Source organism: Medicago truncatula, chromosome 1 (assembly GCF_003473485.1).
Source record: "Medicago truncatula cultivar Jemalong A17 chromosome 1, MtrunA17r5.0-ANR, whole genome shotgun sequence".
NCBI classification, from domain to species: domain Eukaryota; kingdom Viridiplantae; phylum Streptophyta; class Magnoliopsida; order Fabales; family Fabaceae; genus Medicago; species Medicago truncatula.
This window is the reverse complement of record NC_053042.1, coordinates 21361983-21434071: the sequence shown is the minus strand read 5'-3', so window position 1 is coordinate 21434071 and position 72089 is coordinate 21361983. Positions and strand designations below refer to the sequence as shown.

The following is a 72089-nucleotide window of genomic DNA, read 5'->3' as shown; positions in this document are numbered from 1 at the left end:
ATGAGGCAGAGAAGGTGGTTAGAGCTGTTGAAAGATTAGGATTTTGGCTTGAATTACCATCCTGGTAAGGCCAATGTGGTTGCTGATGCGTTGAGCAGGAAAACTTTGCATATGTCTGCTTTGATGGTGAAGGAATTTGAATTGTTAGAACAGTTTAGAGACTTGAGTCTTGTCTGTGAATTGTCATCTCAGAGTATACAATTGGGAATGCTAAAGATTGATAGTAATTTCTTGAACAATATCCGAGAAGCTCAGAAAGCAGATGTGAAGTTGGTTGATTTGATGACAACTGGTAGTGACACCGAGGACCGTGATTTTAAAGTTGATGATCAGGGTGTATTGAGATTCAGAGGAAGAGTTTGTATTCCTGACAATGATGAGTTGAAGAAGTTGATTCTTGAATAGAGTCACAAGAGTAGGTTGAGTATTCACCCGGGGGCTACAAAGATGTACCATGATTTGAAGAAACTGTTTTGGTGGTCCAGTTTGAAAAGGGATGTTGCTCAATTTGTTTATGCTTGTTTAATTTGTCAGAAGTCCAAGGTTGAGCATCAGAAGCCTGCAGGGTTGTTGACACCGTTGGATGTACCGGAGTGGAAGTGGGATAGTATCTCTATGGATTTTGTGACGAGTTTACCGAACACTCCGAGAGGGCATGACGCTATTTGGGTTGTTGTCGACCGGTTGACGAAGTCGGCACACTTCATTCCTATTAATATCAGTTATCCGGTAGCATAGTTGGCAGAGATTTACATTCACAGTGTGGTGAAGCTTCATGGTGTTCCGTCGAGCATTGTGTCGGATAGGGATCCGATGTAACACCCCGTTTTCCCAATATACAAATTTCATAAACAATTATCAGAGTAAAAACCATAAACGGGATATCACATAGAAACGTAATCCAAAACAGTTAAATGATAATTTAACCTTCACAAATATCTTTACCATAGCAGCGGAAAATCATATTCATAATTCATAAAAGTTTTGGCACGCAGGCCCAACAAGTATCTCAAAAGAGTTTATCAAAGCATAAATTATCATGGCAGTTCACGTAAAAGAATGAAGCATGTTATAGCATATAACCCCATCCCGTTACGTATCAGAGCGACCTAGACGACACAGTGAAGGCAAGGCCACTCACGACGGCAACTGCACACTAAGCACGATCACCTGCAAGTTACCCATACGAAGGGCAACATTTTCAAGCAGAAGGGGTGAGATTTCATAATACAATAACATTAATCAATGTAATTGAGAATCATAAATTAACATCATATTCATTCCATTACTAACTTTGCATAATTGCTAAACAGTTATCACGTAATCATATATCCAATCATTAGGAATAACATATCATAATCAATAAACACATATCACGTAATCACATAACCAATCACCATCAACAAGGCATCTTAATCATGACAATGTGACAATGCTCTTAGACTCCTTATATGCATGTGGTACCAATCGTCATCATCAGAATTACAGAGGTTAATGCTACTGAGTTATTAGTCCCACCCTTACCTGGTTATGAAGAAAATCGCAGCCCTCTTGGTCTCTTGCTCCTCTCTAAGCTTTTTCTCCCTTTTCCAAAAGTTTTCACGTACAATCAGTTTTTCTAACAATTAGGTCTTCTCTATTTATATCTCTTTCTAATTACTTATCTTATCTCACTTTCTCCCCCCAAAACTATCTAAAATATCAAAACAGCCCTCAACTAAATATTTTATATTATTTTCAAATCTTTATTCTATTTAACAATAAAATAATTCCCATATCATAATCAAATCCTCCAAAACTCATAACTTAACACGTCATCGATCAAATCACCAAAACATACCAAAATCATACATATATTATAAAAATATAATATAATCACCTAAACTCGATTAAATAAACGATTAAACGAAAGTGGGCGTTACATCCGAGGTTCACTTCAAGGTTCTGGAAGAGTTTACAGGACGCCTTGGGTTCAAAGTTGAGGTTGAGTTCGGCTTATCATCCTCAGACGGATGGCCAGTCGGAGAGGACTATTCAATCATTGGAAGATTTGTTGAGGGTGTGTGTGCTTGAGCAAGGTGGAGCTTGGGATAGTCACTTACCTTTGATTGAGTTCACTTATAACAACAGCTATCACTCGAGTATTGGTATGGCACCATTCGAAGCCTTGTATGGTCGGAGGTGTAGGACTCCTCTATGTTGGTTTGAGTCAGGTGAGAGTGTTGTGTTGGGACCGGACTTGGTTCATGAGACTACTGAGAAAGTCAGGTTGATAAGGGAAAAGATGAAAGCTTCGCAAAGTCGATAGAAGAGTTACCATGACAAGCGGAGAAAGGCTCTTGAGTTTCAGGAGGGTGATCATGTTTTTCTAAGGGTCACTCCTTTGACGGGTGTTGGACGTGCTTTGAAGTCGAGAAAGTTGACTCCTAAGTTCATTGGTCCGTATCAGATTTCAGAGAGAGTGGGAACAGTGGCATATAAAGTTGGTTTGCCACCACATCTTTCGAACTTGCATGATGTGTTTCATGTTTCTCAGCTTCGGAAGTATGTAGCAGATCCTTCGCATGTGATTCCGAGGGATGACGATGTACAGGTTAGGGACAACCTGACAGTTGAGACTATGCCATTGAGGATTGATGATAGAAAGGTGAAGTCTTTGAGGGGTAAGGAGATACATCTTGTGAGAGTCGTTTGGAGTGGAGCGACTGGTGAAAGTTTGACTTGGGAGCTGGAGAGTAAGATGCGGGAGTCGTATCCGGAGTTGTTTGCTTGAGGTAAGATTTCGAGGACGAAATTCTGTAATTTAGGGAGAGTTGTAAGGCCCTAGTTGTTATATTTAATTATTTTGATTTATGTGGAGTATATATATATATATATATATATATATATATATGTGTGTGTGTGATTTTTGGTGATTTATGTGGTGTGTTATTTTATTATATGGTTATTTTAATAATAATTAGAATAAGTGTGAAATAATAATTATTTTGGAGTTTGGGGGGTTATTTAATATTTAATATAATTAAAGGGAGTTAAAATGATAATTAAAGGAAGTTAAGTAATGGGAAGTTAGGAAAAGAGAGTCAGAACTGTTTTACGTGAAACCAAGCCAAGGGAGAGGAAACCAGGAACAAGCGAGAAGAAGCAAGAGAATTCTTTTGCTGTGCATTTTTCATTTCTGAACTAAGGTAAGGGTGAGGTTTACTTCAGTAGTATAGATGTTGATTTCTGATTTTGAGTTTAACAGGTTTTGGTGAAAATTGGGGATTTTGGGTTTTATGATGGAATGATGAATTTGAAGTTGTAAGTGTGAATTTGATGTTAGAAATAGGTTCTAAGTACATACACGAAGTTAATTTATATCTGTAAACTGATTTGGGGAGTGATTGGAAGAAAAATGGGATTTTTGGGAAAAACCAGTTTTCTGCCCGTACAGAAGTTCATCGCTCACCTCGCGAGCATTCATGCTTCGCCTCGCGAGTGAGCAACTTCATCGTTCGCCTCGATCGCGAGCAGATCAACTCGCCACGGCGAGAAAGCCTGAACAAAACTTGATTTTTGAAATGTTGTTATAAGATGTTTTGGGGATGGTTTAAGGTACCTAAATGATTTTAATGATGACTAGAACAAGTTTTAGGTTAAAAAGATGAATAGGGAGCTTAGAATTGAGGTTTGAGTGAGAAAAATGTCATTTCTTCCGAGAGCACCTAATATTCACTCGCCTCGAGTTCGCCTTGAACTCGCCATGACGAGTAAGTAGTTTTGTGAACTCGCCATAGCGAGCAGATGTGCTCGCGAGGCGAGCTGCACAGTTCCTGAGTGTTGAATTCCGTGTATGGCTGGTTGTGCTTGGTGTGTTGTTTTTTAGCATAGTTATATTTAATTGTGCATTGTTCTGGATGATTGGATTGCTGCATTGATGAATGTTACTGATGGTTGGAAATGTATGCTTTATTTATTAACCATACATGTTATTTAAGTGGAGTCATATGGAGTATGTATGCATGGTCATGTTGTATGTAGATATACACAAGTAAGTCCATTGCATATGCATAAAACAGCAGAGAGGACTCATGTCCTGGAGCACTAGTTGCTCAACAGCGATGAGGGCTTCGGTCCTGATGAATGCTTTAACCATTCAAAAGCGGTGAGGGCTTCGGTCCTGTCTGGTACCACATGCATATTTGCATCTATTGAGGAGTCTAAGGTATTGTCTTAGCAGTGTTATCATGTCATTGCATGAGTCATAGTTGTTGATTGTGGTTGTCACATTGATGATGATGTTGTTGATGAATATATACACTATATATATATATATATATATATATATATTGTAATGAGTGGATTTTGATGGTGTTGTTGTTGCTTGTGAATTTATATACTTATATTTGCAAGATGATGTATTTGATGTTTAGGGTGTTAGATTCAATTGAAGATTTTAATATCTATATTTATTGTTGTGAATCTCACCCCTTCTGCTTGAAAATGTTGCCCTTCCTATGGGTAACTTGCAGGTGATCCTGAGTAGTAGGTGGTGGCTCAATTGTCTAGGGCTCTGATACGTACGGGATGGGAATTAGCTATATTTATTTTCATTCCTTATGTATCAATTTTGGAATTATGATGTGGAGCCTTTTATTGTCTTTTGAACAATGTTGTTGACTTATGCTGAGGCCTTTAGTGCCTTAAGCTGTTGTTGGATGTTCACGATGTTAATGAATTTGAAAACCATTATGCCGCTATGTTTTGATATTGTATCAAGTTGTTTTAATTAAATAGTTTTATTTTCTATTTAAGAAATTTTGAAATGAAAGTGTAGCATGCCCGTTGTGGAAATACTCTGATGAATATTTGTTATTTAAATGCTTTTGGGTAGCGGGGTGTTACAGAGTCCATGCATTAGCATACATTTATTGGGGCCTCATGCTTTGGAGCTTTGTACTCACCACGATGGAGCTTTAGCTCAAATTAACGATGGGGGCTCATGCCCTGGAAGTATATTAATACTCAAATAACGTTGGGGGCTCATGCCCTGAATAGGTACCACATGCATATAAGAGGTCTAAGTTGCATAGTCGCATAGTCGGATCAATGATGAAAGATGTTAAGATGCTATGAGACTTTTTATGCTTTAATGAAGTGATTACATGATATGTTATCATCTATGATGCTATGATGTTTAAGATGCTTATGCTGAATTTTATGTTGTTAATTATGATTATTGAATTATATTGATTAATATTATTGTTTTGTGAAATCTCACCCCTTCTGCTTGGAAATATTGCTCTTCGTATGAGTAACTTGCAGGTGATCGAGCTTAGAGTGCTGTGTTGTTGTCGAGAGTGACATATTCCTCACTGAGTCGATTGGGTCGCTCTGATACGTAACGGGATGGGGTTTATTGATTGCATGCTTCATTTCCTTTACGTATTTGACTATGATATTTATCATTTAAGTTGTTTAAACAGAATTATTTAAGATGTTATTGCAAACTTATTTATGATTGATGAAACAATTCCGCTGCGATGTTTGAAGTATTTTGTTGAAAGTTAAATTATTATTTAACCATTTATGATTATGTGAAATGTGATATCCCGTTTGTGATGTTTACTCTGATATTTGTTAAGAAATTTTTATGTTGGGAAAACGGGGTGTTACAATTGGTATCAGAGCAGGTCGGTCCATCCGGCCAATTAGAAGAGTCGTGTCGAGTCTTAGTAATATTTGTATTACTATCTTATGTTGTTGTTATCTGTTGTGTAGAATCTCAGAGATGGCCAGAAGAGATGACGCTGCGTTAGCTGCTGCACTACAAGCCATAGCTCAAGCTGTAGGACAACGGCCTAATGTGAATGCTGGTGCGAATGCTGAGTCGAGGATGCTTGAGACCTTCCTGAGGAATCATCCTCCTACTTTCAAGGGAAGATATGACCCCGATGGAGCCCAGACGTGGCTTAAAGAGATTGAGAGAGTTTTCCGTGTAATGTAGTGCACCGAAGTTCAGAAGGTGTGTAACACCCCGTTTTCCCAATGTAAAAATTTCTAAACATTTATCAGAGTAAAAACCATAAACTGGATATCACATAGAAACGTAATCCAAAATTAGTTAAATAATAATTTAACTTTCACATAATATCTTAACATAGCAGCGGAATATTAGTTCGGAAATCATAAATCATTTTTGGCACGTAGGCCCCAACAAAATGTTCCAACAATCATATTAATAACATAAATGTCACGTAAGGCAATGAAGCATGCATATAACCCCATCCCGTTACGTATCAGAGCGACCTAGACGACACAGTGAGGCAAGGCCACTCACGACGGCAAACTGCACACTAAACACGATCACCTGCAAGTTACCCATACAAAGGGCAACATTTTCAAGCAGAAGGGGTGAGATTTCATAACAAAATAACATTAATCAATGTAATTACGAATCATAAGTTAACATCATAATCATTTATTTAACAACTTTACATAATTGCTAAACAGTTCTCACGTAATCATATATTCAATTATCATGAACAACATAACATATTTGATAAACACTTATCACGTAATCACATATTCAATCATTATCAACAAGGCATCTTAATCATGACAATGCGACAATGCTCTTAGACTCCTTATATGCATGTGGTACCAATCGTCATCAGAAGTATAAATATACTTTAATCGTGCGGAGGACAAAGCTCCTAATAAACATGCGGAGGACAAAGCTCCTAATAAACGTTGTGAGGACTAAGCTCAATGATATGCTATGCATAGACTCTTAACAACAAAACACGTAATCATCGTAATCAACATGCATCCAATAATTTGGAGCTAAACGTCATCTTATTCATTACACATAATCATTATGCACTTAGTTAAATAATAGCAGCAGCATAATCAAGTCACATAATAGGATGATATCATTATATCAATAGCAAATCATTTGCATCATAATTAAACTTTCATATCTTACATAATTGTACAATACATTAATCATGCTCAATTAATGACAACATGTCTTAAAAGGCTTTACAGATTGCATTAAACGTCATCATTAGGTTTCGTTACCAATTAGGGGTTCACTCTTGATCAACACGTGCGACACAGATCGCACAAACACTCAAGCAACTACATTCGGGTTGTGCTCGCGAGGTAAGAGTTCTTACTCGCCATGGCGAGTACCACTAAACTCCCAAACAAGTGTTGTTCTGGGTTCAATCTAATCCTACATTCATTCCTAATCAATACTAGGTATGTTCAGGCACTCAAGGTCCAACTAAAAAGTCGAAAACACAAAATCTAACATGCTCTCTGCCTTAGCTCGCTATGGCGAGTAAGGTTGCTCGCAGTGGCGAGCTGCGTTACACAACTCGCGAGGCGAAGGGAGTTGCTCGCCGTGGCGAGCTGCACCAAACAACTCGCGAGGCGGGGCAATAGGGTTCGCGAGGCGAGCGATGAATGTTCATCACTCGCGAGGCGAGGTTCATAGCTCGCCGTGGCGAGCGATGAATGTCGCTACGGCCAGGCTTCCTATTTTCACAAAAATCCGACGATTCACATGGTTCTAAGCATAGGATTGATTCCATAATTCATCCTAAACATATTCTAAGGTTAAAGGACGGTTTCTACATCAATCTAATCAAGTTTTACCGTTTGATCATCAATTTTAGGGATTTGACCTAATTTTAAAACTTTTCTATATCAATCCTAACTTTGTCAATTAATCATCAGAATTATAATAACTAACATTACTGAGTTATTAGTCTCACCCTTACCTTGTTTTGCAGAAATCGCAGCCCTCTCTCTTGGTTTCTCTTCTCTTGGCTTTTTCTCCCTTTTTCTCCAAAAACGTACGTACAACAATGTTTTTCTAAAACTAGGTCTAACTCTTTTATACCTCCTCTTAGTTACTTATCTTATCTCACCTTCTCCCCCAAAACTGTCTAAAATATCAAAACAGCCCTCAACTAAATATTTTATATTATTTTCAAATCTTTATTTTATTTAACAATAAAATAAATCTCATATCCTTATCAAAGCCTTCAAAATTCATAACTTATCACGTCATCAATCAAATCACCAAAATCATCGTAAATCATCAAAACATATCAAAATCATGCATATATTATATAATTATAATATAATCGCCTAAACTCGATTAAATAAACGATTAAACGAAAGTGGGCGTTACAAGGTGCGTTTTGGTACACATCAGCTGGCTGAGGAAGCTGATGATTGGTGGATTAGTCTTCTACCTACTTTAGAGCAAGACGGTGTTGTGGTTACCTGAGTTGTGTTTAGGAGAGAGTTCCTGAGCAGATACTTTCCGGAAGATGTTCGCGGGAAGAAAGAGATTGAGTTCCTTGAGCTGAAGCAAGGAAACATGTCTGTGAATGAGTATGCTGCCAAGTTTGTGGAGTTGGCAAAGTTTTATCCGCACCACACCCCCGAGACTGCTGAGTTTTCAAAGTGTACAAGTGTGAGAACGGGTTACGTGCTGAGATCAAGAGGGCAATTGGTTACCAAAAAATCCGAGTTTTCTCCGAGTTGGTGAGCAGTTGCAGTATTTACGAGGAGGATACCAAGGCTCATTACAAGATCGTGAATGAGCGGAAGACTAACGGCCAGCAGAGTCGCCTTAAGCCTTATAGCGCCCCTGCTGATAAGGGCAAACAGAGAATGGTCGATGATAGGCGGCCTAAGAAGAAGGATGTTCTTGCTGAGATTGTCTGCTTTAATTGTGGTGAGAAAGGCCACAAGAGCAATGCTTGTCCGGGAGAGGTAAAGAGATGTTTTCGCTGTGGAAAGAAGGGTCATACACTATCTGAGTGTAAGCGTAATGACATTGTGTGCTTCAATTGCAATGAAGAAGGTCACATTGGTTCGCAGTGTACGCGGCCTAAGAAGGCGCCGACTACTGGTAGAGTTTTCGCGTTGACTAGTACTCAGACCGAGAATAAGGATCGCCTGATCAGAGGTACATGTTATATTGATAATACTCCTTTAGTTGCTATTATTGATACTGGTACTACGCATTGTTTTATTGCTTTCGATTGTGCTTCTACTTTGGGTCTTGTTATGTCTGATATGAATGGAGAGATGGTTGTCGAAACTCCAGCTAAGGGTTCGGTGATTACTTCTCTTGTATGTTTGAAATGTCCTTTGTCTATGTTTGGTCGTGATTTTGAGATGGATTTAGTTTGTCTACCTTTGAGCGGTATGGATGTGATTCTGGGTATGAACTGGTTGTTATACAACCATGTTCACATTAATTGTTTTAGCAAGTCAGTGTATTTCTCCTCAGTCGAAGAGGAAAGTGGTACAGAGTTCTTGTCTACCAAGCAGCTGAAGCAACTCGAACGCGATGGTATTTTGATGTTTTCCTTGATGGCTTCCTTATCTATTGAGAATCAAGCAGTGATTGATAAGCTAAAGGTGGTATGCGATTTTCCTGAAGTTTTTCCAGATGAAATTCCTGATGTGCCTCCAGAGAGAGAAGTTGAGTTTTCTATTGACCTTGTTCCTGGAACGAAGCCGGTGTCGATGGCACCTTAACGTATGTCAGCTTCCGAGTTAGCTGAGTTGAAGAAACAATTAGAAGATTTGCTTGAGAAGAAGTTTGTTAGACCAAGTGTATCACCTTGGGGAGCGCTGGTTTTGTTAGTGAAGAAGAAAGATGGTAAAGTGGTAGCTTATGCTTCAAGACAGTTAAGATGATTAAAGAGAAGATGAAAGCGTCGCAGAGTCGACAAAAGAGTTATCATGATAAGCGCAGGAAAGATCTTGAGTTTCAAGAAGGAGACCACGTGTTTTTGAGAGTCACTCATGTGACTGGTGTTGGACGTGCTTTGAAGTCAAAGAAGTTGACTCCGAGATTTATTGGTCCGTATCAGATATTGGAAAGAGTTGGAACGGTGGCGTATCGAGTGGGATTACCACCGCATCTTTCGAATTTGCATGATGTCTTTCATGTGTCGCAACTTCGGAAGTATGTTCCGGATCCATCTCATGTGATCCAGAGTGATGATGTGAAAGTTAGAGACAATCTTACGGTAGAGACTTTACCGGTGAGGATTGATGATCGAAAAGTGAAGACGTTGAGAGGCAAGGAGATACCTCTTGTAAGAGTCGTTTGGGACGGAGCGACTGGTGAAAGCTTAACGTGGGAGCTTGAGAGTAAGATGCTGGAGTCTTATCCAGAGTTGTTTGCACGAGGTAAATTTTCAAGGACGAAAATCTTATAAGTTGGAGAGAGTTGTAACGCCCACTTTTAATTAATTAATTATTTAATTGAGTCTAGACGAGTTATATTATATTTATATAATATATGTGTGATTTATGAAGATTTATGATGATTTAGATGATTTACGATGGTTTTAGATGATTTATGTGATGTGACGATTTTTATGAGGAGATGAGACTTATTTTGTTGTTTAATAAAATAAGATTTGAAAATAAAATAAAATATTGAGTTTAGGGGCTGTTTTGAGATTTTAGAGAGTTTTGGGGGAGAAAGAGAGATAAGATAAGATATTTGGGGGAGATATAAAAAGGAAAGACCTAGGTTTTAGAAAAACACTTTGTACGTACGATCAAAACTTTGGAAAAGGAGGAAAAAGCCAAGAGGAGGGAGAACCACAAGAGAGCTACGATTTTCATCAATTAAGGTAAGGGTGAGACTAACGATTCGGTTTTGTTAATCCATGTAATTCTGATAGTCTAATTAGCAAGTTGTAGGATTGGATTGGAGAAAGTGGAAACTAGGTCAAAACTATAGAAATTGATGATTAAACGGTGAGAACTTGTTAGATTGATGTAGGAATTGTTCCTAGACCTTAGATTATGTGTAGGATGAATTCTGGAATCGAGATTAGGCTTAAAACCATGAAAGTTGGAGATTTTAGGTAAAAACTGCATTATGCCCGTAGTGACATTCATCGCTCGCCTCCCGAGCCATGATCCTCGCCACGGCGAGTGATGAACTTCATCGCTCGCCTCGCGAGGGATGAACTTCATCGCTTGCCTCACGAGCAAACAATTACCGCCTCGCGAGTTTCACGTTGCAACTCGCCACCGCGAGCAGCCTAACTCGCCTAGCGAGCTTGACCAGAGAGCATGCAAGATTTCTTATTTTTGACTTTTGAGTTAAACCTTAGATGCCTTTGATTGCCTGAACATGTCTAATATTGATTAGGAGTGAATGTAAGATGAGATTGGACCTGAAAAGACTTAGAATGAAACAACTTGGGATTCTGACCTGAACTCGCCATGGCGAGCAGATGTTCTCACCTCGCGAGCACTTCCAGAACTGAGTGCAAATGAGGATATTGCGATCTGTGTCGCATAATTTGATTTGAGATGGACCCTTGGGTAGTAATGAGACCTATTTAAGAAGTTAACTGCAATCTGTGAAGCTGTTACGTGATGTTAATGTTGAATATGATGTGTTTAATGATTAAATTGCACGACTTGAATTATGAATGAATGATTGAGATGTTGTTGTTTATTTGATATTGTTATGTAATGTCAAACTGCTGTTGTAATCTGTCTATGCTGCTATTGTTATTTAACCTAGTTGCATGAGTCGATATAAGATGATCAAGATGATGTTGAACCTCCAAATTATTGGATAAATAAGAGATGATGTTTTTGATGTTTAAGAAGTCGAGTCCATGCATTAGCATACATTTGTTGGGGGCTCATGCCCTGGAGCTTTGTACTCACCACGATGGAGCTTTAGCTCAAATTACCGATGGGGGCTCATCCCCTGGAAGTATATTAATACTCAAATAACGTTGGGGGCTCATGCCCTGAATTGGTACCACATGCATATAAGAGGTCTAAGTTGCATAGTCGCATAGTCGAGTCAATGATGAAAGATGTTAAGATGCTATGAGATTTTTGATGCTTTAATGAAGTGATTACATGATATATTATCATCTATGATGCTATGATGTTTAAGATGCTTATGCTGAATTTTATGTTGTTAATTATGATTATTGAATTATATTGATTAATATTATTGTTTTGTGAAATCTCACCCCTTCTGCTTGGAAATGTTGCTCTTCGTATGAGTAACTTGCACGTGATCGAGCTTAGAGTGTTGTGTTGCTGTCGTGAATGACGTATTCCTCACTGAGTCGATTAGGTCGCTCTGATACGTAACGGGATGGGTGATGAGATAAAACCGCAAGTGCACGGTCTTACTGAAGTAGTATAAAAGAGTATCGTTCCGACAGGGAGTAGTTCAATTTAATTAACCTTTAGAGATGATTAGAAGAGAAGAGAATTGTAAGTTGGGGGTTTTCAAACGGTTGAAAGATAATAATAAAAAGAGCCCTGGGATCTTTGGTTTCCTCTAAATGACAAGTCCTTCTCAAACCAAAACTATAAGCTTATAATGTTATGTAAGACCTAATTTCTCAAGACAGTTTCTCTTATGTTCCTCTAGCAACCAAGCCTATTTCGCTGACTTGATTACTATTAGATTTTGATTCCTCTAACAACCAAGCCTATTTCGCTGACTTGATTGTTATTAGTTCCCTTGAAGATCGAAACTATATGTCTCAAAGATTGCAAAGCCTATTTCGCTGACTTTGCAATCCTTGTCTGAATTCACTTGTTCGAATATCAAAGCTCCACTTTCGTTTTATGAATTGATATTTGGAATAATGGATAAACAATTATCAAACCCTCCACTTTCGTTTCCACAGTTTGATAATGGTTGATCCATGTTAAAGCGGCGAATTCAGATAAGAAATTAGGGTTACATAAGATTAAGGCTTAGAGCTTGGTTTGATTAGGATTATGTCATTTAGACTTATCCAACAATCCCAAGACAAGGAGAAGTCTACTCACTCATGTTCATCGTAGACATGGGGGAGAAGAGAGAAAGCATGAAAGTAAATGACAAGAAAATAAAGGGAAAAGAAAAGAAATTTAATTAGAAAAGCAATTGTCAATTATTGTATTCCAAGTAAAGATGAATATTTGTGATGGATGGCTACTCTATTTATAGCATTCGATCGACTTAAAATCTAAGCTATTACATTTGGGCTAAAAATAGAGTAGCTTAAAATCTAAGCAAAAGCAGCAAAAGGCACTCTGGAGGGTGGCACGGCCGTGCCAAGGCTAGCACGGGCCGTGCCAAGCTTCTGACTTGTGGGAGACATATTTTTGTCTCTCAATCTTCATATTTTTGCATCCAATCGGCTCCAAGTCCCTTTCTTTTGCTCCAAGATTCAATCCATCCAATATTCTTTCCTGAAATATAATAAAATGCAGTTTAAAGTAAACTATCCTAAAAAGGAAATAATACTAATATAAAATCAAATAAAATCTAAATAAAACTAAACTAAAAAGCATATTAAAATAGTCAATAAATGACTCATCAATGGGGTTTATTGATTGCATGCTTCATTTCCTTTTCATATTTGACTATGATATTTATGATTTAAGTTGTTTAAACATAATTATTTAAGATGTTATGATGAGGCCTTCGTGCCAAACTTATTTATGATTGATGAAACAATTCCGCTGCGATGTTTGAAGTATTTTGTTGAAAGTTAAATTATTATTTAACCATTTATGATTATGTGAAATATGATATCCCGTTTGTGATGTTTACTCTGATATTTGTTAAGAAATTTTTATGTTGGGAAAACGGGGTGTTACAGCACCCTTTTTCTCGTTCGCCTCGTACTCGCCATAGCGAGTAACCCATTCCTTGAGTTCGCCATAGCGAGTAGATGTACTTGCGAGGCGAGTTGCCCAGTATCTGAGTTGTTTGTTCTATAATTACATAATGTTGAATGAACTTGATGTATGAGCATGATTAAGATCAATTGTGTATTTTTCTAGAATTGTTGCATTAATTATGATGATTTGTTGATGACAGTGATGTATGTTTATATCTAATTAAATCATACATGTTGTTAAATTAGTGGGATGTAAGTCATATTTTATATATGCAGTGTGGAGTTGTATGTAGATATACACAAGTGGAGTCCATTGCATAAACATAAAAGCGGGAGGGCTTATGCCCTGGAACGCCTTGTCGTTCAAAGCGGGAAGGCTCATGCCCTGGAACACCTTGTTGTTCAAATTGGTGAGGACTTATGTCCTGTGAATGCTTTAACCATTCAAAATTCGGTGAGGGCTTATGCCCTGTAAAATGGTACCACATGCATGTGCATAGTCGCATTGTTGAGGAGTCTTTAGCGGTGTTGTCTTGTAAGTTGCATGGGTCGTTGTTGTTGGTTGAAATTGCCACTTATTGTTGATGTTGTTAACTATGGAATATTATATGTATACTGAATAATTGTTGTTATTTTAGGGTGTTAGATTCAATTGATGAATTTTATATCTATTATTATTGTTGTGAATCTCACCCCTTCTGCTTGGAAATGTTGCCCTTCCTATGGATAACTTGCAGGTGATCCTAAGTAGTAGGTGGTGGCTCAAGTATCTAGGGCTCTGATACGTATGGGATGGGAATTTCGTGTTTTGTTTTCATTCCTTATGTATCATATTTTTGGAACATGCTGATGTATCCCTTTATTGGTTGTTGAATTATTTTGATGAGGCTTTTATGCCAGGATTATTTAGTGGAGAATTAAACATTGATGTTGTTGTTATTTAATGAAAAAATATTCCGCTGCAAGGTTTTGGTGAAAACAATAAAATTGATGTTTATTAAATAGTTTTATATTCTATTTAAGAAATTTTGAAAAGCAGTGTGACATGCCCGTTTTGGTGATAAACTCTGATTTATTATTATTTATTTAATTGTTTGGGATAACGGGGTGTTACATTTCACGCGTTACTTCACGTGCTGGGTTGAAGATGCTGATTTGTGATGACGAAGGACGTGTCTCCAACAAAACTAATAATGTTGTCTTCAAAGAAGTCTTTCAAAATTTAAAATAGGTAATTTACACATATACATATTCATATATATTTTCTATTTGTTTATTGTTGCGTGCATCTAGCTATGTTTTTCAAAGCACTTCTTTCAAACTATATATATCTTAATCTTAATCTTATCTTAATCTTAATCTTAATCTTAATCTTAATCTTAATCTTAATCTTAATAATATACAAATGTGAAGAAACAAATAGGAAAAAAATTTGCACCAATCCAATGTGTCACATCCTCAAGCCTCTTCATGTCAAATCATCATTAAAAAATAATTTTCATTTTGCCATTTTAAGCATTCACACAATACAAACTATAAAATATCATTATCACATATTTTCCCTCTTCAATTCAAAATTCAAACTTAAAATTTTTTCAAATCCTTCTTTCCCTCCTACTTTTCCTCACTATTAACATTTTATTTCTTCTCTCCCTCACTCCTTTTATTAATTTTCTCTCTTTCTTCCTCTCACCCTTTTTACGATCCATTTCTCTGAGAATCACTCATCCTCCATTCTTCTCTCTCTCCCTCGCTGAAATCTTCTTCTTCCTTCACAATTCATTTGTTCAATTCACTATCTCTTTCTTCTTCTCTTTCGCAACCTTCAATCTATCTCATCCTCATGAAAAAAATTGATTGTCTTCAGTTATTTCTTCAATGTTGTAACTTTTCTGAACCCTAATTTCAATTTTTTTCTCCTTTAGCTCTGTGATACATGATTTCGATTCGCCATGGTTCAATAACAATCCTCTCATGCGAAGGTAATTCATATGTTCTATGTTATTAACTTTTTAATTTTGTTTAGAAATTTTGATTAATGTTCACTGCTTCTGATCCTGTTGTTGGAATGTTTTTGTTTACAAATGAGAACTCTGTTTTGCACATGGGAGGAAGATGCGATTTCTGGCATTGATGATGGTGGTCATGCTTTAATGGTAAGATAATCCCAAATTATTTACTTCCTTTTGTGATATTCCTTTTATATGGAGATGCAGAAGCAAATTTTCACTTATGTTAAGATATTAATATTTAAAAAACATCACAGTTTGTTTTTATGAAGAAGACATCAGATTCTTTTGATAATTTATTTTCTGCAAATGTTAAAAAGTTTATCCAAACTGCCTCTTATTAATTTCTTTAGTACAAGATTGCATGCTTCTGGACATGTACAGTTATTATTTATTACAGTTAGAGTTTATTTGGTATGAGGGTAGATGGATATAGCAATTTTCTAACTTTTTACATTGGATTATTTTTGCAGACTGCTCATATTTGACAACATAGATAATGGAAGCTTAAAGGAGCATCTGAATGGTAAGTTTTGAAAGGAAAAAAAAGTTTAGAGGACCATGTTAATGAGTTTTGCAATATTTTGATTCTCTTTAAATGATTGGATGCTAACAGACCCCTTGAAGACTCCCTTAAATTGGAGGACGAGATTGCAGATAGCTAATGGTGTTGTGGCTGCACTGGTAAGCTCTTTAATTAAAGCATGTCCAGCTTGATAGTGCACTCTTATTTTAATTTATGTTACAATTAATTTGAAACCTTATATTTTAAGTCTCCTATACTTTGATTATGGATGTGGAAAAGTCCCTGCTAAATTGACAGGGTTCAGTCTTTACTCTGTGTTAGGCCCCTGTCTAAAGAAAATTGCTTGGTCAATTTTGCGAAATGAATGATGGAAATATACTAGGCTACTTGGTTTTCTTCGACGATTGTCTGAGTTATCTTATGTCTGTTCAATTTATGTTTAGTGTCATTTAGAAATTGATCTTAACCTACCAAAAATTTGACTTTAGGCAGGAAGGCTAACTACATGTTTGTTCAACTTATTAATCAATTGTTATCTAAAGTTGACTGTCATGACTAAAGTATATTATATCTATCGAAGTTTAAATCCTGTTGGTTTGTTTTGTTTTTCATAAAAAATAGGGTAATTAGTTTAGTTTAGGTTTCATAAAAAAATAGGAGATGATTTCCTTTTGATATGTTGTTTTTGATTTATTTTGATTAAATTAAATAGGGTTAATTAAACAGGGATAATACAGTAAAATTAATCATCAAAGTTAGATTAAGGCCCCGTTTGGATTGGCTTATTTTGAGCTTATGTGGGCTTATCTACTCCCATAAGCATTTTTAAAGGTGTTTAGGTAAATAAATAAAAATAGCTTATCATAGTTTCATAAGCTGCTTATGTCATATTTTAATAAGCCTAAATTTTCAGCTTACCCTCTGGCTTAACAAGGAGCTTATGAATTTATGTAACCTCCTTCGATTCTCTCTGGATCCACTTTTTCAAAACATATATTTTAATTATAATTTTTTTTTGAAGGAATATTTTAATTATAATGTTAGTTATCTTTGGCGGTGCATCAGTAACAAAATTGCTATATACTTATCTTACTAAAGTAACAAACGTAACTAAGATTTTTTTTTTAAGAAGATTTTTATTATTTTTTTTTGTTACGTAACAAAATGAAACTGAATAAAAAAACAAATTTAACTTGTCTTTTTTGGGTAACAAACTGCACACTAATATCAATATATTTGATATGTTTATTTACACCTCTAATGTTAATTTTGTCATATATGAATATTGATATTTTTTTAAGGACAAATTGATTATACTATATATATATATATATATATATATATATATATATATATATATATATATTTAATATGTTATAATATTGTTTTTTTACGCCTTGATTAATTTTATCAAAAAAAATCTTGATAATTGTGGTTCAATTCTTGGATTTTTTTGTTAAGTTAAAAATATTTAAAATTTCGATAATTGCTTATGTAATGTCACATCCAAACACTTCAATTTATGTAAGTACTTTTTAGTGTACATATCCAAACATAAATAACTTATTAAGTATAAGAGCTTATGATATAAGCTCTAATGTTATAAGCACTAATGTTATAAGCATCTATATAAGCTGTTTATCCAAACGGGGCCTAAATCTAGGGTAATCCATTCCATTGAAGAATCTTGTTCTTGTTTATTCGCATAACTCAAATAATTAACTATCAGGGACATTTAAGTATTTTACCCCTGTCTTTATAAAGTTATTTACGTCAAAAAAGGAATTTTGGTTGGGGTTATTGGGGTTTATGCATGCATGAATAGAGCCCATATATAAACCTAAATCGTGTCAGTGAATCAATCATCATCCCTTTTCTCTCTACTACTTACTACCACCATGGAGAAACGGTGCGAACCCGATACCTTCATCGATTCAATCAAAAGAAAAAGAAAAATACAGAAACAATGGGTTTACGAAGACGGCAAAATAGTTCACCGCAAAATCTCGTACGTCCCTGGTCTCTACAACATCTTCGACATAATCCTCGTTCACGCTGCTGATAAAAAACGGCGAGATCCAAGCATGAACCGGTTGAGAGTAAAAATTGATACTAAGATGAATGAGATTTCTGTTTACCACAACGGTGCTCCATTAATAGGCGATGAAACATTTGATGATGTAATAAACAATTTTGATCTCACGAATAGTTACTCGACTTGTTTTTGGGTTGAGCTTGCTGATGAATGTGGGATTTCGAGACAGGTAGTTATTCCTTTCTTCCTTTGAGATTCTTGATTTTGGTGCTTTAATTGTTTTGGTCTTTGATTTTCCATTTGTCTTGGTTGTATTTTTGTGTTATGAAGGAGTTCAGTAATAATATGGATGTTAAGTTTGAGCGAGTGGTATGCAAAGTTGATGACTACTCGACCATGGTGACCTTTAAGCCTGACTTAACCAAGTTTGAAATGACCTGTCTTGAAGAGGACGTTGTAGCTTTGATGAAAAAGCGTGTGCTGGACATGGCAGGGTGCCTTGGTGATACTGTTACGGTTGAACTAATCAGCGAAGTGATTCCATTCAACTCTTTCAAAGGTTATGCTGATTTCTTCTTGAATTGTGCTCAGGAGTCCACACCCTTTCCCCTGCCAAGGTTTGTTATTGCTAAACAGATATGTAGTTGAGAACTCAATCTGCGTGTGGGTTGGTGTATTTTCCTTTGTTTTTATCTAACATGATTTGGTTGCTTTTATTAGGACTCATGCCAAACTAAGTGATAGCTTGGAGATTTGCCTGAGTCTAAGTGACGGGAAGTTTCAACAGGTGACTAGTGAACGTCTATAGTATAGTGTAACTTGCAGGTTTATTGATGTTAATTTCTTTGTCTTACACAATTTATTTTTTATTTTTTTTTACCAGGTCAGCTTTGTTAACTCCATTGCTACAATTAAGGGTGGGACTCATGTTGATTACATCACCAAGCAAATTACTACCTATATAAAGAAGGAAGTATTGAAGATGAAGGAGCATGTCAATGTGAATGCTGACACTGTGAAGAATCGTTTGTGGGTTTTTGTCAATGCTCGGATTGACAACCCTACCTTTCATTCTCAAACCAAAGAGATGTTAACCACTAAACCAGCTAGATTGGGTTTGAATTCAAGGCTGACTCATGGTTAGTAATTCTTCATTTGTTGGTTGTTTTTGCAATGCTATCAAATTAACATGAAATGGTGTTTTACTCAAATATTTTATATTTTCGCAGGTCAAAAATCTGAAATTGCGAAAACCCTCCTACCACGGATACGGATATGTTTGAAACGAACACATGTGGAAACGCATGTGGAAGCCATGTTGGCTGGCGGATCCGAGCGTGGCAAATGTACCTTGATTTTGACACATGGAGAATTTGCCTTTGCTGTAAGTTGTTGTCTATTGATATACAAAAACTAATTTCAAAAAGTATATTTGAAATTTTGGTATGAATATTTTTCATTTAAGTACAAGCGCGGTTGAAGCTTATGGTCATTTATTTAAATTCAATTAAAAAATAAAAACCTTGAACTTAATGACTACTTTTTGATTTGAAGATGGCCGGGGTCTCTGCTTGGTTGGATCCAGACCTCTATGGTGTGTTTCCATTGAGCAGCAAATTGCTCAATGTGAGGGACAGTAGAAAGCTATTAAAAAAGAAAGAAATTCAGATTCTGATGACCATTCTTGGACTTGTGCGAAACAAGAAATACAGTGATGCAGAATCTTTGAGATATGGCCGGTTGATGATTATGGCCAATCAGGTGAGTAACTTAAAGATCATAGTTTATTAAATGCCTTGACTTTTATGTTCTATGTATGAGGCATGATTATGTTCTACGTTTGATTTTCTTATTCCCCGCGATTATAATAGTTCAAATTTATGTGTGATTTAGGATGAAGATGGCGCTTACTTAAAAGGACTATTGATAAACTTCATTTATTCATTCTGGCCATCACTACTTAAAGTTTCAAAATTCATGTCTGTGTTTACCATTCCTATTATAAAGGTAAGCATGTATTGTATAATTGATAATGAAAACAAACACTCTACACATTCTTGAGTAAATAATCTCTCTTTTTTTTTTTAACGAGATACGTTTATCTTTCTCTGCAGGCTTCTAATTCAAAGGAGGGGAAGGAGTTATCATTTGATTCTATGCAGCAATATGAAGACTGGGAAAAAGATTTGGGTAACACCTCAACTGATGATTGGGAGATAGAGTACTGTAAGGTTTGTTGTTGGAAAACCTCCATATATTTATATTTATGACTGTAAGTATAAACCACTATATACACGGGGCTGATTGGAAACTAGTTCTAGTCTTTTTTACTTGCATCTGTGGGCACATTTTAGTCTGTCAGTGTGTCTCGAAGAGGTTGGTATCATTTTGTGTTTAAGATCGATTCCAGCCTCTTTTAGAGCCCCATCTTCATCAGAAGGGATACTATCTCATTCCATTTCGGTGTGGCATTGGTGTATTTTTTCTGCATATCACTCATGGTCTGCTCAGCATCTCCCTTTTGCCTACACTATTATATTGGCTTGCTTGTTGGTATTTTAAAGTTGTGGCTATGCAGCATCATATAAAGTTGTGTAATAAACAAAGATGAACATGTTTGCACTTCATTGCCTATAGAAAAGGTTGAAGGGAAATGTCGGTTTTCATCCTTTTGGATTTGGCTTGGGTTGGGCCATGGCTGCACAACCTGCCCGCCCACCCATGAGCTGTAGGAAATAGGCGATTCCATCAATGTCAACACAATAAACGATTTTTGCGGTGAACTGAATCGTTCAAACCAAAATACTTTGTTTTCCCCTAAACCAAAATACTTTGTGCTCCTAATTCTTTCATTCGGTCTTTGCTTATTTCAAATTTTTGGTGTTTGTACAGGGCTTTACTGCTGCGCAGGAAGTGAAAGAGTACTTTCAAGATCTTGGTGAGCGCAGGGCATATTTTGTTTGGGATGATGATGATGAACAAGATGGAACTTCAACTTCAATTGAGCTGGCATTCAGTAAAAAAGCTGAGGAATGGAAAGCTTGGGTTTGTAACTCTCAGGTTTGATGTTTACCAATTCAGCAATTTTCTAACACAAGCTTACTCTTCTTCTAGGGGTACTTCAAAATAGCTACCGTATCGTATCCGATACGTCCCCGATACTCCATCGATACGTTTCGACGAAGTATCCGATTTATTTATTTATTTTAAAAAAAATAAAATAATTCCGATACTTCGTCGACACGCGGCGATACGCTGCCGATACGCCTCAGATGCCACGCCACTAATACATACAAGTAGTTCATTTAGTTTTCCAATAAAAAATTTCTCCTCCTTAATTACCCCTCAACTTTAATTACCTCTTCTCTTTCCTTTAATAGATAGTACATTTTTTCTATGATTCCATTCCTCATTGCAGATAAGTTTTTCTTTTCTTTAATTGATAGTTGATACATTTAACAAGATGTCCATTCAATTGTACATTAACCTACGATTGCAGGCAGATTCCATTTTTTTTTTTTAAGGATGCAGTTTTCATTTTATATTTACTATAAATGTTTGAGATACGTGTTATCTTTTCTTCTTGTAGATTTTACGGTATATATTTTTTCTATAAATGCACATTCAATTTCTGTAAAAAAAATGTTCAAAGTGGTCTTTTTATTTTAATTTTCTTATATTACATTACAATAATATATATATATATATATATATATATATATATATATATATATATTTTGTTATTTGCATATCTCAAACGTATCGTATCCTATGTTTTTCAGTGAATGTCGTATCGCCGTGTCGGATACGTGTGTATCCGATACTCGTATCATGTCCGTGCTTCATTGGTGTATAGTTAACATATAGTTTTCCATTATCAGATGATGCAGCCTGGCACTTGTAATTATGAAAGCAAAAGTATAAAGTACAGGGATTTTGTTAACAAAGAACTTCTGTTCTTCTCAATGAAAAATCTCCAAAGGTTCATTCCGTCTATGGTAGATGGCCTTACACTTGGTCAAAGGAAGACTCTTTTCTGCTCCTTTAAGATGAAATTGACCAAACCAACAGAAGTTTTCCGATTAACTACTTATGTGGCTCTACATTCTTTTTTTCACGATGATGAACAAAGTATTGCTAGCACAATTATTGGAATGGCACAGGATTTTGTGGGCAGCAACAACATCAATCTTCTCATACCTTATGGTCAATTTGGCACTCGTGAGCTGGTGAGATGAACCGGCATAGTTTTTTTTATTGCACTATTTCTCATTTTCTTTCTTGAATTTATTTATATTCAGTGGATAATTTGCTCGTTCCAGGGTGGTAAAGACCATGCAAGTTTCAGAAAGTTATGCATTAAGCTAAATTGCGTTACTCGTCTCCTCTTCCCTGTGGATGATGATAAGCTTCTTGAATACTTGAATGAGGATGGGAAGTCCGTTGAACCAAACTGGTATTTTGTTTCTCCTCTCTTTGTAATGCCTATTTTGGTTGTGATTATTAATAAGTAAACAACTAAGGAACCCCATCAAAGTTGAACTGATTCAAATTCAGCTTGTCACCACACAGGTACATACCAATTATTCCTCTCGTGCTTGTTAATGGTTGCCATGCCATGGGGACATGTTTTAGTTCTGATATTCCCAAATATCATCCATGTGAAATTATTGAGAATGTAAGACGTTTCTTGAATAAAGAGGTAATGGTGCCAATGAAACCATGGTACAGAGGGTTCAGAGGAACCATTAAGAAAAGTGCCAAGGGCTATACAGTCAATGGTTTAGTGGAGAGAATAAATGAACAAACTGTCAGAATCGAAGAGCTTCCTATTCGAATGTGGACTGAAGATTATAAGAAGTTCCTTGAAAAAAAAACTGCTCAGGCGCACATTGAGGTGACGTGACCTATACTTTTACTTACCATATACACCATAGGTAAATCTGTACCTTTTTCATATGTAAATTTTCTTTGTTGCAGAGTTTTAGGCAAATAGGGGTTTATGAAATGGTAGACTTTAAAGTCAAGATGAAGCCGGAAAAAATAGCTACAACAGAGGACGAAGATAAAGAAGAGTTACGCAGGAAGTTTAACCTGACGTGCACTATTAGCACAAGCAACATGTATCTTTTTGATGCAGAGGGAAAAATTATGAAATATAACTCCCCAGAACAAAGTATACACTTCTTTATGTATAATTACTTTGAATCGCATTATCATGTAATGTTTTTCATACTACTCACTTTTCTTTGTCATTTCTTATGCAGTTCTTGAAGAGTTCTGTAGACTTCGGCAGGAGTATTATGTGAAGAGAAAGGTGAATTATTGTTGCTAACAATTACATATATCTTTCTCTATATCATGTACCTATTTATTAATATATATAAACTGAAATGCAAGTTGTGCTTGCCCGCAGGAATATCTAGTGAAGAACTTTAAACAACTTTTGCGGAGTTTAAAAATGAAACAAACTTTTATAACCAATGTTGTTTATGCGTCATGCCGGATCTACCGAAGAGCTGAATTTTTGACTGAGATTCTGAAGAAAGTTAAATCTTCAGAACCACAAGTTGCAGGTGCAATTGATTACGGTTCAGAAGAGCAGAAAGCTGATGAGCAGGAAACTGTAGCGACATTGGGTGACTATAAGTATCTTTCATCCTTGCCTCTTGAAAGTTTCACCCGCGAAAGCCTTGTGAAGCTGGAAGCTGAACTTGGTGAAAAGAAAAAGGAGCTTAAGACTTTGAAGGATACCTCACCAGATTCAATGTGGTTAAACGATCTCATGTTGTTTGAAAAGGAATTTGATGTAAGAGACAATTACTTATTTTGCTTAGTTGTATTTAAAATAATAGTCTGTATTATTATTACTATTATTGTTGTTGTTGTTCTTATCCTTTTTACTTGCTTGTTTTTCACTTTCAGAAACTACAGAAAATTCAGACAGAAAAGGATCGAAACAGATCAAGCATGTTGAAGAAAAAGAATGATTTTGCAATTGATGCAAAAAAGCTGTCACAACCACGAAATAATCAGAAGGTATGTCAATTGCCAATTTCCTGTATTGCAATGTTTTCCTTCCAATCATGTTTAACGCTTACACTTTCATGTGCCCCTATATCATCATCAGGAAGCTGATGATGATATTCCATCTCTTGCATGTCACTTTGAATCATCATCTGGTGAAAAGATACGAGGTACTTTTTTTGGGGACTTAGTTCAAGAGAAGGCTACCCCAGCTAAGGAGGGGCCTACAAAGGCAGCTACCACTTCCAAAAGAAAAAATGTTCAGCCAGCTGAAAGTGCAGGTTTATCACCCAATAGGAAGAAAGTGAGAATGACGAGGGAGTCGCCAATTAACAAGAGAAGTGGTTCTATACTGGACAGGGCTGGTAACTTGGATTTAAGTTTAAATACAGATTTATTCGATGACTCTACTAATGATTCTTATATGAGCGACAATTCTGATGATGAGCAACGGTGGACGAGGGATATTAGCGACAGTGATTCTGATGGCCAATGATTCTGATGATGAGCATCTGAGTGGTTTTATGCATTAGCAAAAAGAGGCTGTGCTATTGTTATGTAAAAATTTGATCAGTGTCTTGCCGAGTTTCATTTTAACTTGATGACTGAATGAGTTTGCATGCATTCATGAAACGGATTTACGACTCCTAACCGTATTTTTTTCTATTCCTTGAATTGAATTGTTCACAATTTAGTTTTTGTATAAATTGAGGATTACTTATTTCTTATGATATTACATGGCACTAATTATGCATCATTTACAATTTTCTGAAATTATTTGCATGCATATCACGTGTCTGAAGTTTTCTATTTCTTTGTTGCTGCATAATTTCTGAAATTACTTGCATGTATATATCACAAACCGTGTCGGATTCGACGGTTATATTCATAATTCCTTTTAACAATGTCAAGAAGGAAAATAACAAACATAATAATATGTCCTAAGATTTACTGGTTTATGTTGCAAGTAACCATTTTGTTGTTTACTGAAAGTCAAGGTAAACACGTCTAGAAACACCTTATTTACGTCTATGTAAGTAAGTGTGCAGCCGCTTTGCGATGAGGTACTTTTTCATTAAAGCTGATGAGCAGGAAATTGTAGCGACATTGGGTGACTATAAGTATCTTTCATCCTTGCCTCTTGAAAGTTTCACCCGCGAAAGCCTTGTGAAGCTGGAAGCTGAACTTGGTGAAAAGAAAAAGGAGCTTAAGACTTTGAAGGATACCTCACCAGATTCAATGTGGTTAAACGATCTCATGTTGTTTGAAAAGGAATTTGATGTAAGAGACAATTACTTATTTTGCTTAGTTGTATTTAAAATAATGGTCTGTATTATTATTACTATTATTGTTGTTGTTGTTCTTATCCTTTTTACTTGCGTCTTTCACTTTCAGAAACTACAGAAAATTCAGACAGAAGAGGAACGAAACAGATCAATCATGTTGAAAAGAAAGAATGATTTTGCAATTGATGCAAAAAAGCTGTCACAACCACGAAAGAATAATCAGAAGGTATGTCAATTGCCAATTTCCTGTATTGCAATGTTTTCCTTCCAATCATGTTTAACACGCTTACACTTTCATGTGCCTATATCATCAGGAAGCTGATGACGATATTCCATCTCTTGCATGTCACGTTGAATTATCTGGTGAAAAGACACGAGGTAATTTTTTTTGGGATGTAGTGGTTAAATGTGTTTTCAGTCATCAGTTAATTTTCCACGCTTAGTGACATATGGTTACACCACCTAATATTGATGTTGGTGTTTTTTCCCCACAACCATGTTGAAATCAGATAGTGATAATGCTGTTGTTGATGCTGATGACTTAGTTCAAGAGAAGGCTTCCCCAGCAAAGAAGGGGCCTACAAAGGCAGCTACCACTTCCAAAAGAAAAAATGTTCAGCCAGCTGAAAGTGCAGGTAGGAAGAAAGTGAGAAAGACGAGGGAGTCGCCATTTAACGAGGTGGTTCGGAATTTGGAGTATATGAGCGACAGTGATCCTGATGGCGACAATGATTCTGATGATGAGCATCTGAGTGGTTTTATGCATTAGCAAAGGAGCTGTGCTATTATTATGTAAAAATTTGATCAGTGTCGTGCTAGAGTTTCCTTTTAACTTGATGACTGGATGAGTTTGCATGCATTAATGAATCGGATTTACGACTCTAACCGTATTTTTTTTTTCTATTCCTTGAATTGAATTGTTCACAAGTTAGTTTTTGTATAAATTGACGATTACTTATTTCTTATATGTAGCACTAATTATGCATCATTTACAATTTTCTGAAATTATTTGCATGTATATCACAAACCGTGTCGGATTCGACAGTTATATTCATAATTCCTTTTAACAATATCAAGAACAATAATCCTGGAAAATAACAAACATAATATGTCCTATGATTTACTGATTGATGTTGCAAGTAACCATTTTGTTGTTTACTGAAAATCAAGGTAAACACGTCTAGAAACACCTTATTTACGTCTATGCAAGTGCGCAGCCCCTTTGCGATGAGGTACTTTTTCATTGACTCATCGGCACCTTGAACTTGGAAAGAATATTCGTTTGATCAGTTGGTCCCATGTTGTGATAATTCCTTTAAGCAGTGCGTCTAGCTAGTCATTTGCCCTACCTAGGCAATGAAGACCAAGGTTCCCTTAGGTCTATCCATCTATGAATCTTAAGACACTCATAGCACATTCTCTCTAAGCTTACTTAGTAGTTCTACAAACGGTCAATCTTAATTTATGTCTACCTTACTAAGGGTTTCAAGAAAATGGTCTTATTAGGTTGTAGCTTTAAGTCGGATAGCTAGGTGCTTGTTTCCCTAATTACTAACCAGTTAATTCCTAGCTTCGCTAATGCACCACAACCCAATGGGTTCTAGCCACTGGGTACCTACATCTAGATTCAACAACTCTTATGGCATCTTTTGTTAGTTAATAATTACTTACTTCCAAGATAGATAATGATTAGTAAAAGGGTATAAATATCAAGATATATGCATCAAGTTAGGAATAGCAATGTTAGGTCCTGTCACAACCTATAGGTACCTAATCTAGGGTTGCCACTCTCACAAAAATAAATACTTCTTCCTAATAAAACTTTATAGTGTACAAAAGCATAAATAAATAAACGACAAATTAAATTAAATAATATTCAACAAAAATATACAGAGGTTCATCTTAGAACTCTAACCTAAAAAGGTTTAGTTACACATGGTAACTAAAAACAAATTACTACAGATAAAAACATACCCTAGAAAATCAAGGAGAAGATAGAAACTCTCCTGAAGCTCCAAAACCGTCTTCCTCTTGAGTTGTTATAGTTCTGAACGAGAAATTCTGAATGAGGAAGGCTGGTATTTATAGTGAGAGTTTCTACCAAGGTTTGGGCTAAAAGTGCGGGCTTTACCCAAAACGGAAGCAGGAAAAGACAGTTGCCCCTTATTTTTTTGCACACATGGGGCGCATAGTTACCACCCCAATGCATGCCCTAGGCGCATGGGAAATGCCCTAGGTGCATGAAATGTAATTTTCAAGCCCTAGGCCCATTTCAAATGCCCTAGGCGCATTCTGCCTTCCTTCCAGGCCTAGTCTCTGATTTTCCGTCCTTTTAAGGTGTGCGTCTTCAAATATAACTCTCCTCAGGGCTTTGGGAACAGAATTCCTCCCACTTGTAAGTCTTCTGTGGCCTCTTGGATCTTCATTCTTGTCTCTTGAATCTTCAGTTGTTCTTGATTTGCCGATTTGCATGATTTCTTCGTGATTTACTTCAAAAACCCCTAAAATTGCTATGTTTCGGGAAAACTATAATTACAAACTCAAATATAGAAAACATTACAAAAGTTCCAAAATCATAAGTAGTCGTTCTAATACTCCTCCTTTTTGCTGCTATTTCCTACTAAAATAAACAGAAAAACATGCTAAGAATGATGTAAGATGACTTGCCATCAGCAAGCTGCAGGGAGAAGAGAGAAAGAGTTCTCGACAACTCAATAGAATCTCTTTGGTGTAATTTTAGAACTGAGTAGAGTCCTATATTTATATAGAGATTTTTTAACTGTTTTAGCAAAAATTACAACAACAGTTACTTTAATGGATAAGATTAAAAAAGAACTTATCCATTAATTAGTTCAACAACACTTATGAATAAGATCAAAAAGAAACAAATCCCCAAAAGTGGAGGAAACAAACTCATTACAATTTGAATGGAGGAAAGATAAGAAATTCAATTGAATTCAATTTGAATGTGCTCGCGAGACGAGATTGCCCAGTACTGAAGCTGATTGTTATATAATTGAATAATAATGAATGAACTTTATGTATGAGCATGATTGTGATTAATTGTGTATTTTTCTGGAATTGTTGGATTAATTATGATGATGTGCTGATGACTGTGATATATGTTTATATCTAATTAAATCATACATGTTGTTGATTTGTGGGGTTGTAAGTCATATTATATATATATATATATATATATGTGTGTGTGCATTTGTTGAGTTGTATGTAGATATACACAAGTGGAGTCCATTGCATTAACATAAAGCGGTGAGGGCTCATGCCCTGGAACGCCTTGTCGTTCAAAGCGGGAGGGCTCATGCCCTGGAACACCTTGTTGTTCAAATTGGTGAGGGCTTATGCCTTGTGAATGCTTTAACCATTCAAAATTCGGTGAGGGCTTCTGCCCTGTAAATTGGTACCACATGCATGTGCATAGTCGCATTTTGAGGAGTCTTAGTGGTGTTGTCATGTAGTTGCATGAGTCGTTGTTGTTGGTTGAAATTGCCATATATTGATGATGCTGTTAATTGTGAAATATATATGTATATTGAATAATTATTGTTATTTTAGAGTGTTAGATTCAATTGATGAATTTTATATCTATTATTATTGTTGTGAATCTCACCCCTTCTGCTTGGAAATGTTGTCCTTCCTATGGGTAACTTGCAGGTGATCCTGAGTATTAGGTGGTGGCTCAAGTGTCTAGGGCTCTGATACGTGCTGATGTAGCCCTTTTATTGATTGTTGAATTATTTTGATGAGGCTTTTATGCTAGGATAAAATACGAATAAAAAATACTAAATAAAATACGAATAAAAAATATTAATTGAAATACGAATAAAAATACTAATTAAAATACGAATAACAAATACTAATTGATTAAAATATGAATAACAATATGAACTGATAAAAATGCGAATAAAAATATTAATTGGTCATATTTAGGGTATGAAAATATAATATTTATTTAGGCTCCGAGCCCCACTAATTTAATTCTAAATTAATTGAATTAGGAGAACCTCCTTCTCATCTCTTAGTCTTTTGATATCATGTGAGATTATTCTGAGTGTTACTATGTTTTTAAAATAAATTTAATTAACTTGAATAGAACTTAGGGGGAGCTTACAAATCTCACCTTAAAGATATTTTGGACTTAGGGGGAGCTTACAAACCTCAGACCCTAATAGTCAACTTGTTAATTAGGTTAACAACAATTGAACATTTTAATACAAGTGTATGTCATCATCAAAAATGGGGAGATTGTTGGAATATAATGTGTTTGACAATACCACTTTGAGTTTTGATGATAACAAGATATTAAAAATGTCTAGTGGATATGCTAATATTTGTTCAAATGTGCAGTACCATAAACAAAAAATTTAAGTATCTATAAATTAAGCATAGGTTCTGGAAGAACAAATGAGAACAATGGAATCTACAAAAAGGAAGCTTGTGTTGCAAGAAAGCATATGAAGAAAAGAGCGTCTGAAGAGAAGAGGTTCTGAAGATCATTAGAAGCAGTCTTATCAAAAGCTGTCTACCAGAAGTTGACGTCATCAGAAGCTGAAGACTGGAAGCTGAAGTTAGTTATATGTTGTCATTTTGACTGCAGAAAGGAATAGAAGCATGGAGCAACGACTATTTTAAAGGAATTAGAAGGCATTGGATACTCATCTATTGAAGAGTGCAAGAAAAGGACATAGTACAATTGTACAACCACCATCTCCACTATTATGTTATTTGTGTATGCAATAATAGTACAAGACAACATATGTGACTACGCTGGTAATTCTCTATACAAGGAATAGATTTGATATTATTCCCTCCTAGGGCAATAACCAAATCAAGCAACATATCGATGGTGATTATCAAGCTTCAACAACGACTCTTTTGACGTGTTGGCAATCAACAACGTCTCTTTCATAACTCTATATAAAGGAGTGAAGACTTTAAGATTTCCAAGAGACTCGCAACAATTTTACAAGAGCCAAACCTCTGCTAAAAATGTTTCACATCAAGTTCACTTAGGATTTCTTAACAAACTTTCATATCTTATAGATTCTAGAGTCTTAAGAGTCTTATCTGATTTGTATTTGTGAACACCACTAATTGTATATCAAGTGTTCAACCTCAAACATTTTCTTTGTAATTCTGTTTGAATAGAAGTCTCTTGCAGAGTTGCTTGAGCATAGGAAGTCTATTGCAGTTGTGCTTGAGCATAGGAAACCTCTTGCAGTAGTGCTTGAGTAGTTTGAAGTCTCTTGCTATTGTGCTTGATCAATTGTAATCAGATATTAATTTTAGTGAACTCTCCTTGAAAGTGCAAGGAAGAGTGGACTACTTCTGGATTATGGAAGGAACCACTATAATTGTTTTGTCTTTTTTCGTTCTCTCTCTCTCTTTACTTACCGCCGCAATTAGACTCTGAACATTGCATCAGAAACTGAACTCTATCAGCTTCTGATCAGTGAACTCAGTTTTAGGTGAAGAAAAAGAAAACACAATTCAACCCCCCCTTTCTTGTGTTTTTCTCACCTTCACACGCAACCAAAACTCACACTTCAATAACTTAGCAAACAACTTCTTCTCCTTCAAAGTGTGCAGCAAAACCCTCATATGCCCAACATGCTCCTTGTCTGACTTCGAATACACCAATACATCATCTATAAACACCTTATTTACATTTATGCAAGTGCGCAGACCCTTTGCGATGAAGTACTTTTTCGTTGACTCATCGGCACTTCGAACTTGCGCAGCTTCTTTGTTGAACCTCTCGATGTAGTCTCGGAGAGGCCCGCTCTTTCCTTGCACTATGGCATCGAGGGACGCCACAGTTTTGGTTTGGGTCCTCGAAGTAGTGATGTGAACGGTGAACTCATGGCACATATCGTTCCATGAGTCAATATAGTTCCAAATTTAAACAGTTTCCAAATTGACTTTCACTTAATTTGATACCCACTGGAATTTTGATAGAGTATCCTTTGTATTTTCACAATTTTTCAAGATATGAATCATGTATGTAAATTTATATTATCACCAAGAATCTCAAAGTGACATAACTAAATGTTTGTACAACTCAAAACAAAACAATTCTAGACTAGCAAGTCAATGAAATCGAGTATGATGAGAAGGAATTAAAATAATAAAATTCAAATAGAATATAAAAATCGGATGTAATGAAGAGGAATCAAAATAATCAACTTTAAATAGAACTTAAATTGTATTGAATTAAATGAAAAGTTGTTCACAATGATTATACATTGGCTTGTTACTCATTTTCTCGCTTTGACAGAGATATTCTGAGTGTTTAAGTTTAATATTGACTTGAGGGTTGGAGTGTCTGCAACCGAAGCAAACTGCACCGGTACGATCAGTTAGTTTGATATAAAGAGAATTAGGGGGTGTATTTGATTACGATTTTAAAAGACTATTTTAATAAAAAAAGTCTTTAAGATTTTAAAAGACTTTGTGAGATTGTACTGATTCTGTGAGATTTTAAAAGACTTTTTATATAAAAGAATTTATACACTCAAGATTTTAATAGATTTATCACATTGACTTTTAAGGATTTCAAAGGGTTTTATGGGATTTTAATATTTCAAAGGATTCTATGAATTTTAGAGGAAAAAGAACAAACTTACAAGCGTGAATGAATGATAAAAATAGTAAACAAATAAATTGTGTTTGAATAAAGAAAATTAAAACAATATAAAATTCTTTTACTAACAAAGTGATTAATGTTTTACTGTAAAAAAAAAAAAAAAAAAAACCAGAGAGATTGATTATTTTCTACATTGTAATATTATAACTTCATGTTCTCCTAAGTAGCATCTCTCCGCATATCTGAACCTATATTAGTCCTCCATAGATTAGCATCTTCTCGTTCTCGCTCTTGTGTTTGAACATTGAGTTCATAATTATTGTCTTCATGAATAGGTAACATTGAATATGAATATGAAGACTCGTTAGAAGGTTCAATTGGAAATTAATCGGAACGACATTCTTTGCGAAGAAAGTTATGAAGTGCTGCATCATGCCAACACAAGTTATGCTCGTGTCTTAAACAAAAATGGAGGTGCTGACTTAAAAATTATCAAACGCGATTTAAAAATACCAAATATTCTCTCAATCACAATCCTTAAAGACACATGCCGAAGATTGAATAACTCCTTTTCATTTTCAGGGTCATTACCGTGACCTGCAAAATATTGTAGATGATATCATCGCACACCTTGATATGAAGCTAAAAATTTGCGTCGATAAGAAAATCCGCAATCCACCAGAAAATATTTACCTAATTAAATTTACAATACATATAAAATAAAAATAAAAACATAATTATAATTTAAAAATTAATTACTTACCGTGGGGCACTTTTAGTCTATTCTTCCTTGTCAAAGCATCAGTTAGCAACTTGGAATCATGGGCTGAACCTTCCCACCTGCTAAGAATGTACATGAACTCCAAATCAAAATTACAAGCAGCTAATACATTTTGTGATATCCTTCCATGACGATCACGATAACTGCTTACATCTCGTCCTCTTACCGATGCAGGAATATGTGTACCATCAATAGCTCCAATGCAATCCTAAAAGTGTGTTTATATATAACCATAAAAAAATTTATTATAATAAAGACGATTATATTTACAATTATCTTATAATTAGATAATGATCACATACATTGAAGTAAGGATAAAATTACTTTCCCTTATTTTTGCAGGCACAATTGAGGTTGATTTAGCCATGTGCTATTGAGTTCAAAGCCTTCAAAATCTTGTGAAAATTTTCACTTGCAGCAAATTGTGATTGGCCAAATGTATTTCTAATTATACAATATCGAGCATTCTAACCGACAATCTGTAGGAACGACGCAAGCATTTCTTCAATTCAAATAAATCTTGTATCAACTAAAGGTGTTTTTTCTTTTATAATCATGCATAACTTTCGAAATACATCAGGATATATTCTATATACTCGTCGAAAGATTTCAACATCTCTATTTAATGATTTATGTATATAGTCATATCCCTTACTTGTAATTCGTCGTCGAGTTAATGGACGTTCAACATGTTCACCACACATATTCAAAAACTGATTTACCACGTGCATTAAAGCATTAATTGCCATCATAGACATGTATATGGCTTCATAAAATTCTTCATCTGTTTCTTCATCATATGTATCATGATCATGATCATGATCATCATCTATAGCTTCAATATCTATATCTTCACTCCCAAAAACCAACTTAAGTTAAAGAACTGATTCCCGATCTTGAATCAAAAATGATCGTCCCAGCAGACTATAATACCAAATTAGCAGGGCACCCCTCGCCCCCGGTACACCCGAGAAAAACCAAACCATATCTAACAAAGATTGCAGCTAGACCCCGACTCCCGATCTCGAAGCCAAATGAACCGGCCCACCGAAAACTAGCACACAATATGTAAGATGAAAGACATGGCATGCAAAGTTTAAACAACAAACAAATCAAAAGGAAAAGCCTCAATATAACGTGACACGCACCCTTCAAACTTCTTAAGCACCTAATCCACCCAAAAAGCACAAACAAGAGCTAGAGACGACGAACATGAACCCGTGTAACATAGGTTGCTTCTAAAGGAAATCACCCCAACAAGCACTCGCCTCCTCACTTAAAACACCAACCACCACCACACATCATCACCCCCAAGAGGGAAGAGGTTGTAATTAAGGCACCAACAACTAGCATAAGACCAAGCAAGAGACTAGAAGCCCTCACGTAGAAGGCTCTTTGGTTAGAAACCAGCCCAAACACCAAAACAAAAACAACTTAAAAGCAGCAATACGTCACCTAAATTGGAACAAAACAACAACATTGTGATTGAACCCATATAGAAATAACAAAGGCAACACCAATCTGAAGACAGGGTCAACAACAAACACAAACCCAACCACCTAAAAAACCTTCCAGATCTGAAGGAAAAAACAAAGCTGTGAAACTGAAAGAAACCAAATCATCGCGGTGCACCGGCGACTCAACAAGAGGGTGGTGTCACCTTGAAGGGAAGCGCACCACCACCACTGGATCTACATCTTGGCAGAAAGGTATTGGATTTGGAAGGGAGAAAGGTCTCTGTGGGTGTGAGCTTTTCTAGAGAGAAGGCAGAGCTTTTCCTAGGGTGGTAACCATTAACTACAATTGACTTGATTAAATTGAAAATTTTTATATATGAAGGTGGTTAAAGGAAAATCAGGGTCTCATTTGCACGGAGAATTGTTGTTCCCACATTACATAAGGCTGTGCCACACGAGTAAATGACGTTTTTGCCCCTGCGGTAGTTAACTACCGAAGTTGGGAACCGGCTGCAGTTAACTACCGAAGTTCCTTCGGCAGTTAATTGCCAACGGAAAAAGAAAAAGAAAAAAAAAAAAAACCTCGGCACCTTATGTAACAGTCCGATTTTTAGCTAGTTTTATTTTAATTACTTTTATTATGTGTTTGTGTGTGATTATTTGTGCTTGTGTGTATTTAATTGTCATCGGGTGCATTTACGTGGGTTTTCGTATTAGAAGGGTATTTTGGTAATTTTGTGAGGATGGGTAAAATTATAATTTTAGTGGGAATTGCTTTTAGTAATTAGTGAGAATGGCTATTTCATTAAGTTACTAGAGAGAATCGAGATTTTACCGTTAGTGACACTTTACCGTTATTAATTAAAATATCGTTTGAAGTGTAGTAATATTTTTGGTTTGAGTAGAAATGGGTTAAGCCCACTAGAAACTAAGTTAAGCCCATTAGTAGAAATAACACTAGGGTAGTGTTAGAAGAACCAAATCATTTTCATTTTACAAAATATTTCTAGAGAGAGGTAGAGAGAGAAAGAGGTAAAGAGAAGAGCAAAAGGGTTTTGGAGAGAGGAGCTTTAGGAATCAAGTGGGTGACCTAGGAGCTGAATTGAAGCTAGGATTAAGGATAATCAACTTCAAAGGTAAGGGGGTTAGTTATTATCACAATCATGTAATTTTTGCATTTACTCATGTTGTATGAAAATGGGTTGATGAACAATTCATGCTAAATTCGTGCTCTTACTGTGGTGTTATGTTTCTATGCATGAATTGATGTTAGTTGTATGATTGTTGGTGAAATTACATGTTCATATATGCAAAAATGATAAGTTATGAATATTGTGCTCAATTGGTGAATTTCTCCTAAGTTGTTGTTAAGTTGAGATGTGATGCTTGTTCAAATGATGTTATGAATGTTATTTGATAATATGATTAATGAATAATTGCTTGGGTTTGCATATTCATGGATTGATGATGAGAATTTGAGTTGTGTTGGTGTTTTGGTGAAAATGAAGAGTTAGCTCAAATGTCAAGTGTTTTCAAGTTTGATTGTGTCTTTTTAGTCATATTGACCTGTAAACATGTTCTGGAAACATATTTTGGGATTTGGGAATCAAATTGGGGGATTTTGAGTGAAAGGGGTTCCAAACCCGTAAAATTTCTGCAAACCTGTGAAGGTTCGCTTAGAGGTTCGCTTAAGCGACCTGGTAAGCGAACATTCATAGTATTTTTCTGGGTTTAGTTCGCTTCAGCGAACTGTGAGCGAACGAGTGAGCGAAGATTTCTGGTTGCTACTGGAACTCGTTCGCTTAAGCGAACATGTCGTCGCTTAAGCGAACTAGTGAGCGATCAGTCAGCGACCAGAAAGCGAACAAGACGAGTTGCTACTGTAACTTGTTCGCTTAAGCGAACCAGAGGGTCGCTTAAGCGAACAGCTTCAGTTTCAACCACCTTGATCTTTCGTTCCGGTCTTCGGGGACCAATCCGAGTTTTCTTAAATGATGTTTTAAACATGTTAAACCACTGTTAATTCCCCAAAGCCTGCTGGAACGATGAGTGTTCGCATATACTTGGGATTTTTGACATGAGTCTTAACCTGTGAGATTTTGAGAATTCTAAACCTTGTCAAAAAAATAAATTTTGTAATCCAATGAGGCTTGCAAGTGGACCTACAGCTCATATAGACTTAGGTGATGCTTGCAAGGGTGGTCAATACCATAATCAAAGTAAAATGATATTTTTGAGTGGGAAATGAAGGGTTGTGAAAATGAGATTCCTTTATGAACTTAAGTTGTGCTTGGTCTTGTATGATAGTCCGAAGACGACTTAACTTCATGTAAACATTATTAGATAAGATTGGTTAATAGTGTTCGACTTGTTCTAGTTGTTTCGTTCTGAGATAGTGTGGTGAAATATTCATAAGATAAGTGAATTGCGTAAAGATATTGTTGATTGTTGATAATCAAGTTGTTGGTGTGATGAGGAATACTATGATTTAACTGTGTGTGGGCATGTTTTCTTGGTAATGCAATGTTGTGGAGATAATCAATATAATTGGGTGTTGTCCTATATATTGAGTTGAGATTGTGAATTGTTGTCGCATTATCGAGTCCTTACACATGTCCATGCATCATAGTCGTTGTTGCTGTAAAAGGAATGACTCTTTTACTTCGAGATTATTGTAAGGCAGAGGTGAGCCTTACGTGCGATGTTGAGTTGTCCATCGGAGGTGACGACCTTGTTGAGATTTGGTACCACATGCATTTATGTGTCCATAAGTGCATATCATAGCATGAGTCCTATGTGAAATATGTGATTGGTGATGAAATGAGATGAATGAATGTCGATAATGATTGTTCAATGATTGGTGTTGTGAATGAATATTTATGATTGGGTAATTATTCATGTGATTGATGTATGTTGATATGAGATATCGAGTTGTGATGTAAGTATTTATGCATGACTAATATTATTCAAGTGCATGATATTATTTGATTTAATTATTATTTGGTTATGATAATGTAATGCTTACCCCCAGTGGTTTTAACTGCCTACTTGCCTGTATGGGTGAGTAGACGTTGTGCAGGAGTAGTCTCGGTGAGTCTTTGCTTGGGATATCGGGAGCTTCCTCCGATATCGGTGTCGTGTCGGCTCTGATCTAGGCTTGTCGTGTCGGTCTAGATTAGGTTGTTTATATTTTCCTTGGATTATTATTTTGTGTTGTTGTTGATGACTACCCGTATGTTTGGGTTTTGAGATTTATCTTTAAGACATGATTTATTTGCTCATGGCATGTATATATATTCGATCACTCTGATTTATATTCCGCTGTAACTGTTGAGATTTACATACATGTTTATCGGTTTTTGAATTTTGAATAAGACGTAATCTCTATTTCTTGAATAAATGTATTATTCGCATGTTTAATTGCTTTAATAGAAATAGGAGCGTTACACCTTACTGCCGAAGAACTCATTAATTTGTTTTGTTTTCTGGGTATAGGCTGGGTTGCACATATACATATATCAAACATATCACCTGAATCCATCCCATATCATATTTTTTAATTAGTGTGTTATGAATTATTTGACAATAATTTACAATAATTTTAGAGACGAGACAAAGTTTATTGTCAACTAATTTAAATCATTTTTTTTGCTAGTATTCAACTAATTTAATTTAAAAATCATATTTGTGAAATTAAGTTAACTTATGTGTCATGGTTTTTTTTTAATTTTTTTTAATAACATGGTCATTTGGCTCAAGTAGGATAATATCTATACAATTATATATTTTTATATAGATGAGTTGTACATCCGAGTCATCCGATTCAATTCGATTTAGTCATGCGGTTCAACCAATAACTCAATGGTTCGACCATTGACCCAATGACTCAGTATCCCTACCGAGTTGATGACCGAGCCAGTTTTTAAAACTATGAGCTACACTTTCCCTAAAAAAGAAAATGAGCTACACTTATAAATTCTTTTCCTTCCTATCTCGCCCACATGTTTTTTAAAATATTTAAAAAATGTGAAGATTAATATTCAAAAGTAATTTTTATCTACTCTATACTCTATATACACTGGACGAGAGAATAATAAGTTTAAAAATATTTTAATAGCTATTTTATTTTTAATTAAAGAATAATTCAATAGAGATCCACCAAATTTATTATTTTCAAAAACTTTAAAAACTAGAGTTTGGCAAAAGTGTCGACAGGTAAAAATTGGCAAAAGTGTCATGCAGAAGCTCATTTTACTTCTTACAAATTGAACCAACTCACATCTAACTCAAACAATCATAGCAATGTGAAAGAAATCAAACATCGCCATTCTAAATGAAAAATAAAACAAAATATACAAATTATAGTGCAGATTTTCTAAGCCTGAAAAAGAAGTAATGAAAACCTACATTACCTTGTGGTTATCAAAGTGAAGGATTTCTCCGACTCATACTCATACATCCTCCCACGTTTTTTTATGAATGATTCGCACTTTTGTGGTTCTGAATGGTTTGAAAAAAGAAAAATGGCATGTTATATCCAAAAATAAACATATATAGTAACACCGATTAATACGAAGAACTTTTTCAGAAAATGAACAAATCAATAAGTATACATACTATCTTATGCTTATAAAAAAAGTACTTATCATCCTCTTTAGGGCAATGGATTCTGTCGTACATTGTCAGCATCAATAGCAAAAAAAAAAAAAAACAATTTCATAATTAAAAGAAGTGTGACAATAATATCGGTGAATTCCTTGAATACGATGCCAAAAATAATTCCAATCATCTCTGTTCTTACATGAGAATTCGTGTGCTGCTTGATATTACGAAGCCATTGAAGCGCCAGAAGAAAATCAAGAAACAAGGAGGTGATTCAAGCTTCATCAAGTTCAAATACGAGCGTCTGGGCAACGAAAAAATGGTGGAGGCGGTGCACGTCGTCAAACAGAATCTGCGGGTGGAGCTTCATCACCGGCAGCTGTTACAGTTCCTAACAGTAACGGTCGAGCAGTAAATGTGCCAACCAAAACTGCCAACTCTGCAGCCCTAGCAAATTTATTGCGCAACCCTCACTTAATGCGCCCATCAAAGCTTAACAATGGGGAAAATGGTAACTCAATCAATGAGGAGCTGTTACAGGAAGACAATGAAGAGCAAATCATCAACAACAAGCCAAAACGGTCCAGAGGATTGAATGAGGTCAATCAGCAAATCATTACATTCAATCACAACTCAGTACCTGTAGTTAATGAGACAGAAATTGTGCCAACAGAAACCAATGCTCCAGCTAACCATAAATCATCTACCAACGATAACAATCATGTGCAACATGTCGGTACCACTGTCCCCATGGAAGTCTCGCACTCAACAATGCATTTTTTATCGGCAGAGCCTGGTTCCCAGGCCTGCCGGAAGAAATGAATATAATATCGTGGAACTGCCGAGGCCTGGGGAATGTTAAGGCAGTTCCTGAAATTAAAGACCTAGTCCGTGTCTATAAACCGGACATTGTAATCCTCATTGAAACATTGGTGAATGGTAATAAAATTTCAGATTTATGCTACTCTATTGGTTTTGATAATCATTTTTCAGTTGACCGTATTGGTAGAAGCGGTGGCCTCGCTGTCCTTTGGCGAAATTCTGTTGACTGTTCTCATAAATTTTTCACAAAATTTCATTAACCTGTTAATCAAAGATTCAGTTATTGGTACATGGCGCCTTACAGCTTTCTATGGTTACTCAGACTCGGGTCGTCGAAGAGAATCATGGGACTTACTCCGTTATCTAAGTAGCCACTCTAATGATCCGTGGTGTATTATCGGAGACTTCAACGACCAACTGTCATCCGAAGACAAAAGGGGTGGTCCAGACCGTCCTTCTTGGCTCATTAGAGGCTTCCAAGATGCTGTTAAAGACTGCAACTTATTTGATATGCCTCTCCACAGTTACCAATTCACATGGTTCAAGAGCATCGGCACACCCTCTTCCAAGGAAGCCCGTATTGATCGTGCTTTGGTCACATCTTCTTGGCAATCACTATACCCAAACGCTTCCCTCCAGACCTTGGTGGCCTCTATATCTGACCACACCCCTCTGCTTCTGCAGCTTGATCCTATACCTTGGAGACAACCTTACCGCAACTTTCGGTTTGACAATTCTTGGCTTTTAGAACCGGAACTCAATCAATTGGTGAAGAGCAACTGGGCCCATTACCCTCCATCTAATATTATCAACAAACTCAATCACTGTGTCGCAGATATTTCATCTTGGAGCAGAAATATTGCACCAAATTTCAGACAGCAGATTAATAAGCAGCGTTCGGAAATTGAAGCTTTTCGGAATTCTTTAGACGATGCAAGCGACCCACGGCTAACCACGATGCAGAATAATCTAGCTTCCTTATTACTACAGGAAGAGAGTTACTAGAAGCAGCGTTCGAAAATTTTTTGGCTCGCGAAAGGGGACACAAACAGCAGATTTTTTCATGCTTCAGCATCTGTCAGGAAAAATAAAAATACAATAAAGAAGCTACGTGACAGTTCAGTTAATTGGATTACGGCGCATGAAGACCTTTGTGCTCTTGTTCATAACTACTTCACCTCTATATTCCGAGCGCAGCAAGGTGACCTTCAACCTATTATTTCTTTTGTTCAGTCAAGGATATCCGACGAAGATAATTCCATTCTCACACAACCTTTCACTATTCATGAATTCAAGGAAGCCATTTTCAACATGCATCCGGATAAATCCCCGGGCCCAGACGGCCTTAACCCGGCTTTCTACCATAGGTTTTGGGAGGACATTGGGGACGAAATTTTCTCTTTTGCCTTGTCTTGGTTGGCTTCAACTTCTCTGCCCCCAGAATTAAATGTTACAAACATAGTTCTCGCTCCAAAGGGAGACAATCCGGAATCCATGCGAGACCTTCGGCCTATTTCTCTCTGTAATGTACTGTACAAGATTGTCTCTAAGGTCCTTGCCAATCGTCTCCATCCATTAATCAACAAATGGATTTCCCAAGAACAAGCAGCCTTTGTGATGAGATCATAAGCTCATTAAGCATGTGGAAGGAATTCTATAAAAAAAAAAATATAGCATTATGTGTTTGCACACTCCATGCATACTCTTTATGCATGAAAAAGACATGTCATCTTGCTTCAGATTGGATATATTTAATTATGTTCAATATTTCATCTTTGTTTGGAATAAGGTTGATATTTCAATAATAGGTCCATGCAACTTACGTTCCTTGATAGTTTTGGAGTGGGCTGAAGATTCATTAGCTCATCAAATCGAGATAAATTTGCATAGTTGCTGATTCAGACTCTTAGCACTCAAAGGCCAACGGTCAGATGTATCCAATGGGAAAGTAACGGTTTTAGAATTGAAAGGAGGCAGCTTGATAGTAATTACATTTAAAGGAGGCAGCTTGCAGCAGTTACAGAAGTTGTTTGGGCCAGCTTTTATCAATTGGAAATGAAGATAACAAGCTAGTCACGTTAAATCTCAAAGAACAATTTTATTGCTTTATTTTAATTAATAATTGTAAGGCTGATTGTCTTATATGAAACTAGGAAATGGCTGGTTTAATTAGGATTTTATTTTCAGGTTTGATTTAATATTTTATTATTTCAAACCCAAAAATAAAACTAGTTACTATTTTAATTTATTAGGGTCCATTGAGATACTTGCAACAAGTGCTCTATAAATTGTAAGTTTCTCTATGAAATGAAAAAAAGTTGAATATTATAGAATTTTACACATATGTGTATTGAGAGCTTTGTCTCTTGTGGTTCTGGATTGAACCATCCTTGATCTTATCAAGAAATCATATTTCTTGTGGCGATCCTCGCATCCATAGACTTATCGCTTTCTTGGATTAGAAAGTGTGGCGTCCCTGTCTATCCATTCCATTTCTTCAGTTTTAGTCTTTTCACCATTTTCACCAACAATATTCATAATTTGCTTCCGACGGCTCCGTGGCACTCATCACTTTGTGCATTCTCGCTCAATCATGGATAATGCGCTAACCGCTTTTGAAGTCCTCCATCATATGCGCTGCAAAACAAAAGGGAAAATAGGCGAGGTGGCACTAAAACTTGATATATCCAAGGCATTTGATAGTGTAAGTTGGCCTTACCTCAAATCCATTCTCCTTAAAATGGGTTTCAGTTCACAATGGACCTCCTGGATGATGATGTGCATCACCTCCGTTGAATACCACGTCATTTTTAATGGTGACCGCATTGGCCCTATCACTCCCGAACGAGGTCTTCACCAAGGCTGCCCCCTCTCACCTTACCTATACATCCTTTGCGCAGAAGGATTATCTGCAGCTATAAAAAACTATGAATTAAGAGGAAAGGTTCATGGAACTCGTATTTGTCGCACAGCCCCACCTATCAGTCACCTATTATTTGCAGATGACAGTTTTTTATTCTGCAAAGCAACAATGGCTGAAACGCAACATCTCAAGGAAATTCTCTCGCACTATGAGCATGCATCCGGCCAAGCAATAAACTATGGTAAATCGGCTATAGCTTTCAGCTCTAATACCCATCATGATACTGTGGCTGCCATCACAACCTTCCTCGGTGTATTTGCGGATATTGGAAGTGGTAAATACCTTGGCCTCCCATCAATGATAGGTCGAAGTAAAAAGGCAGTATTCTCTTACCTAAAGGATCAAATTTGGAAAAAATGTCAATCTTGGAGTGCTCGATCTCTATCCCGTGCAGGAAAAGAAGTCTTGATCAAATCCGTGGCACAAGCTATACCCTCTTACTGTATGGGTGCTTTCCTCTTTCCTGCTTCATTATGTGAGGAAATGGAAAGAAGGATGAACTCTTTTTACTGGGGTTCTAAGAAAAATGGCAGGCGTGGTATTAACTGGATGCGATGGGAAAAACTCACTCTACATAAAAGTCTTGGTGGCCTTGGCTTTCGCAACATGGAAGCATTCAATCTTTCAATGCTTGGTAAGCAAGGTTGGAAACTCATGACCGACTCAAACTCCTTACTCACTCGTACTCTCAAAGCCAAATACTTTCCCATACGGGATTTCTTGGAAGCACCTCTTGGTCATAATCCAAGCTACACTTGGAGGAGTCTATGGAGTACCCAATCTCTTCTTACCTTGGGACATAGATGGAAGATTGGTGATGGCACAAAAATTAATATGTGGAGTATGCCTTGGATTCGTAGCCTCCCCTCTTGCAAGCCGTTAGCACCTCCTCCTCCTCACCATGGGGATGTTACGGTAAATTCACTTATGAATCCTGATCTGAATTCTTGGAACAGTACGGTTCTGCACTCTCTACTACCTCCTGCTGATGTCGCAAGTGTTCTCTCAATCCCCTTATATCCCCGCACGCGTGAGGATATTAGAATTTGGAAAGCTACTACTGATGGGAATTATTCCGTTAAATCAGCATACCGTATTTGCATTGACCTCTTCCACTCACAAACAACTCGTAGTGATAACAATTCTTGGATGACTCTATGGAACTTGCATGTCCCTCACCGTGTCTGATCTTTCCTTTGGCGCTTAGCTCACCAAAGTCTTCCAACTCGTACAAATCTAGTCACCCGTGTTATTCATTGCGATGATTCATGTGTGACTTGCGAAGCTTTAGCGGAAACTCATATGCATACATTTTTTGTATGCTCTAAGGCTGCATCGTGCTGGAATCTTGTCGGACTCAACAATCTGATCCGCGAGCTATTAGGAATGGTAAACAATTTCAATGTCATGTTGTTTGAATTCTTCCGCAGGTTATCATCCACACAACAAAAATCAGCAGCTATGCTCCTTTGGAGCCTTTGGAAGAGTCGTAACTCTAAACTTTGGGATGCCTTGGACACATCGTCAGCCTTCACAGTTTGTCGCGCTAAAGATACCCTTCAAGAGTGGAGTTGCATGCAGAGAGCGAAAAAACAAGTGCAGAATCTGCCATGTCTATCTTCCTGGACTAAGCCACCGGTAGGAATGACAAAATGCAATGTTGATGCTCCAACTTGTCATAATAACTCCATCACTGACTATGGTATATGCTTTCGTAACCATTTGGGGGAGCTGCTGATCGGTAAATCAGATTTTTTACTTTCCTCCGCCACCATTTTAGAAGCAGAGACCATTGCATTGGTAGAATCTCTAAAAATGGCTACAACAAATGGAATGCATGAGGTTCTGTTTGAAACAGATAGCAGGACTCTGGTAGATGTCATCAAATCAAATGCAACACCTCAAAACGAGTTTGGTGATCTTATTATCCAATGCAGAAGTTTCTTGAATAGTAATCCCGACTTTGTAGTGTCGTATATTCGGAGGCAAGCTAATAAGGTTGCTCATAACATTGCAATAGCATCCTTATCACACCCTAGCCCCCATGTTTTCTACCATGTAACAACTACTTTGTACTCTACGATTTTGGATGAAATTAATTAATCTTACTTTTGCGCAAAAAAAAAAAAAAGAAGTGTGACAATAAAAAGATACAATTAGAAAGTGTAAATAATTAAATACAGCAGAAGATGAAAATGAAGAAGGGAAAAAAAAACAAAAAAAAAAGAGCGTTACAGCATCGTTATGTTACATCAGCGGTGGTGGTTTTAATCGACTATACCAAACTAAAAGTCTAATACTAACAATTACTTTCATATAATGTAATTTAACAATGAAGTGAGGGTGAAAAAAAAAAGACAAAACCAAAATAAGCATATAGATAAATAATAACCATCAGACACACATATTTTGTAAAAGACAATATAGGATATGTGTGAATCGTGATGCAATCTGAACTTGTAACTCTTCATAATTACACAATGAAGCATCTCCAAGTAAGAGAGAATAAGGGAATAAGGGAGCCTATTGAAATAAAAGAGTTCTAATGGTTTAAAAATAATTGTATTTAAACGCATCACAAGGAAACGCATCATAAAAATAGGAAAGTACAGTTTTGATAAGCATTAGTGATTACTTTTAAGAGTAAGAGAAAGGAAATGATGGAAACGATTTTGTTTTGTTTTCTAAAAATAGGATAATTATTTTGGAAACGATTTTGTTTTGTTTTTCATAAAAATAAGATAATTATTTTAGGTAGGAGGGAGATTATGCTATAGAATTATTAGGTTAAGAATTAGGTTAAAAATTGCGACATGGGTTAATATTTAAGAGTAAGAGATTCTTGATATTTAGTTTGAAAATGATTTTGTTTTTTTTTTTAATAAAAGGAAATAATAGGAGTGATCTGCTATTTTTTTGTTATGAATAAAAATAGGAGGATTTGTTTATTTGTTTAGTAAAACTAAGGAGAAAAATTAGGAGAGTTTTGTTTATTTTGATTTCCATACAATTAACATTTTGATTAAATTAAATAGGATTAATATAGTAAAATTAAGCAAAGAAGTTAGGTTAAATCCAACGCAAAATTTTGCGTTTGGGTTAACTTTAAGGCATAAGAGATATGGTTGGAAAGGATTTTATTTTGTTTTTAATTAAAAAATAGGTTTGTTTTGTTTTTCATAAAAAATAGGGTAATTAGTTTAGTTTAGGTTAAAAATAGGGGTCGATTTTCTTTTGTTTTTGACTAGCGGAAAGACGGGCACGCTCTTTCTACTGCGCTAACGCATGTGATTATTTTATTATGTTTGTTTGTATAATTTAAAATAAAATTTTTAAATATTATGGAAATTATTGATATATTGATTTGTAAACAAAATACTGTCAAGGCATATAACAAAATTATTTTTGAACTCAACATATTTTAGTTTTCCTGCATATAAAATTAAGGTAAAATAATTATCATTTATTGTTTATTCTAATAGTAATTAGTAACACCATAACATAAATGCGTGTGTTTTGTAAAAGAAAACATCATAAATAAATGTATAAATGACATGTTTTGTAAAAGAAACATTGCTATGATTGCGATAAAAGAATATCATTAAACACTACATTTTCGTAAAGTCTCCATCTTCTCCTTCTATTTTCCCTTCTTTAATGAGAACTTTTGCTGAATTTTTAGAAATTCCTCTTCATAAAGTTACATATAATTGATCGTGGCTCAAAGCATGTTGTGGAAGATAGAATCCGACATTGAGAATGGTCTGCCCTTGTGACTTATTTATGGTAATTGAAAAACTTAGTCTAATGGGAAACTGTTTTCTACTAAGCACAAAGGGAAGTCATGAACTCACATTTGTTTTTAATTTAATTATGGGCAAGAATGCTCTTTTTCCAGCATTGCTTCGTGTTAGGATTTCCACATCCAACATTTACTTAAATAAACAACGACATAACAATCGTGTTCCATCACACAGGTCATATCTAGGGTCTATGTTTCGCAACAACATCAAAGGTGCACTTTTTTGTACCTTTAAAATATGTGGTGGGATACTTCCATGAGCAGTTGAGTTTAGGAATTCCTGTTGATATAAGTTATGAGTATCCCCTTCAACCTCGTTAAATGACAACAAATTATGTTATTCTCCTGAAAACTAATTGATAATTATGTCATTTAATTTTTGAACATCCACATTTGTAGGTGTAATTATGGCTCTTTCGACCATATGTGAATTATGATATTACTCCTCGCCTATGAATCACATACACTCCTCGTATTAGATGTGTCTGAACATGTGTTGCATCCGCATCCATAAATATAATTACCCTAAATTATGTGATTTTCTCAAATTATCCTCTCTTTTTATGGCCTCTCAGATGGTGGTTTGAATGTAACAAAAAACAAAAGAAGGTGGTTTGAAGCTTTCTAGTGTTTCTATTTTTAGTTGGTTGTAACATTAGTGTGATTATCGTTTAACAATTTTGAATTGTTCAAATGGTTTTAACACTTTGATTTCACTATATGTTAAAGTCCAATCTTTAACAATATTTTTTGCTCACGTTTGTCAATAATCTTTTTTTTAGAGGATTTTAAGTTCAGTCTTTAACATTATTTTTTGCTCACGTTTGTTACTAATCTTTTTTCTAGAGGATTTAAAAGTCGAATCTTTAACATTATTTTTTGCTCACGTTTGTTACTAATATTTTTTTGGGTTAATAGGCCTTTACCCCCCTGTAATATAGGTCACTTTTGGTTTTGGCCCTTGTAAAAAAAAAAAAAAGGATTTGGTCCTTGTAAAATTTGTTTGTTTTGGAAAACCCCCTAGGCCAGCTGGCAATGCATTTTTGCTGATGTGGCATGCTGCGTCACCTTAAAAAACGAAAAAAATATTATAAAAAAATGAAATTAATTCTGGAAAAATAAAAATATTAACAAAAATGATTAAAAAAACGAAAATAATTATGGAAAAATTAATAAAAATGAAAAAAAAATCTGGTAAGGAAGAGTAACTTCTATTAATAAATCAATGGTTTTCAATTAATAAAAATGAAAAAAAAATCTATTAAACCTATTTTTTTTAGAGGATTTAAAGTTCAATCTTTACAATTATTTTTTGCTCACGTTTGTTACTATTGATAAAGGTTAAGGAAGAGTAACTTATATTAATAAAATAATAAAATAGTATGGAAATACTGTTTTTTGTGGAAGTAATAAAATAATATGGAAATATTATTTTTTGTAGAAGGGATATGAAAATACTTGGCAATCTTTGTCGGTTGTTGTATTGTGGGGAACAACACACATGTACAACATAAAATCGGCTGATAAAAAAGTAACATGAGTTTTTTGTGAGTCTGATATGTGGTTAACGGAGGTAAAAGAGGGTTAACGAGGACGATTGGTGACATGGATTAGTAATCTACGTGTTATTAAATAAAAACAATCTTATTTATTCTTTTAACATTTAAAAATCATCTCATGATTCCTTGGGCCTTAAGTAACAGATGGCTGAATTGTATTGAGATTACTAAGGGAATGAACTTCATTGTGTCACATATCTATAGATAGGGAAACAACTGTGCTGATAGTCTAGCCAACTTAGGTTTGGGGTCAGATGGCTTTTTGTGGTGGCAAGAGGCACCAAACATTGTTAGGCAGGAAATAGTTAAGAATATGTTGGGAATGTCCAACTATAAGTTCACAACCTTTTGAAAAGGTTTGGGTTATATCCCACTTTTCTTCTTTGTATGCTTTCTTTTGTTTAAATGAATTTGGGCAGCCTTTGTGCTACTTTTTTCCTTAAAAAAAAAAAAAAAATCTTATTTATAAAAGGTCTTAACTTGTCTTAAACAGCCAAAATTTGAGGTTAACTTTGTTATTTTAATATTGACATCTCATTATTATTAATATTGAATATATATTTAAGCAATTGAACAAACTTTTGCAAAATTTAATATTAACATCTCATTATTATTATTATTTAACATATATTTAAGCAATTGAACAAACTTTTGCTAAATTTGTGCCATAAACTACCAAATACGTTTTTTTTTTTCTTCCATAATCTTAGTTTGTTTTTTTTTCTTTCATAATCTTATTTTGTTTTTTATTTTTGGTAGTGCTATTTTCTCTATTTATTTGGAAATATAATCACCGATCCCCATATGTTTTTTTGTTTTTGTTAACTATGTTTTTCTAAACAAACTTTTGCTAAAAAAATTTCTCATTAAATTTGTGCCACCAAAGAAAAAAAAAACCTCATCTAACGTTTGTCTTTGGTAACTAACTCTGTCTACATCTGTGCCACTTTATGCCAAACTAATCATTTCTCAACTCTCTATATAAGTAACATCAAATAGTATTTATGTAACGCCCTCTTTGATTATTTAATTATTTTGTTGAGTTTAGAGTCTATTAAGATGATTTATATGATTTAAATGATTATGTGATGCGTGGTATATTATTAGAGAAGTCTTATTTTTATTATTTAATAGAATATTATTTGAAAATAAAATAAATATTGAGATGAGGGGTTGTTTTGAGAATTTAGAGAGTTTTGTGGGAAAAAGAGGAAATAAGATAAAATAGATGGGAAGAGATAAATAGGAGAAAACCTAAGTCAGAATAGTTTTCACGTACAACCAGTTTTGGAGAAAAAGGGAGAACAAGAGGAGAGAAGACTAAGAGAGGCTGCTCGTAACACCCCGTTTTCCCAACTTAAAAATTTCAAACAATAATCAGAGCAACATCACATAAACGGGATATCACACTTCTTAAAAATTTTAAATAGATAAATAATAATTTATCCTTCAACATAATCTTCAACGTATTAGCAGCGGAATTAAATTCAACATCATAAAAAGTCTTGGCACGCAGGCCTCATAAAAACATCTCATAAGTTCAGATAAGCAACATAATCATAAATCAAATACGTAAGGAAAGAGAAATAGCCACTAAAGATCCCCTCCCGTTACATATCAGAGCAACCTAAGACTCAGTGAGTAATGAATCACTCACGACAGCAACACCAGCAACCTACTCTTGATTACCTGCAAGTTACTCATACGAAGAGCAACATTTCCAAGCAAAATGGGTGAGATTTCACAAAACAATAATATTAAGCATATAATTCAACAATTATATTTAACAACGTATAAACATCTTATTATTCATCATAGATAATAATATATCACCAATCACTTTGTTAACAATTCATGTAAATAATCACAACTTCACAACTCATCATGTTCGACTCAACAAATGCAACTATGCAACTTAGACCTCTTATATGCATGTGGTACCAATACAGGGCATCAAGTCCCCATCGCTATTTGAGTATTAATATACTTACAGGGCATCAAGCCCCCATCGCTAAATGATCTAAAGCTCCAACGTGTTGAGTATAAAGCTCCAGGGCATCAAGCCCCCAACTATGAAATGCTGATGCATGGACTCGACCTCTTAAACATCTTAATTCGACAACCTCTTATATAGTCCAATAATTTGGAACATCATCATCAACATCTTAATCAACTTAGACTGACTCATGCAACTTAGTTAAACAACAATAGCAGCATAGGCAGATTACAACAACATCATGACATAATAATATCATGTGCAATTCAACAACATCTTAAGTATTCAATAAAACTTCAAGTAATGCATACAACATTATATCATATCATAATGAACATCAACACATCTTAAACAGCTTCACAGATTATAATTAACAACATCATTAGGTCTTACTACTACCCTAAGGTTCAACTCTCAACAACTCGTACAACAAAGGTCGCATAAACCTAACAAGTCACTCTGTTTCTGGGTTACTCGCGAGGTGAGAGCTTCTGCTCGCCATGGCGAGTTCGGTCAGAATTCCAAAATGTTTCATTCTAAGTCTTTCCAGGTCCAATCTCATCCTACATTCTTTCCTAATCATTATTAGACATGTTCAAGCACTCAAAAGCATCTAAGGATAAACTCAAAAGTCAAAATTACAAAATATTGCATGCTCTCTGGTCAAGCTCGCTATGGCGAGTTCATCTGCTCGCTATGGCAAGTCGCAACGTACAACTCGCGAGGCGGGGAAAGGTTGGTCGCGAGGCGAGCGATGAACTTCATCACTCGCCGTGGCAAGGATCATTGCTCAGGAGGCGGGCGATGAATGTCGCTATGGGCAGAAGTGCAGTTTTTCATAAAATCCACTAACTCTCATGGTTTTAAGCCTAATCTTGATTCCAGAATTCCTCATAATCATTATCTAAGGTCCAGGGACAATCTCTACATCAATCTAACAATTTTACACCGTTTAATCATAAATTCTACCATTTTGACCTAGTTTCCGATTCATGTTAAACTCATCCTAATTCGCGTTAAACCTAACCATTGAATCATAAACTTAATAAAATTACAGAGTTAGTCTCATCCTTACCTTAAATGAAGAAATCGCAGCCCTCTCTTGGTCTTCTCCCTTCTATGGTTTTTTCTCCCTTTTCTCCAAAATTGATCGTACGTTATGTTTTTCTCTAAACTAGGTTTCCCTATTTATAACTCCTCCATCTATCTTATCTTATTTCTCTTACTCCCACAAAACTCTCTAAAATCTCAAAACAACCCCTAAACTCAATATTTATTTTATTTTCAAATCTTATTTTATTAAACAATAAAATAAGCTACAACTCCTCATAAAATCACATAAAATCACCTCCATCATATAAATCATATAATTCACACATATATTATATAAATATAATATAAACTCATCTTAATAACTTCTAAACTCAATTAAATAATTAAATAATTAAATAATTCGAAACGGGCGTTACAACTCTCCCCAACTTATAAGATTTTCGTCCTCGAAAATTTACCTCAAGCAAACAACTCTGGATAAGACTCCAGCATCTTACTCTCTAACTCCCACGTTAAGCTTTCACCAGTCGCTCCTTCCCAAACGACTCTCACAAGAGGTATCTCTTTGCCTCTCAACATCTTCACTTTACGATCATCAATCCTTACCGGTAAAGTCTCAACCTTAAGGTTATCTCTAACTTGCACATCATCACTTTGGATCACATGAGATGGATCCGGTACATACTTCCGAAGTTGCGACACATGAAACACATCGTGCAAATTCGAAAGATGCCGTGGTAAACCAACACGATACGCCACTGTCCCAACTCTTTCCGATATCTGATACAGACCAATAAATCTCGGAGTCAACTTCTTTGACTTCAAGGCACGTCCAACACCAGTCACAGGAGTGACTCTCAAAAACACGCGGTCTCCTTCTTGAAACTCAAGATCTTTCCTACGCTTATCATGGTAACTCTTTTGTCGACTCTGCGACGCTTTCATCTTCTCTTGAATCATCTTAACCTTCTCAGTAGTTTGCTGAACAATCTCTGGTCCTAAGACCACTCTTTCACCTAACTCAAACCAACACAACGAAGTTCTGCATCTCCGACCATACAAAGCTTCATAAGGCGCCATTCCTATACTAGAATGATAACTATTATTGTACGTGAACTCTATCAATGGAAGGTGACTATCCCAAGTCCCTCCTTGCTCAAGTACACAAACTCTCAACAAATCCTCTAGCGACTGAATCGTTCTTTCCGACTGACCATCTGTCTACGGATGATATGTAACACCCCGTTTTCCCAATATAAAAATTTCTAAACATTTATCAGAGTAAACAGCATAAACGGAATATCACATACAAACTTACTCCAAAATCAATCAAATAACAATTTAACTTTCAACGAATTACTTAAACAATGCAGCGGAAATTATTCATAATCCATAAATCATTTTGGCACGTAGGCCCCATCAAATTATTTCAATAGTTAATCAACATTATAAAAATAACATAAATGTCCACGTAAGAGAATGAAGCATGCATAACAAACACCCCATCCCGTTACGTATCAGAGCGACCTAGACGACTCAGTGAGGAAGGGCCACTCACGACAGCAACTGCAAACTTAAGCACGATCACCTGCAAGTTACTCATACGAAGAGCAACATTTTCAAGCAGAAGGGGTGAGATTTTATAACACAATAACATTAATCAATGTAATTCGAAATCATAATTAACATCATAATCAATCTCAAACAACATACCATCTTTGATAACAATTATCAAGTAATCACAACTTCAATCATAATCGATAACATATACATCTTTAAACTCGACAAATGCGACAATGCAACTTAGACACTTATATGCATGTGGTACCAATCGTCATCATAAGTATTAATATACTTTCATCGTGCGGAGGACGAAGCTCCTAAACGTGTGGAGGACAAAGCTCCTATCATGGTGAGGCAAAGCTCAATGAATGCTAATGCATGGACTCTAACAACAAAACATCTTAATCAACTTATCACTTATACATCCAATAATTTGGAGTTCATCATCAGCTTATTCATACACATGCAACTTAGTTAAATAACAATTGCAGCATAATCAAATCACATCAGGTTTAATAACAAATCATTCTCAACAATTTCTTGAACATTCAACAATAATTCAAGCAAAGGCAACCAATCCATATTTCATTTCAAAATCTCTTAACAGTTCATAAAAACTTCACAGTTCACAGTTATTATCTTTAATAGGTCTCATTAGTACCTAAAGTTCCTTCCCTAACCAATCCAAACCACTCAGGTCTCACAATCCTCTAAAACTCTCAATTCTGGAAGTGCTCGCGAGGCGAGAGCATCTGCTCGCCATGACGAGTACAAGTCAGATTCCCAACTAAGGTTGTTCTGGGTTCAATCTCATTCTAAATCATCCTCTAATCAATAGTAGACACCTAAAGGTACTCAAAGGCATCTAAGGTTCAACTCAAAAGTCAAAAACCCAGAAGATGACATGCTCTCTGGTCAAGCTCGCTATGGCGAGTAGGGTTGTTCGTCGTGGCGAGCTACACCAAGTAACTCGCGAGGTGAAGGGATGTGGCTCGCGTGGCGAGCGATGACCATCATCACTCGCGAGGCGAGGATCATGGCTCACTATGACGAGCGATGAATTTTGGCTCGGGCAGAATGCAGTTTCTACACAAATTCCTCAACTAACATGGTTCTAAGCTTCAATTTCACATCCAGAATTCATCCTAAACATATTCTAAGGTTATAGGACGATTTCTACATCAATCTAACTCAGTTTTACGGTTTGATCATCAATTTTAGGGATTTGACCTAATTTCAAAACTTTTCTAAATCAATCCTAACTTTGTCAATTAATCATTAGAAATTACAACAATCAATATTACTGAATTATTAGTCTCACCCTTACCTTGTATTGAAGAAATCGCAGCCTTCCTAGTGATTCTCTCTTCTCTTGGCTTTTTCCTCCTTTTTCCAAAGTTTGATCGTACGTGCAAATGTTTTCTAAAAACTAGGTCTATCTCTTATATACTTCTTCCTAATATCTTATCTTATCTCACTTTCTCCCCCAAAACTCTCTAAAATCTCAAAACAGCCCTCAACTAAATATTTTTATTTTCTTTTCAAATCTTATTTTATTTAACAATAAAATAAGTCTCATAATCTTATAAAATCATCAAAACACATCTTATCAACCAAGTCATCTAAAATCAACAAAACTCACACATATATTATATAAATATAATATAATTGCCTAAACTCGATTAAATAAATAATTAAACGGAAGTGGGCGTTACATGATACGCCAAACTCAACCTCAACTCAGAACCTAAAGCTTCTTGTAAACTTTTCCAAAATCTAGAAGTAAATCTTGGATCCCTATCTGATACAATGCTCGAAGGAACACCATGCAACTTCACAATATCCCAAATGTAAATTTCTGCCAACCGAGAAACAGGGAAACTAATATTAATCGGAAGAAAATGAGCTGACTTCGTCAATCTATCAACAATCACCCAAATTGTGTCATTCCCTCTAGGAGTATTTGGCAAACTCGTCACAAAATCCATGGATATACTATCCCATTTCCACTCTAGCACATCTAATGATACCATCATACCAGCAGGTTTCTAATGCTCAACTTTCGACTTTTGACAAATCAAACAAGAATAGACAAACTGTGCAACATCACGTTTCAATCCAGACCACCAAAACAACTTCTTCAAATCATGATACATCTTCGTAGCTCCCGGATGGATACTCAAGCTACTTCTATGACTCTCTTCAAGAATCATCTTCTTCATTTCTTCATAGTCTGGAATACAAATCCTACCTTGAAACCTCAACACACCTTGGTCATCGATCTTAAAATCACTGTCTTCAGTCTGATTACTAGCAACCAACAAGTCTACAAACTTGACATCAACTTTAGACGGATCTACTGCAATACCACTACGAGAAATAACATGGCCAAGAAAGCTCACTTTTTTCAACCAGAATTCACACTTAGACAATTTAGCATAGAGCTTCTTTTCTTTCAACACTTGCAAAACAATCTTCAAGTGATCAGCATGTTCTTCTTCAGTCTTGGAGTAAATCAAAATATCATCAATGAAAACAACCAGGAACCGATCCAAAAATGCATGAAAGATGCGATTCATGTACTCCATAAATACTCCAGGTGCATTTGTGACACCGAACGACATTACCTTGTACTCATAATGTCCATAACGCGTTCTGAAAGCTGTCTTCTGCATATCTTCATCTTTTACTTTAATCTGGTGATAACCTGATCTCAAATCTATCTTGCTGAAAACACGTGCACCCACTAACTGATCCATCAAATCATCGATTCTCGGAAGTGGATACCTATTCTTTATTGTCACTTTGTTCAACTGACGATAAGCAATGCATAACTTCATACTACCGTCTTTCTTCTTTACCAACAAAACGGGCGCTCCCCAAGGCGAGACACTTGGTCTAACAAACTTTTTCTCAAGCAAATCCTCTAATTGTTTCTTCAACTCGGCCAACTCAGAAGCTGACATACGATAAGGTGTCATGGACATAGGCTTCGTTCCAGGAACAAGATCGATCGAAAATTCAACTTCTCTCTCTGGAGGCACATCAGGAATTTCATCTGGAAAAACTTCTGGAAAATCGCATACCGCTTGTAGTTTATCAATTACTGCTTGATTCTCAATAGATAAGGAAGCCATCAAAGAAAACATCAAAATACCATCACGTTCTAACTGCTTCAGCTGCTTAGTAGACATGAATTATGCGCCACTTTCCTCTTCAGCATAAGAGAAATACACCGACTTACTAAAGCAATTAATGTGAATTTGCAACAGATGAGAATTTGCAAAAGCTGCACGTTGGTTTCTGTTTGTGTGCTTTGTACAATCAGGCCGAGAGTTCATTTCATTTATTTCTTTCACGCAAATTTGTGATGGCCCTTTGGAGGTGGTTGGGGGCACAGCTCAACTGTCATTTCTCTCTGACATCTCTGGTAGCGTTACTTGATTCTATTATGCGCCATTGCAGCTCCCAGATTAAGGATGTTTTCGTGGCAGCTATTGTTCATACTGTCCATGCGATTTGGCTGGCCAGAAATTTAATACGCTTCAGCTCGGCTAAGGTATCCATCCATTACTATGATAAAAATCTCCTCTTTGATTGCTTTGTCCGGAACCAATTCAAATGGGAATTGTTTGGCATCTGATTTAAATGTTTTGAAGAACTTCACGATTGCTCCTTTGCATAGGCGTGTAAAGGATATTATTACTGTTATTTGGAAGCCGCCCACCATCTCTTGGGTCAAGGTGAATACTGACGGCTCGGTAATCAATTCCATTTCATCTTGTGGTGGAATATTTCGTGACTTTATAGGGGCTTTTCTAGGAGCCTTTTTTAGTAACATCGGAGAGATATCAGTTTATGAAGAGGAAATTACGGGACTTATTATGGCTATGGAATTTGCTGCACGCAACAATTGGACTAGGCTGTGGCTTGAGGGTGACTCCTCTAGCGCGGTGAATGCATTCAAAAATCGTTCTCTTATTCCTATTCGGCTTCAGAATCGTTGGCATAATTGTATGCAGTTAGGGTTATTTGTAATTTGCTCTCACATTTACAGAGAGGGGAATTGTTGTGCAGACACTATGGCAGAGTTGGGTCACGGCCTGCATGTGACATCTTGGTATCATAATATGCCTGCTTCATTGACGGTTGATTTTGCTAGAGACAGACATGGATTGCCTTATTTTAGTTTCCCTTAACATGTTTCTGTCGTTTTATTTTGTTTCCCGAGAGTTTTGGCCTAGTCCCCCCTGTTTGTACATATTGTTTCCATTTCTTAATAATATGTATACGATGGCAGTAGAGGACGGGGGTCTTTGTTAGGTACCAACCTAGTTGGGATGCTTAAGATTCTCCTTGATGCCTAACTATCCCGCTGGCCTTTATCCAAAAATTTAAGCAATTGAACAAACTTTTGCTAAATTTGTGCCATAAACTACTAAATATGTTTTTTTTTTCTTTCATAATCTTATTTTGTTTTTTGTTTGATGGACATCATAGTTTGTTTTCTATTTTTTTGGTAGTGCTATTTTTCTATTTATTTGGCAATATAAACACGGATCCCTCCCATATGTTTTTTTTTTGTTTTTGTTTGGTAGTGCTATTTCTCTACTATTGTGATGAACTAGTCTGAGTGACTCAGATTTTAATGGGGTAAGTTACACAGAGATCACGATAAAAATTGAACCATAAAAGAGAAATGACTTAGATTGGTGTCTAGATGCTTTTGTATTTTGTGTCATCGGGGGTTCTCTCGTACCCATCCTCCCTTGTCTCTATAGTTAAGGATAATCCTAAGGATCTTTGTGAAGTCATCACTTCTTCATTTATTTTAGGTATATGTTTACTTTTAAGAGAAGTTGTGTTATCTTGAAATGCTTTCCTGTGTTTGCATTAAACTAAGTAATTGATGGTTGTAATGTGCTTTGAAGTCGTGCCTTTCCAAAAATTGTATCAATTTATCTTCATTTTAAAAGAGGAGTTGAAACAAAAATTACCCTAACATTATGAAAGGATGATCATGACTAAAGTTTTAAATTGTTTTCAGATGAGGATTAAAAAAATACACTCCCGTTGTTAAAAATCAGGGTGTAACATAAATAGAATTACTAAATTAAGATGACACATGAAAATTAACAATTAATTGTATAGTCGTTTTATTTATCATATATTTGAAAGGGATAAAACCATATCTTGATTTTATTAAATTTAAATGTAAGAAAAATATAAAGATAAGTGTGAGAAAAATTATAAAAATAGGAAAATTATGATGTAATGTATAGAATAAAAGGATTAGAATATTTATTAAAAATCTAATTTTCAATTTAATTATTAAAGATAATTTGAGAGGAAATATTATAATATTATTATGTAAATATATAATATTTCAATATAAAAATTAGATGCCTAAATTGAATGTCTTGGAAAAATTTTAAAAGATAAGAGAGAAAATAATAATCAAATATTATTATTTTTTGCATTATTCTTTTTACCATCATCTTAGAGTACAAAGTCATACCTAAAAAGTTTTCAAATTATAAAAAAACAAAAAATTAAAACTACTAGGGTGCTAACCTGATACCAAAGTACAAAGTCATACCTAAAAATTCTTCAAATTAGAAAAAAAAAAAAAAAAACAAAAAATTAAAACTACTAGGGGTGCTAACCCAATAACAAAATCACAACTTATGGAATATTGTAGATGTTTGTGTACTCTTTTAGGTATGGTTATAATACATAATCATGTAAGCACATAAACATTCGAGGTGAACACTACTTTGCATTTACAAAAGGTTCTGTACATACACTTTGGTTTCAAAGGAGTTCGACAGTATAGTAAATTTAAACACTCTGAATCTTTAAAGCATCTATGAAACTTTCCTGTAATGAATAAAGATATTTAGATAATGTAACCAAAATACAATAAAATATAGTGTACGAAGTAAAAAAGGAAATTTAAAAACGATAAAATGGCTTACCTTCAATATTCATTGCAACAAGAAATAGAGAAAGAAATATAATAATAACATAAACATACTTGACAATTTCAGCCATACTCACCCCCTTTTCATATAAGAAATAGTTTTATCACTAAATAATTTATATAACGGATGCTCTTCATACATCAATTAAGTATATATTAGCCTTTGTGGAGATTTAAAAGCCATTCTAATATTATAATATTTATTAAAGAGAAATGCTACTAACAAACGCCCTGTCAATCGCTTGTTAACACACGCTTTATGAATGGTGCCACGTTGCCAATTTTCTTAACCTATAACTTGTTCACCGGCTTAACTGGTTTGTGTATTCTATTTTATTTTTTATTGTTTTGTTTCCCTTCACACAAGTTCATAGAATGTTCTAAAACACCACCACCTTTCACCGCAAGTCTAAGATCCATTCTAAATAATTATACTCCGTTTCTATACTATCATCACCACCACCTCCACCACCATTGACGGTGTCTTTGCCTTGTGCTATCACCACCACCACCAACAACAATGGTAATCTTTTGCAAAAGGGGAAATTGTGATAATCGATCGCCAGATGTGGTGGTCGGAGATAAATACAGAGGTTGGTTGAACCGTTGTTTGGGGTTGGAATGCAGGACAAACAAAATTGAAAAATTGAGCCGACAATTGAAATTGAAATTTGGGTGAAAAATTGGAAATAACATCTGAAGGAAGATGTATCTGGGCTAGAGATGTTGATAGGAATGGCTTTTGGAAGAATAGTGGAAGTTGGTGATGTTGGTTGGGTCATGGGTGCTGGTTTCTCATGGCGGTGCTTCCTGAAATAGACAGTGTATGATTAAAAGAGTGCCGCTGCAGGGAAGCCTCCTTGTTGCTTTCGTGAAACTTGACGCTACCGCCAACAACTCCGTCATCGAGTAGTCGATTGAATGTTATCCACAGTTTAAATTTCTAATTATTTGTAAGTGTAAAGGGTTTAATAATAAGTAAAAAAATTAGTTGCAAGATATTGGTAGACAAAAAAGCATGGATGTTTGTTACTGTAGATTTTGATTGTTTGTTGTTTGAAAGAGCGAGATTGAAGAACAGGTGAAGCCGGTTGCAAGTTTAATGATTAACAAGAAGGGGTGATGTGGCAGCGTATACAAGCGACTGTCCGTTGGCGTGTGTTTGAGCGTTTGATATTAGCAATTCTCTTTATTAAATATCTCTTAAGTATATTAATGTGTTCTTTTTCTCAAGTTATAATAAATTAAGTATATATTAGCCTTTATGGAGATTTAAAAGCCATAATAATATTATAATATTTATTAAATGTCTCCTAAGTATATTAATGTGTTCTTTTTCTCACACAAAAACGGACCAACCACAAGTTATTTTTTATTTACCAAATTTTCATGATTTTATAACTTTTTTTTATAGGAAAGAGAAAAATCACAAAAGATGACGAATATTAATGGAGTGTTTTATGGACGGCTTAGAAGCCATTCTTGCAGTCCAAGGTAAAACAACTAGGTCAAATTCACTTTGGACCAAACATTATTCACATTCTTCCATCACGGGGAGATTTGTTCGCTACAATAAGAAAGCGACGATTTAAAACACTGAACTTTAACTGCTTCAGTCATCACCATTAAGTAATGCCCATTTATGGATTCCACCATCTCTAACTGTCGACTAAACTCTCAGCTATAAAAACCTAACAACCACCACCTCCTCTTTAAAAAAAGATTTAAATAGTTTTATCAATGTACAATATATCTAACCCTTAACCTCCTTTTCTCAAACTCTGACTTGAGCGTCGGAATGCATGCAAGTACACTGCCGCCCGCTGTTCTAACCATCTACCACAAATCTCCTTTAAATTGTTTTTAAATGATAAACAGACTCTTGTGTTAAAATTAAGATTATGATTTTATGTTGTTATTTAATGTGTCCTCTTGGATGAATTTTATTAAGGACATGAAATTCAAATCTAACAAATATGTTAAAGTCATGTGTCCTTTGATAACAAATCATCAAGCTCCTCGAGAAAAATACGATGATAATTCAAGATTTATTGAATTAATCCAAAATCATTGAAAAAGAAAAGGCATGCGCCCTTGAAATAAAAATGGATAACCATTTTGGTCTATATGGTCAACAAGGTTATTAGCTATAGAGGGAGAGGGTGGGGGGCTGAATAGCTTTGAAAGATTTTGACTAATTGAAAACAGGTTTGAACAATCACAACAATTACAAAAAGCAAAAGGTATGGAAAATGCCTAGAGCATAAAATTCACATCTCATGCACCTAGTGGATCATCCATGGGCCTAGGCCATGAAATGTGATACACTCACATGCATCTAGGGTGTTTTGCATGCCGTTTACCGGTGTTTTTAGAAAACAAATACCGATTGGTTTTAATTATAATAAGAAGGACTAAACTAGAGATCCTAGGACATGTTGTGCATTATCTTCTTGTGCGTTCATCGAGTTCGTAGGTTTCTTAACGAACGGGACGAGACCGTGTGGAGTATTTCGACAGGTTTTAAAAGCGATAAAGGTGCATTAAGTTTAAATTGCAGAAACTTAAAGAAAAGGAAAAATAAAAATGCAAGTGCATTAAAAATAAAGATGGTCCAAAAAATCCTTTACATACATCTTTATGACTCTTTTCTCTCGCACCGGTACTTTGAGTGTTTTAGAATTTTGTATAGGTGATTTGCGACCCATTTTCCATATGGAAAACTCTTATTTATACAAAGCAAATAACTTGGAAAGAAACTAGTCCCACGATCAACACTCCTTCTATGTAGACAATCACTTGTCTCCCACGTTCTCCCTAGTTAAAATCGCTTCTCTTTTGAAATTCGAACCTTTCTGCTTCAGAGGCAGTGGCTTAACTTCGATGGTTTTGCTTCTTGACTCGTATTCTGTCGAACTTCAAGGCTTCGAGACTTTTCAATGCTAAGTCCAACATCTCGTCGAAACTCCTACGATTGAGTAAAAGACTTCGATTCCTGCAAGAGTAATAGTTAACTAATGTTGGCCACATTAAATGAGACTGGTGAATATACCAGCTAGACATGCGCCGCATGCATGCAAAAACTCGGGACACAATTGTTTTTCCCTACTTCTGTGTTGGTGTTTGCTTGTGACTTTGGAAAACGGGGGCTAGTTCTGATTATTACAAGCGAGATCGAACTTGAAATCTCAAGACCGTTGTACAAAGGTTTTTATAGGAAAAAGAGTTTGAAAAAAGGCCACAAATGCACTCAAGTTGCTTAGAGAGCAGGACTGGTTTGATAGTAAAATGCACTGTCCCTCGACAGGTTTGAGATTGCAATTAAAAGCTTAAAACAATGCAGATAAAAGAAAGATAAAAGAAAGTTTACGCACGTAAACTTAAAGAAAAGGTAAAATGCATTGCATTAAAATAAATGATTACTTAGTAGTTCTACAAACGGGCAGCCCTAATCTACATCTAACTTACTACGGGTTTCAAGAGAATGGTTCTATTAGGTTATAACTTTAAGTCATACATCTAGGTACTTCTTTCCCTAATTACTCACCGATTACTTCCTAGCTTCGGTAATGCACCACACGACCCAATGAGTATCATCCATTGGGTACCTACGCCTAGGGTCTAACAATTCCTATGGTTTTCTTTAGCTAATTAACAATCACTTACTTCCTAGACAGATAGTTATTAATAAAGGAATAAAAATATCAAGATATAAGTATCCAGTTAGTGATAGCAATATTAGGCCCTATCACAACCTAAGTACCTAATCCAGGGTTGCACCTCTCACATAAATAAAAACTATAATCTAATAAAACTTAATAGCGAACAAAAGAATAAATAAATAAACGACATATTAATTTAAATAAATATCCAACAAAAATTTACAGAGGTTCATCTCAGAACTCTAACCTAAAAATATTTAGCTACACATGGTAACTAAAAACAAATTACTAAAGATAAAAACATACCCTGGAAAATCAAGGAGAATATAGATTCTCTCCCGAAGCTCCAAAGTAGCCTTCCTCTTGAACTTCTCCAAGTCTGAACGAGGAAGGCTAGTATTTATAATGGAGGATTTCTAACTGGGTTTGAGCTAAAAACGTGGGCTAAACCCAGAAAAATGAATAAAATGACGATTATGCCCCCGCATTTTCATATGCTTGGGCGCATGGCATATGCTTGAGGCGCATATGCCATGTTGTGTAACGCCCCGAATTTTGGTCCAAGACATTACGTCTAAATCATTTTATTTTTCCGAAAACACCATTATTTATTTATTTCATCAATAATAAATCCTAGTAAAAGTAGACAAAAATTCTTAACACAACTTAATTAAATTCTGAAAATAAATATCCTTCAAATTATCTTTAGAATTACACTTCAATAAAAAAAAACCCATTTTTGTTCCCCGCACGCACTTTAAACAGAACACCAAAGTATACACCATCTTACTTGATACCTAAAATGTTAGTGTTAGGGGTCAGCTTCCATAAACCACAAACCATACAAATCAAACCAAACATAGGGTAAAATATTATAAAATAAATGGTACAAGCCATAAGCTGCTAACAAGAAAAGAAATACTCACAAACCATGCATCTTTTATTTTTTCTTTAGGTTATTATGCAATGCAATGCATGCTCCTAAAAACTAAATGATCCGGATATAAGCCGCCACTAAGGCACACATAATATTTAACCTCCACTAAGGCACACATATATATTTTTAACTGCCACTAAGGCACACAGAAACGCATATGCATGAATGACGATGAATGCAATCCAGCCACTTAGGTAAACACAATCAGATTGTCCTGATTTACAGAAAGAGAAATCAAAGGACAAAAAGAAATCAAACTTCAAATCTAAGACCTTCAGAAAGTAGATTAAGAAGGTTCTAATGGCTACCTGGGAAGATCTAGACAATGAGTCAGGGTCTGAGAAAGATGAAGATGAAGGAAACATAGTTATGGGGTTAGTAGTTACACTGACAATGAGTTGAAAGATTTAAACGAAAAATATGTTGGTTTATTGAAACAACATAAAAAAACTCTTGTGGATCTGAAGGAAATTGAAAAACAACTTAAGAGCTTTGACTTCATTTGTAGAACTTATGAAGGAAAACTCAAATATCTTTGTCAGAAACTAAAAGAAAAGTGAGAAGAGTATTGGCAATTGTGAGGGCATGTGATGTTTGGCACCACATAAGGCAAGTCGAATCCTATCATAGATTGAAAGATAAGGTCAAATTGTGTACAAGTAGAAAAACACAAGAAAAGTGAAAACAATCAACTGTTTATTCGAAGTGAAAGCATAAACATTGTTGAGAGACATAAAAGTAATGAACGTCAAATTCATACCGTATATATGTCTTTTACGAGAGTTGTGGCCTTCAACTTGCTTAGGTATGTACTATGTAGATATCTTATTAGCTACTGTAAAACTATTTTAAATGTTACTTTCTCTAACCTAATACCTGATTGAAACTTTCATTTTCGTTCCATTTAACTTTTTTTTCATTTGATAATTGATTCAACTGATAAGATTGACCATATGATGTTTAGGGTAAGCATATGCCTATGACCTGACTAATAAACTTTTTAAAAAATTATGGAGAAATACCAAAGTAAAAAATTATGGTTTTCGCCAACAAATATCAGAATACTTATTTAAATTGTTTTATTTATTTCACTCCATTTTACTTGTTCAAGAATTTCCAAAAAGAGAATAAGAAAGAGATCACATTTCTTCGCAGTGCTCTTCATATTTCTTCATGGTTATTATCACAGTCTCTTCATAGTCTTAAAAGAAAATAAGAGCATAAAATGGCATTCTTTATGCAAGAATCTCCAAAACAACGTAAGTGCACATTATCTCATGTTAATTATGAAGTTGTCACCCTTTTTTGTTTCGATTATGATTATGAAGGAATTAAATTCAACATAGATAAAACTTGAAAGTTGCCGAAATATATTGAAAATGACTCGTATCTAATACTAAATTTTGCAAGGTATAAACTTGATATGGTGAATCCTAGTAAATGATTAGAAGATTTAACTTGACCCCATACATAAATTCCAAATTTTGATGGGTGTCATAATTTTTTTTTTGATAAACCGGGAGAAAGAACAGGCATCGAGAGGAAAAACCGACATCCCGACTATGTTGGCACCTCGGGCACCTCCATCCTATGCCACCAATCTTATATTTTATTAAAAAAAGGGGTAAAAATATATTCAAAGAGGGGGACTAGGCCAAAACCCTCGCAAAATAAAAGTTATCCCATATTAGGGAAATCTGTAGTTTGGAAGACCACATCTATCCTGGAAAAAATCATAACCCAACTCAGACGGTCAAGCAGATAGCCAAACCGCCCCATGAACAAAATTCCCCATATTAGCCAACCTCAGACATTCCAGAAGATAATATTCATTGGGCAGAAGGTGAAGCTACCCCGTGGAGCGGGTCCGATAAGGTGCTTTTCCATCAAACTGATACTTTTTCAACATTTGTTTGTTTTTTGGATAATACATGAACAAACAGATTCTCTACTGCACGCTGATCATAATCTTTTATTCTCTGCCAGAGATCAAGGTCTTGTTGATGCGTGGATTACTATGTTGCATACTGATGCAGTAAATCCTGAAGTGCACGGTTTACCAATGTAGTAATAAAAAGATATCGTTCCGACTGGGAGTTATGAATTCAATTATCTTTTAACAATGATTAGATGAGAGTTCAAGAGGTTGTCTGCATGGAAGAAGTGCTGATCGTGGAGTTATTCTTTTTCATTATGTATAAATAGTTGTTTTCCATAGGGAAAACGGGTCTCAAATCACCTATACATAATTCTACAACACTCGAAGTACCGACGCGAGAGAAAAAAGTCATACAAAATGCATGCAAAGGATTTGTCAAACCACCTTTATTTTTAATACAATATAATTTATCTTTTCTTTAAATCCAATCTTCACCGTGGCTGCACCACTGTGTACACCGAACTGGTTGGAAGGTGAATGGTGGTTTCTTGAGCCAACATAATAAATCAAGTCATTTTCATAATCATAGACACCATACTGATTTTCAAAACCATTCTTGTTTATAGTTCATCCGTAAACCATACCATATTGGTGTTTAGAATGGACATAATTCATGTGAACCATCACCAATCGTAAATTATTAAATATGAGAGTTGGGCACTCCGTGCTCGTATGTCTGGTCTTTATATTGCGTTAACGCATATAAATTACGAGCAATGGTTGACCTACAACAATATATCTTAAGTGATCAACCCATTCAAGTCCTGGCAGGAAGAGTCTATGTTTTCTATATTCCCTCGTTTTGAAAACAACATTCTTTTTTTTCTTTCTAAAAGTCACCACTAATACACCCCCAGATCTAAACATCATAGATCATTGCATTAAACAACTAAATTTTTCTTAGACATTTAAGTTCATGTATGTTCTCTTTAGGACAATAATGATCATAGATAATATGTACAGACAAGGATAGCAGAATTTTCCAAGATGAAGCGAATAGGACAAGAAAAAGCAAAAACCCTTGCTTCTGGTAAATAGGCTTGTTCAAAAATCAACATTCTCTATAAGCTCAGAGCCAGTGCTTCAATTGCATATTTAGAGCTTCATAACGAGACCGATTGGACAATGATCGCTCCCAATCACATCAGGGAGAATGTATGAATCGTGAACTTTGTCAGCTATGGATTCCGAGACAAGGAAATAATCAAGACGCCATCCTGTTTTAAATTTTAAAACAAATCATTGGAATAACAAAGAAAGGAGATTATTTGAAAGGAACTCAAAGTTCGTTCAGATGATTGATAATAATTAAGATATTAGTTAACTCACTACTGATTGAATGAGATATACACAATCACATGACATGTCATGTGTGTGCTTCGTCAAAAGTAATATCTTAAACATATCAAAAATTGCAATTAGAAATTTTATTTAAGCTAGGGTAAGAGGAGAAGCCAGACAATAGCTGCCATATGTGCTTGACTTTATAAATGTATAAATACCATCGTGAAAAAGATACATATTAAGTGAAGTGGTTGAATTGGAATCATAGTTAAAACTTGTGTTTATATTTGCACAGAATATTGTATGAAAACTATTAAGTTATAAGTATTGAACGAAACAATTTCAGGAGTAAGCTAAAAATACCTCTGTTATACTTGCGCCCACCATGCCGATAACCCCAATAAGTATATCCAACAACACCAGGATGCTGCTTTCTAAAGGTATCTACAAATCCGTTTGATAAAAAATTTGTCTCAAATGATTTCCTCTCTTCATCTGTGAACCCGGCACTCCTTTTGTTACCCTGCGAATACATACATGCATGTAATGTAACTATCTGAATCGATCAAAACACATACTAAAACTTATACTCACATTTGATTATTCATGATGTTATCAATTTAAATTTCATCCTGTCATTGTATTTTTATACATGCTTAAACCAAAGTAGCTCCCCTTTCATGTTTAAACAAATTTACTAACCCAAGTTAAATTTGCCAAAAATGTTATGGCCATGAGACTCAGCAAGTTACTAGCCTACTGCCCTGTTCTAATTCTCACAACACTAAAAGGATGTCAGCTATTACATACTCGCCTAACATGCTAGGTATCCTCATCAAGCATCTGGCATCCCCAAGATACTGCAAGGTAAAGTTGTTTCCTAGGAACCCGCATTACGAGTGAGACACACCATGATGTTATTGCTATATATACAACAGTACAAGAATTTGCCAAAAGCGGCAGATAAATAATAATGATATTGACCAGAGTACCAACTTGCAATCACTTACAGCAGGGTTGTATATGTCTATCTCTTCATGAGCACAATTCAGATCACCCGTCAAAACTACAGGTTTTGACTTTTCCAGCTCCTGTACCGACCAGAAAATGAATCATGAAGTCTTATAGAAAAACATTAAACCAAAATAAATATTATAAAATCATATGGAACGAGGATGTACAGCATAAGGTATCACTCTGCACCTCAAAAAATTTGTTGGAATAAGTGATGAATTCCAAACATCATTTTAATATGTTGGGCATACAGAACAACATTTTGCCTTTTCGAATATAAAACTATCAAGCCCAATTTAACCCGAAGATTGCTTACCACTAATGGATCAACTAGTAAAACTATACACAATTCATTGAAAATTGTAACAATAAGTAACCATGTACCAGATCCCCAACATCATTAATAACTTTGCAATGAGTTTATAAGCAATATAAAACTACAATAAAATTAAGCACGTCTTTACTTTAGCGCCTATAAAATACACTCCCTCCTATTAAGTTTAGTCCCTACAAAAATAATTCAGTCATGACTAGTCCTCATTTGGGGATTTTAGAGACTAAATATAGATGCAAACTTTCACCAAACGGGGAACTAAGGGTGGATGGAATTTTTTGCAAGGACTAAACTTGATAAGAGGATATTTTATAGGAGCTTAAAACATATTTAAATAAAAAAATCAACATTACAGGATTTCAATAGCACATGCAAACATAGCTAAAATAAATCACCTCTATCTTGGCTATATCATAAACCAAATTTCATAAAAATGATGATGGAATATGGTTAACAAAGGATGTATGGTATACTCTGACAAGATGAGGAAATATGATAGTATTACAGGAACGATGTATGATACAACAAAATTAATTAAGCCTTATTGTATTCATTGAGGGAATGGAGTAATACATACTTTCAAATAATTGCTGAGAGCTGGATCCCATTCTGTCACTCTGTAAGACTAAATTCAAACACAAAGATCAATTGGATGAGGATCCATTCGCTAGATTGAAGTATAGAAAAAAACAGTTGAGTTAGAAATATAAAAGTAATAGAGTTGAAGAAAAGTACCAGTCTTTTCAAGCCATCGCCAGAATTAGGCACGTATCCCGTTACCAGATAAAATGTATCAAACTCTACAGTCACAAGTCTACCCTCACTATCATGTTCAGATATACCTAGGCCATATCTAATTGAAAGAGGCTTTATCTGCCAGAATTTCAATTAAAAGAAAATAATATCAGAAAAGAATTATATATTGAACACCATTCTTGCATTTTAAATCAAGAACACAAATGGTTAGGCTATTCTGCAAATCATTATTTCTCGAAGTTGAATGATTAAGCAACAGAGTAGAGTTCTAAACCACGATATAAGAACAAATATAATTAGTGTTTAGCTTTCTTGAAGAAAGAATATGAGTGGTGACAAAAGCTTCACCTCATGTAGGTACAGAATAATTTGTTATCATCATTAATCTCACTGCTAAAAACTTCACTTAGAAAAATAGGTGTCCACCGAATAACTATATAATGATCGTGAATCACTACATCTAGAGTCTGGATTTTTCTTTTGAATGTAGAAAAACAATTTCACGTTATGAACCAAAATTTTCAATTATGAATAGTCGGGATGAAAATAGTGACCACACCCTTGAGATTATTGCTGTTCCAGAATAACCAAGCTTAGAAACACTACATGTCCAAAAGCTGTTCTCATAGCCATCGATCAGTCGCTGTTTTATTTCTTCAATATCCTTCTCCTGTTAGCAAAACCAGAGCACTCATAAATAGGAGAGAAAATGACCACTATGAATTTTCACATAAACATCATGGTTAATAGATTTTATTAGGCAGGTAATAAGACCGTCAGGAGTGCTACTCACAATTTAAGTATTTACTCTCGTTCTAATTGTATTATAACGTTCACTTTTACTTTTTATAACCCTTAAGGTATTAGAACTGAAAATATGTTTATTATATCATATTATGTGGTGAGAGTGTACATTTATATAGGTAAGAGTCTCCTAGTTAACCCCTAATTAATAAGGAAGATTAATCAATACAATCAATACAATGGCTAGTGGAGTTGAAACTAAATAGTCACAACTTTTCAATATCTCCACTAAGTACTTGATTAATTATTCTAACAGTCCCCCTTCAAACGGAGGGTGTCACAAACCCTCAGTTTGTCTCTAAGATAAAGGAATCTGGCAGTGGACAGAGGCTTAGTTAAGACATCTGCCCACTGGTCTTGAGCAGGCACATGCGAGACATTCAGTTCCTTCCTTATAACCTTTTCTCTCACAAAGAAAATATCCAATTCCATGTGCTTGGTTCTTGAGTGCAGGACTGGGTTGTGAGCAAGAGAAACTGCACTGAGATTATCACAATAGACATGAGGAATTTTACTCTTAATTTGCAATTCATTGAGAAGAGATTGGATCCAAATAATCTCAGCCGAAGCTTGTGCAAGGCTTCTATATTCAGCCTCTGCACTAGATCTAGCTACAAGGGTCTGTTTCCTTGCCCACCAGGAAACTAGATTGGGGCCCAGAAATATGCAGGCTCCTGATGTGCTTCTTCTGTCATCAGGATCTGAAGCCCAGTCAGCATCACAAAATCCGGTGATTGCAATAGGTTCAGTAGAGCTGGCAGGTGTAAGCATTAACCCATGGTGTAAAGTACCCTGCAGATATCTAAGTATCCTCTTGACTGCCTTCCAGTGATCTTCAAGGGGATTTGATAAAAACTGGCAAACTTTGTTCACAGAGTAGGATATTTCAGGTCTTGTTATGGTTGCATATTGCAATGCACCAACAATTGACCTGAAAAATGTAGGATCTGAGACTGTACTTGAACCAAATTTAGACAATTTTGTACTAGATGCCATTGGTGAAGGCATGCTATTAGCATTAATCATGTTAGCTTTCTGAAGAAGGTCCTTGATATATTTGGTTTGAGAAAGAAGTAAAGAGCCAGATGGTGAGTGATGCACCTCTATGCCGAGAAAATAATCTAGTATACCCAAATCTTTAAGGGAGAACTCAGAATTGAGCTGATGAACTAGATTCTGAATAGCCAGTTTTGAGTTTCCAGTGATGATAATATCATCAACATAAACCAATATAAAAATGCAGTGAGCTTGAGTGTGCAAAGTAAACAAAGAAGGATCACATCTGCTTGACTTGAACCCAAAGCTAAGTAAAGATGATTTCAATCTCTCAAACCATGCTCTGGGAGCCTGTTTTAACCCATAGAGAGCCTTGTGTAGTTTGCATACAAGGTTCTTGTCAGAAGATTCAAAGCCAGGAGGCTGCACCATGTAGACTTCCTCAGTTAGCACTCCATTTAGGAATGCATTGTTCACATCCAACTGCTGAAGAGTCCAGTTATAAGTAACTGCAAGTGTCAGAACTGTCCTCACTGTAACAGGTTTGACTACAGGGGAAAAAGTCTCATTGTAGTCAAAACCTGCTTGTTGATGAAAACCCTTAGCCACTAAACGTGCCTTGTACTTGTTTACAGTGCCATCTGGATTTTCTTTTACCCTAAATACCCATTTACATCCAATGGCCAGTCTGTTTGCAGGAAGAGATACTAGAGACCATGTCTGATTATGAAGTAAAGCATTATATTCTTCTTGCATTGCTAAATGCCACTTAGGATCCTGAAGAGCAGTTTTGTAAGTAGTGGGCTCAACATGAGTCAAAAGGAGTGTAGGGTTAATTCTGGGCTGCACAATTCCATGTTTACCTCTGGTTCTCATTGTGTGACAGTTTTGAGGATGAATTCTGTGAGGAACAGGAGGAGGAGACTCAGAATTAGTAGATTGAGAGCTAGTAACACTAGCAGATGACTCAGGTGAGGAATTTTGAGATGCAGAGGGAGATAGAATGGTGATGGGTGTGGGATTTAGGACCACATTATTTCTGTGTGAGGACTCGGAGTGATGAGAACTAATAGATGGAGTCTGAGGGGTGTTTGATATGGGAGTAGTAGGAACAAACTCGGAATGAGAAGTTTGGGGAGTAGGTGAGTTAACAATGTGAGGACCAGACTCAGAATGAGAATTTTGGGGAGTATGTGAGTTTACAGTAAAGGTTGTTGAGACAGGAGTGGGAAGAAAAGTGGATAAAGTGGGACCATCTGGTAAAACAGAACACACTTTCTGAGATGGAAACAAGTCAAGATAAGGAAATTTTACCTCATTAAACACAACATCTTTGGATATAAAAATTCTACCTGAAGCATCTAAACATTTATATCCTTTGTGACTGTTGGAATATCCCAAGAAAACACACTCCTTTGAATGAAAATCAAACTTATGAGAGTTATAGGGTCTCAAAAAGGGAAAACATGCACAACCAAAGCTTTTAAGGAATTTATAGTCTGGAAATTGAAGGTGAAGTAAGAAAAAGGGTGATTTATTTGCTAAAACTGGTGTAGGTAACCTGTTGATAAGGTAAGTTGCAGTTAAAAAGGCATGGTCCCAAAACTTTAATGGCATTTGTGCATGAGATAAAAGAGTGAG

General features: G+C 35.6%; 4 protein-coding genes across 9 annotated transcripts in view; 3 read left to right on the top strand and 1 right to left on the bottom strand.

Moving 5' to 3' along the window:
- Window positions 1-15356: 15356 nt before the first annotated feature.
- LOC25483310 (DNA topoisomerase 2) lies at window positions 15357-25022 on the top strand. 5 transcript variants are annotated; one of them, XM_039835107.1, is made up of 21 exons: window positions 15357-15676; window positions 15784-15850; window positions 16177-16229; window positions 16320-16387; window positions 18084-18493; window positions 18595-18881; window positions 18985-19051; window positions 19148-19403; window positions 19494-19648; window positions 19819-20025; window positions 20158-20271; window positions 20379-20495; window positions 21157-21324; window positions 22146-22493; window positions 22587-22720; window positions 22822-23161; window positions 23245-23440; window positions 23532-23581; window positions 23681-24073; window positions 24190-24303; window positions 24395-25022. In XM_039835107.1, the coding sequence occupies exons 5-21, from the start codon at window positions 18128-18130 to the stop codon at window positions 24785-24787; spliced, it is 3705 nt and encodes a 1234-aa protein (XP_039691041.1). In that variant the 5' UTR covers window positions 15357-15676; window positions 15784-15850; window positions 16177-16229; window positions 16320-16387; window positions 18084-18127; the 3' UTR covers window positions 24788-25022. The 5 variants fall into 5 exon arrangements, with proteins under 5 accessions (XP_039691041.1, XP_039691047.1, XP_039691037.1 ...); XM_039835113.1 differs by having other exon boundaries at window positions 15357-15850; window positions 22837-23161; XM_039835103.1 differs by having other exon boundaries at window positions 15357-15850.
- Window positions 25023-25191: 169 nt separating this feature from the next.
- On the top strand, window positions 25192-26554 carry LOC112419149 (DNA topoisomerase 2). The gene is made up of 4 exons (XM_024776194.2): window positions 25192-25572; window positions 25687-25803; window positions 25892-25955; window positions 26087-26554. Exons 1-4 carry the CDS (start codon window positions 25351-25353, stop codon window positions 26344-26346), a joined length of 663 nt encoding a protein of 220 aa, XP_024631962.1. The 5' UTR covers window positions 25192-25350; the 3' UTR covers window positions 26347-26554.
- Window positions 26555-44152: 17598 nt separating this feature from the next.
- LOC112418557 (uncharacterized) lies at window positions 44153-44869 on the top strand. Its single transcript, XM_024774955.1, has one exon. It carries the CDS (start codon window positions 44153-44155, stop codon window positions 44867-44869), a length of 717 nt encoding a protein of 238 aa, XP_024630723.1.
- A 21249-nt stretch (window positions 44870-66118) lies between these two features.
- Window positions 66119-72089, bottom strand: part of LOC25483315 (DNA-(apurinic or apyrimidinic site) endonuclease, chloroplastic) — an 11807-nt gene continuing 5836 nt past the window's right edge. For both annotated transcript variants that reach the window (XM_013611991.3, XM_013611990.3), the window contains exons 7-12: window positions 69208-69318; window positions 68628-68765; window positions 68470-68517; window positions 67555-67635; window positions 66908-67067; window positions 66119-66477 (exon numbers count right to left, since the gene is read on the bottom strand). In XM_013611991.3, coding sequence (XP_013467445.1) covers window positions 66356-66477; window positions 66908-67067; window positions 67555-67635; window positions 68470-68517; window positions 68628-68765; window positions 69208-69318 — 660 coding nt within the window. In that variant the 3' untranslated portion in view covers window positions 66119-66355. The remainder of the gene's footprint in view (window positions 66478-66907; window positions 67068-67554; window positions 67636-68469; window positions 68518-68627; window positions 68766-69207; window positions 69319-72089) is intronic.

Excerpts from the sequence above, each read along its gene's own strand:
- LOC112419149 (XM_024776194.2), top strand. The coding sequence starts at position 25,351 with ATGAGGTACTTTTTCATTAAAGCTGATGAGCAGGAAATTGTAGCGACA. Across the intron at positions 25,804-25,891 it reads CACGAAAGAATAATCAGAAG|GAAGCTGATGACGATATTCC; the intron begins GTATGTCAATTG and ends CTATATCATCAG. Across the intron at positions 25,956-26,086 it reads ATCTGGTGAAAAGACACGAG|ATAGTGATAATGCTGTTGTT; the intron begins GTAATTTTTTTT and ends TGTTGAAATCAG.
- LOC112418557 (XM_024774955.1), top strand. The coding sequence starts at position 44,153 with ATGGTAAACAATTTCAATGTCATGTTGTTTGAATTCTTCCGCAGGTTA.
- LOC25483310 (XM_039835107.1), top strand. The coding sequence starts at position 18,128 with ATGGAGAAACGGTGCGAACCCGATACCTTCATCGATTCAATCAAAAGA. Across the intron at positions 22,721-22,821 it reads AAGTCCGTTGAACCAAACTG|CTTGTCACCACACAGGTACA; the intron begins GTATTTTGTTTC and ends ATTCAAATTCAG. Across the intron at positions 23,441-23,531 it reads ATATAACTCCCCAGAACAAA|TTCTTGAAGAGTTCTGTAGA; the intron begins GTATACACTTCT and ends TTTCTTATGCAG.